Below are 72089 nucleotides of genomic sequence, written 5' to 3'. Positions count from 1 at the left end.
GCTACAAGTAATCTAATAAAGGATAATAAGGAACTACACACATTCTTTTTTATTTTTATTTTTATTATCACATCTTTTATTTCACTGTTGACACTATTTCACATTGATTCACTTATATTTCACTGTTTTTATCCTATTATTTTATTTATAACAAATAAAGGTTAAGTTTTAACTTTCTATAGGGGCTTTAACGACTTTTCCCAAGTGACAAATAATCAAGATTTAGTACACTCGGCTATACCAGTTCTTTTTCTTCTTTTTTTGCTCTTATGTTATTTCCTGATCTATCATATTCAACCAAGAGCTCCCTCTCCTCTCTCTCCTTCATTACCACACTTCTTTACTGCATATTAGTTACACAATAGCCTCCATTTCCTCCTATTCTCTATCCCCTGTTAGCGGTTTTAAAATAGTTTAATACCTACAAAAGTAGATGTACAAAAATTACAAAAAAATACTTAAAGCATAGAACATAAGTTATGTTATTGTTCTATATCGCCATGTAACATGTTGTTTCTCATTGTTCATACCCCACTGTTGATTGTATTTCTTTCTAAGTTATATAAATAAAAAATTATTTATCAAATCGCTGCAAAAATCACAGCATGATACATTTATCCCCTAGAGTCTTAAAAATCTTTCATAAGAAATTTCTGGAATAACCTTTATTTGGGTATTTGGAGCCCAGTCTTAAGAGGAGGTGGGAGGGGGGTACTGTCAGGAATCCTGTATTTAGCAGGGGCGCACAGAGGATTTTTCAGGGGTAGTTTCCTCCGCCCCCGGAAAAAAAAAATCCTAGAGACCTGCCGCGCATGCGCGGGCGTTTCGGCTCCACTGTAGTATACAGCAAGGAAGCGTCCGCGGTGGTGCTGTATACAATACAGCACCGCCGCGGACGCTTCTTAGACAGTGCCTCGGCTGCTGTATACTACAGTGCCGATATGTAGGGCACTTTTTAGCGGAGGGGGTGGGTTTCTGGAGACCCAGAAACCCCCCCTGCGTGCGCCACTGTTTAGATGTATTCATCTCTGGCTGCACAGCATGGCAAGGACAGTTGATGAAAGATTACTGAGTTGTCAGGTGATTGCTGACATCACAGAGACGGGGAGTTAAACTGCAACAGAGAATGTAAACCTGCCCCGAGCTGTTATTACTTGTTAAAGTATCAGCTTTGCTGTCGTGAGCTCCTAAGTGTGTTTTCCTGTTTACTGTTTAATTCCAGATTATTGACCTGGCATTTCCCTGACACTGTGATACTTTGTACTGCACTTATAGATTGGCTTTGCCCTTTTGTTTTTTCCTAACCATTCCTCTGCTTGCTGATTCTTTTCTGTTTTCCTGCATTCTGCTGACCTCGGCTTGTGTGATTATTCTGCCTCCTGAGCTACGCCGACCACACTAAGGACCAGTTAGGTGGACCACGACCTGGTTACTACATACAGCCAACTTTCTCCAGTTTAATGGCTCTTGTGAATACCAGTAGTAAATTATAATCTGCACCACAACTCTCTGTCTGTGTCAATCTTAGCTTGTGTTGTGTCCACAACCCCAGACCTGATAATCCCTCATAATCCTACCTTCTCCAACCCATTAACTTTTGGTTTGTCTCTTTCACCCCATCCTTTTGGGAATAAGCAGTTTTGCCAGCCATGTTGGGCCTGAGTTATTAAGGAGAGCAAAGCAAAAAAAAAGAGTAACTTTGCACCTTGGCAAAACCATGTTGCATTGGAGGGAAGATTTATATATAAACTTTCTATACATTTATGTTTCGGGTAGGGGCATGTCCTAGATCAACTTTAAATTTCAGTGTAACAATAAAGCAATCAAGTACTTGTGTACTACATAAAAAAGCAGCCAGTATTGTCTTTACCTGCAAATTATTAAACTAATTTGCACCCCATGCATTGTAAGATGGATTGTTCAGGATCAAATTTAACCCTTTTCTTGCCTTGCTCTCCTTAATGGCTCAGGCCCCTTGTGTCTCTGGTAGCTAACCCAGTCAAGTGGTTCTCTCCTGGAATTAGCCGCCACCATGACGGTACTCAGCTACAAGTGCCATTCACCATTTGCCTATTACTTCAAGTCTCAAGAAGTTGAACAGTGTTTGAAAGGATTCTTTATTGCATTTTTTCTGTCTATTTGACAGCCTTTTTTTGTGGGGATAGTTTTTGGTGATTAATTCATTATAAAGTGTGCATGTGTGTAGTTAGTTGGTGGGCAGGTTTCTCATCAGGAACTCTTGGAACAAAAGAATTTATGTTGCATACTTAACTTCTCTACATTGACATTAAAAGACTCTTCAGGCTCGACCTTTTCTACTTTCTACTCCTGAAATGGACCATGGTCTGCAGTATGTCTACTATCTATACTCAGCCATTCTTGCTGGTCCTTTTTCCACCAGGTGAACCTGTAGTACCTCTAGGTCCTCATATAGGATGATAGACTACTCTCTACTATAACTACATTGGAGGCCCTGATTATTTAACAATTTCATGCCTATAAAATATACTTTTTTCTTTAAATTGACATGAAGTTGTTTTTCTGTTATCTCACTGTCTATTCAGCATTATGTTTATTGTCTATCTACCCAATTCAGGGATTGAGATTTCTGCAAAATTATGTATCCTGATGAATACATTTAAGACTATCTTGTAGTTGTGGAGTTTTATGACTTTTATGACTTTTATGAATGTAACTTTGTAAACTCACATGACTATTTCTACAGAATATATAAATAAATGGTGATGATGATGATGATGAATATCATTTTATATTGATGCTAAACAAATGTTTTGCTTCAGACTGTAATACTGACTCTCTTTTCTAGCTTCAGGTCTAAGGTTGAATACTCTCAGAAAGCATTTTGTTTTGTTTTTTTCTACCCCTCCTTGTCGCCTTCATATTTTTTCTTTAGCATTCTTTCATTCCCCTGTTATTCTCTACTTTTACTCATCCTGTAACCATACTACACTATCATTTTTCACAGTCTTTTTCTCTTTATAGTTTATCATTTTACTATCCCACCTAATCCTTTCTATCCTTTGACTTTCATTGCCCACATCCCTGTTTTCTCTAAGAACTTCACTCCCACAAACCCCTTTCTCTATTTTATGTCTGTTATTTTAAATTATTATTATTATTATTAGTAGTATTAGTATTATCATCATCATCATCTCTCATTTATAAAACTCTGACACATTATGCAGTGTTGTACACTAAGGGGATCATTATATAAATAAATTACATACAACAACATGAAACAGAAGGTAAATATATCCCTGCCCAAATGAGCTCCCAATCTCAGAGGTGTGTGGAACATTTGATACATAATGTAGAGGAATGACAATTGTAGCTGCTGGTGGGGAATGTTATACTTAAATCTACAAATGTTCAGATTTATTATGCACGAAAGTCTTTGTTTTTACGAAACGAGTTTGATAACACTACAACCATCCTGTTCCTCATTTTTCACGTAATGTGGATTATAGCAAGTACTTTTTATAGCCCTTGCTTTTGTTCCACAGCTCAACAGACTACAACCGCAGTGTCTAATTACATATGGATAAGGAGACATTGTAGCTCTTTGTAAATATGTATATTGTGTATTGTATATTGATGATGTGGCAATAAGTTTGTTATTCATTGTCCTTAAAGTGAAGCCAGGAGAGTTATGGGTAGGGATCAGGCTGCAGGATACAGGTGAGGGGGAAGGCCAATTAGTATCCATTGTTCTCAACATGACTAGTTAAGAGATTGTGTCTAGAGCCCAGCAGGGGACCTTCATCTCCAGGGGATTGCCCAGGGATGGGAAAAACACTGTGGAAATTGTGCCCTAGATATAAGGAGCCACTCCTGGGAGGGAAGGTATTCATTCTGGGACTGGGAGCAGCAGGGTGGCTGGTTTTAGAGTTGCCATTCTCTACCAGTGAGATACATCGGCAGATCCACGGGTCATCAAGTCCAGACAGCCAGGTGACTGTAACTTCTTCGGCTAGAAGGGTAAGGGACAGATAATGTGGTAAACCTGCCTGGCATTTATTTGCTTTATGAACATAATATTCTAGTGTTGTTTTTATTACAATAAATGTACTGTTGTACTTTTATAACTGCATTTGCCTGACTGACTAATAACAACCTTAGAAGGTACTGGGTAGGCTTCCCTGGCTTAGGAAGGCACATGTGGGTGAACTGCCAGAGTGAAGTGGGTAGAATCTTCACAGTGTTACATATAGGTTTATACTTTTACAAATTGTAGTTGGTTATACATTGTGCCAATTAGAGAATCTCTTTGCATTATGCCACTATAGCCAGGGACAGAATAGTGCAATGCTGCATTCCATAGAAACCTTGGGTAGGGTCTGGCAACAGCCTTTAGCCTCCTGTGCACCCCATTCTGCATGAAGGGTCTGGCACAAGCGCTTGCTCAGAAGAGACCTCTGATCTGCTATTTAGAGAATAGAGTTGTTGCCTCATAGGGCTCTTGGAGGTTTCAGAAAGAGTCTTGCCTCCCCTCACATCCATGCCCCCTAGGCAGCTTCACCATCTGTAATTCTGTCATTGATTATAGCCAAGTAAACTTAGAAGCTACTTGAATAGAAAAATCAGATATCTGATTACACTGAGTAACTGCCAATGGAGACTGTGTAATCTCTACAACACTAACAAGCAAACAAATAAGAAAGTCTTCTTTTCTTCCTAGTCACTATCTCCTTTCCTACTCACCATCTATGACTGGTGTGTCTCAAATTCTCTCTCCTACGGCTAATACTGATTCTTTAAAACTAAAACCACACACAAATGTAAAGGCCTCAGTAGTTCTCAGAAGGGGTGAATGGACTGTAACGACTACGCTTGTCTTAAGGTCAATGTGGCATTTCTACAAGACATCCAACCTACAGTTAACCATGACTTTTGGCATGCCACTTGCCCTATGGTGCAATAAGGTTTTAACTCTACAAAAGATAAAATTGTAGCTATCCTGCATTACAGATCAACCTCTATATCCATAACAAATATATGGAGAGACTCCACAGGTCATCAGATGATCTCACAGGACATCTACATAAAATTCAATTGACTATAGATAATATATATTTTATTATAGCATGCAAATTATTTATGGAAATTGCATAGCCATGCTTTCAAGTTTTTCCACAATAGCAGCCCTGTGCACATTGAAGTCACAAGGTTGATTTACTAACTTGGTACAAAAGGACAAAGTGCAGTAAACTACAGCAGCAACAGTGCAAGTTGAGGCACATTAATTAGAGTAACTATCTGTTCATTAATGACCATTTATGTATACTTGCTATCAGTGTAATGCAAAATGTAACACCATTTGCTTTTCCTACAAAGAAATCCACTAACTCTACCTCTGCTAACACTACAACATCTAATTAAAGAGTGTGTGCACTATGAGCCTGATTTAGAGTTAGATGTAAGTTTATTTGCGTGTTGTAATTTTGCTTGTGATGTAAATTTTGTCATACGGCACATGCATGAAACTTGCGTGAGTATTTTGAGCAGCAACTTTAGAACAACCCTTAGTGTCAAGAGTTGGATGGCAATCATGTGCAAATGCAGTACTGCAAGAGTTCAAATGTGCAAGTTAATCACAACCCCTGAGGTTTGGATGGGTTTTGCCTGAAATGTCTATTTTGTATGCATATTTTTTTCACTTACAAAAAGCAGGTGCAAGTCCTATGTTTTTCATGCTAGTCCATAATTAGGGGTAAGATGTGCCTAAGCATAATGCAATTCTTATTTTTTTTAAAAAAAAACAAACCTATTTAATAATAATTTGGTGAGAGGGAATAAGGGTAAAAAAGAGAAAAGAAGGTGGAAAAGAAATACAGTCTCAATTGAACAGTTAGGGCCTCCTCAACAGGAGTTGGAAACTGAGGTGTAAGTGGCGTTAAGTCTTGTTGGCACTAAGAACCAGCAGAACAGCAATTTTTATTTGCATACAATTGAGCTTTTAGCAACTCCCTCACAAATTTGGGACCAGTCTTCTGGGTTTAAGGTTTCACTCATGCCTTCCCAGCCTCCCAGCATAGCTCATGCAATTCTTTGGTCAGATGGCCATGATTAGGCCTCTGGAGGTGGACCTGCTCAGGCAAAAGGCTTCCAACGCGGAGGAGAGATCTGGAGGTCACTAATTAAATTTGTTATTGTAAAAGGGAGAGAGCTGCAAGAATTGTTGAAGTCCATCTCCGATAAAGTATTGCCAACACCAGAGCAGGAGTCGTAGTCTCATTAGCAATGCAAATGAAATCTATGACCTTAGTGGTATTGTGGTATCATTCTCACCTGGTAAGGGTGTACCAAAAGATGGTATGGCAGTTGCTAACCTGTTTGCTGAAATTTTTGGGAAAAGCTTACAGATTGTTAAGGTTTTCCAGGTGGGGGGGACAATCTGATCCGCTATATTTCTGTGGTTGCAACATCATCAGCAGCAGCTATTTATCTAGTGCAACTAATTCCACAGCGCTGTACAGAGAACTCACTCACATCATTCCCTGTGTCACGGGCACTAGGAGTCTTTACCCAGGGATCACCAGGTGATAGGCCTACCAGAGCAGTATAGGTGGTAATATGGTACTCTGGTAGTAGGGTGATCACGGAACAGGAAATAGCAGATGATGAGATGCTCAGGAAAGTCTATGACTAGCAGCACTGGCAATATGATGGTAATAATACACGAGGAACTGTATGGACAAAGGACACGTGAAGGTAGTCAGTGGTCTGCGGTAGCAAGTTGTACCACTGCTATAGTGAGGAGGAATGTCCAACAGAAACGAGGAGGTGATGAGAGTCAGCGGTCTGCGGATAGCAAGTTGTACCGCTGTCAGAGTGAAGGAATGGAATCCAAGTGGAGGTATCCGGGGAGTCAGTGGTCTGCGTTAGCAAGTTGTACCACTGCTATATGAGAGGATACTGGAACAGGTGAAACTGGAAACTGGGGTCAGTGGTCTGCCACTAGCAAGTTGTACCACTGAATATATATGTGAGGAGGTGCACGGGGAGAGACTGCAACACAAGATATACACGGGCACCTTAACTTTGATCCACAGTAATATGCACAATATATATGTATATATGACTGAACAGCACTGCCAATATAGAAAGTCTCTTGAAGTAATCCAGCACGAGATAACACAGTCAATGATGGCAATAGACTCAGCGGATAGCAAACTCCAGAGGAGAACCAACACAGTCCAGCAAGGTATGCAATACACAGCACAGTCAATGAGAAGTATGCATACCGTGGTTCAGAAGCAGGCAGTCAGACAGGAGTGCAGAGATACCTGAACGGCAGGAGGCCGGCAGGATGCAAAGTCCCTGGATGGGTGAAGCGGTGGTCTAGTAGGTGCAGCGCACAGGTAGGTAGACCAGCAGGGAACACAGGAAAGCGTGGAGAGCGGATCAGCAGTAGATGGATGAGTAGCGCTGAGGAGTAGCAGCAGCGGGTCTCTGCGGAAACACGGAGGTAGCCAATAGCAACCAGCAGGTGCAGTAACGATGGGACACGGGAGAGCAGAGTTGAACTGGAACTGTTGATCACGGAGAGTAGCGGGTAGCAATAGTGGCAGCAGTCTCAAGGAAACACGGGAGAGTAGACAAGAACTGAAGACTGAAGCGCACAGAGGCAGCGGATAGGAATCAGCCAAACAGTCACGATGAAACACAGACGGGTTGCAGGTTGAAGACTGTAGTGCACGGAGGCAGCGGATAGGAATCAGCTAACAGTCACGATGATGAAACACAGACGAGTTGCAGGTTGAAGACTGTAGTGCACGGAGGCAGCGGATAGGAATCAGCTAACAGTCACGATGATGAAACACAGACGAGTTGCAGGTTGAAGACTGTAGTGCACGGAGGCAGCGGATAGGAATCAGCTAACAGTCACGATGATGAAACACAGACGAGTTGCAGGTTGAAGACTGTAGTGCACGGAGGCAGCGGATAGGAATCAGCTAACAGTCACGATGATGAACAGGTGAGTGGATGTGGATGGAAGACTGTAGTGCACGGAGGCAGCGGATAGGCATCAGCTAACAGTCCCAATAATACATGGTAGAGTTGAAGTGGTTAGAAGACTGTAGTGCACGGAGGCAGCGGATAGGAATCAGCTCACAGTCACGATGATACACAGAGGGGTAGCTGTGGTATGGGAACCACAGTAGTAGAAGTGGTTTGGAAACCACAGAGGTAGAAGTGGTTTGGAAACCACAGGAATCAGCTGGGCTGAATAAACGAGGAAACACAGGAACACCTTCAGAGACTCATGGGGAATGAGACTCCAAGATCAGGCCACGTGGTGTTGACCACAGGTGCTTAATATAGGGAGTGTTGCCTGATCTGCCAATTAAGTTAAAGGAACATACACTGAAGGTTTAGAAAGGGCTGCGCATGCGCAGTCCCTCAGGATGGAGGACGACCACGGTTCCTAAATGTCCAGGAAGAAGGACTCACAGTCCGGTGAGTGACAGTACCCCCCCTTTTAAAGGTGGGCACAGAACGCCTGGAACCGGGCTTGTCCGGATTTTTGGAATAAAACTTCTTCAGAAGGGCAGGAGCATTAAGATCTTCAGCTTTGATCCATGAGCGCTCTTCAGGACCAAAGCCCTTCCAATGAACGAGGAAACGGAGAACTCCTCGCGAAATTTTTGCATCCAATACCTCAGTAATCTCGAAATCCTCCTCTTGATGAACTTGAACTGGCTGCGGTGCTGAGGGAGGAGTCGAGAAACGGTTGATGATGAGAGGTTTGAGCAAGGACACATGGAAGGCATTGGAAATCCGAAGATTCTTAGGAAGAAGAAGTTTAACACATACTGGATTGATAACTTGAATGATCCTATATGGACCAATAAAACAAGGGGCGAATTTCATAGATGGAACCTTCAAACGAATATTTTTGGTAGATAACCAGACACGATCTCCAATTTTTAGTGGTGGAATAGCCCGCCTCTTCTTATCTGCGAAAGACTCATATTTGTTAGATGTCTTCTTTAAACAGGTTTTGACCTGAGACCAGATATTTTTGAAGGTCTGACAAGCAGTCTCCACAGCAGGAACTTGGGTGGGCGGGAGGGCAGGAAATTCCGGAAAAGACGGATGGTGACCGTAGACCACAAAGAATGGAGTTTTGGATGATGACTCATGGTACATGTTGTTATGGGCGAATTCAGCCCAAGGAAGCAATTCTACCCAGTTGTCTTGGTTGGCTGAAGAGAACATCCTTATAAAAGTCTCAAGATCTTGATTGACTCGTTCCGTTTGTCCGTTAGATTGCGGATGGTAAGAAGATGAGAGTGCTAATCGTATGCCCAAGGTTTTACAAAGGGCCCGCCAGAATCTGGAAACGAATTGTACTCCTCTATCTGACACAATCTCAGACGGACATCCATGGATGCAGAAGATTTCTTTAATGAAATGTTCAGCCAGAGTAGACGAGGAAGGTAAACCGGACAGAGGGACGAAATGAGCCATCTTCGAAAATCTGTCTACCACTACCCAAATAGTATTGTGATTCTTACTTGGTGGCAAATCAGTAACGAAATCCATACTAATATGGGTCCAAGGCTTGGACGGAATGGGTAGTGGTCGCAGCAACCCTGCTGGAGTTCTGCGGGAGGATTTGAACTGAGAACATAAATCACAGGAAGCAATAAACTCTTTGACGTCTCTCCTCATTGAAGGCCACCAGTAACTTCGTTAGAGAATCTCAAAGGTCTTGTGTTCACCGGCGTGTCCAGAAAAACGAGAGGCATGGAACCACGAAAGGATTTTCCTCCTCAGAGTAGGAGGCACGAGGGTCTTCTCAAATGGTAGCATTTTGGTGGATGAAGCAGCCAGAGAAATACATTTGGGGTCTAGAATAGCATGGTTGGGAACCTCTTCTACATCAGAGGACGTCACAAAAGCTCGAGATAGAGCGTCAGCTTTCTTGTTCTTAGTGGCTGGTTTGAAGGTTATAATTAATTCAAAACGGGAAAAGAAAAGAGACCATCTTGCTTGACGAGGGTTCAAGCATTGGGCAGATTGCAAATATGACAAGTTCTTATGATCCGTGAAGATCGTCACCGGATGGCGAGCTCCTTCCAACAAGTATCTCCATTCCTCTAATGCAGCTTTGATGGCCAGCAACTCCTTGTCCCCGATAGTATAATTTTTCTCTGCGGGCAGAAGACCCCGAGAGTAGAAGGCACAAGGATGTAATTTTTGTTGCTCCGAGCGTTGGGAGAGAATGGCTCCTAAGCCCACATTAGAGGCATCTACTTCTAGGAAGAAGGGAAGTGTCACATCAGGCTGTCGAAGAATGGGAGCAGACGAGAAGGACTCTTTGAGAATTTGAAAGGCTTGGAGAGCCTCAGATGACCATTGCTTAGTATTAGCCCCTTTCCGAGTCAGGGCCACAATAGGAGATGCAATGGATGAAAAGTCTTGAATGAAGCGTCTATAGTAATTGGCAAAACCTAAAAAACGCTGGATGGCACGAAGAGTAGTTGGCTGAGGCCAATGTAATACAGCATTTACTTTGTCTGGATCCATCTTCAGGCCAACTCCGGAAACTATATACCCCAAGAATGGAATCTGGGGTAACTCGAATGAACATTTTTCCAATTTACAGAACAATGAATTTTTCCGTAGTCTGGAGAGGACCTCTGCCACATGTTGGTGATGAGAAGGCAGGTCCTGTGAGAAGATCAATATGTCGTCCAGGTAGACAACGACACATACATATAATAAGTCCCGAAAGATCTCATTGATGAAGCCTTGGAAAACAGCGGGGGCATTACACAGCCCGAAGGGCATTACTAAATATTCGTAATGCCCATCTCTGGTGTTGAACGCGGTCTTCCATTCGGCACCGGAACGGATTCTAATTAAATTGTAGGCACCACGAAGATCCAACTTAGTAAATATCCGAGCTCCCTTGATGCGATCGAATAGCTCAGTGATCAGCGGAATGGGATACCGATTCTTGATAGTAATGGCGTTGAGTCCACGAAAATCTATACAAGGGCGTAATGATCCATCCTTCTTTTTGACGAAGAAGAACCCAGCTCCAGCGGGAGAGGTGGAAGGTCGAATAAACCCACGCTGGAGATTCTCCTGTATGTACTCAGATGTAGCTTGAGTCTCAGGTAACGAGAGAGGATAGACCCGACCCCTGGGAGGAGTCTTGCCAGGTAGAAGGTCGATCGGACAATCCCAAGAACGATGAGGAGGAAGACGTTCAGACTGAGCTTTATCAAACACATCGGCAAATGAAGCATACTGAGGAGGGAGTCCCGGGGAGGAAGATGAGATGGAAGATTGCTGTACTTTAAGAGGAATAACTTGGGAAAGGCAACGATGGTGACATTCAGACCCCCAAGACGTAACTTGAGGGGTGCGCCAGTCAATCTGGGGAGAGTGACACTGAAGCCATGGAAGGCCTAAGACAATCGGACTTGTCGTAACTGGAAGAATTAAAAACGAAATTTCTTCATGGTGTAGTACACCAATCTGAAGAGTTACTAGAGACGTACTCTGGGTGATGAGACCATTGATGAGACGTGATCCATCTATAGCCGTCACAGTAATGGGTGTTTTTAAAGTAATCACCGGTAGGGACCATTGATTCACTAGTGATTTAGAAATGAAATTTCCTGCTGCTCCGGAATCAATCAATGCCTGTGACTCAAAGGATTTGGTAGCAAAGGAAATCGTAACATCAAAAGCGCAGACTTTAGATTTCATAGACGATGGAGAGGACTCCAGGGACCCTAACTTCACCTCTCCAGAACTAGTTAGGGCCTGGCATTTCCCGATCTCTTAGGGCAAGAGCTGAGCATATGCGTGGAATCAGCACAATAGATACAGAGTCTATTCTTTACTCTTCGTTTCCTCTCCTCTGAAGATAATTTGGAACGTCCTATCTCCATGGGAATCACAGAGGGTGGAGCTGGACGAAATTGAGGGGTTGAACGAAGAGGTGCTTTGACAGCCGTTGTTTTCTCAGACTCTCTTTCACGAAATCTCATATCTACACGATGGCAAAGAGAGATCAAATCTTCTAGTGACGAAGGAAGCTCTTGGGTAGTCAGTGCATCTTTAATTTTATCGGAGAGCCCCTGCCAGAAGGCGGCAACTAATGCTTCAGTGTTCCACTGAAGTTCAGAGGCTAAGATCCTAAATTGAATGACATACTGGCCTACTGTATGGGAGCCTTGTCGCAAACGAAGAATGCTGGAAGCAGCGGAGGTCACACGACCTGGTTCATCAAACACACTTCGGAACGTGGAAATGAATTTGGCACTATCTTGTAGAATTGGATCGTTTCTTTCCCACAGAGGGGAGGCCCAAGCCAGGGCTTGTCCAGAAAACAATGAGATAAGATAGGCCACTCTGGAACGATGGGTAGAAAAATTTTGAGGTTGGAGCTCAAAATGGACTGAACATTGGTTAAGGAAACCTCTACAAGTTTTGGGGTCCCCGTCATATTTTGACGGAGTAGGCAGGTGAAGCGTAGGAGCTGTAGACACCTGGGATGGCACTGGGGAAACGGAGGAAAGCACAGGAGCTTCAACATTAGCTGTAACAGTCTGTCCAGATGTTCCTTGGGAGGTTAACGATTGGTAACATTGAAGTAACAGCTGTTGGCGAGCATCCTGTTGCTCCACACGGCTGACCAGATGCTGCAGCATCTCTTTAGCGGTAGGTTCCGTATCTGGGTCTGTCATGGCCTGATCTTACTGTCACGGGCACTAGGAGTCTTTACCCAGGGATCACCAGGTGATAGGCCTACCAGAGCAGTATAGGTGGTAATATGGTACTCTGGTAGTAGGGTGATCACGGAACAGGAAATAGCAGATGATGAGATGCTCAGGAAAGTCTATGACTAGCAGCACTGGCAATATGATGGTAATAATACACGAGGAACTGTATGGACAAAGGACACGTGAAGGTAGTCAGTGGTCTGCGGTAGCAAGTTGTACCACTGCTATAGTGAGGAGGAATGTCCAACAGAAACGAGGAGGTGATGAGAGTCAGCGGTCTGCGGATAGCAAGTTGTACCGCTGTCAGAGTGAAGGAATGGAATCCAAGTGGAGGTATCCGGGGAGTCAGTGGTCTGCGTTAGCAAGTTGTACCACTGCTATGTGAGAGGATACTGGAACAGGTGAAACTGGAAACTGGGGTCAGTGGTCTGCCACTAGCAAGTTGTACCACTGAATATATATGTGAGGAGGTGCACGGGGAGAGACTGCAACACAAGATATACACGGGCACCTTAACTTTGATCCACAGTAATATGCACAATATATATGTATATATGACTGAACAGCACTGCCAATATAGAAAGTCTCTTGAAGTAATCCAGCACGAGATAACACAGTCAATGATGGCAATAGACTCAGCGGATAGCAAACTCCAGAGGAGAACCAACACAGTCCAGCAAGGTATGCAATACACAGCACAGTCAATGAGAAGTATGCATACCGTGGTTCAGAAGCAGGCAGTCAGACAGGAGTGCAGAGATACCTGAACGGCAGGAGGCCGGCAGGATGCAAAGTCCCTGGATGGGTGAAGCGGTGGTCTAGTAGGTGCAGCGCACAGGTAGGTAGACCAGCAGGGAACACAGGAAAGCGTGGAGAGCGGATCAGCAGTAGATGGATGAGTAGCGCTGAGGAGTAGCAGCAGCGGGTCTCTGCGGAAACACGGAGGTAGCCAATAGCAACCAGCAGGTGCAGTAACGATGGGACACGGGAGAGCAGAGTTGAACTGGAACTGTTGATCACGGAGAGTAGCGGGTAGCAATAGTGGCAGCAGTCTCAAGGAAACACGGGAGAGTAGACAAGAACTGAAGACTGAAGCGCACAGAGGCAGCGGATAGGAATCAGCCAAACAGTCACGATGAAACACAGACGGGTTGCAGTTTGAAGACTGTAGTGCACGGAGGCAGCGGATAGGAATCAGCTAACAGTCACGATGATGAAACACAGACGAGTTGCAGGTTGAAGACTGTAGTGCACGGTGGTAGCGGATAGGAATCAGCTAACAGTCACGATGATGAAACACAGACGAGTTGCAGGTTGAAGACTGTAGTGCACGGAGGCAGCGGATAGGAATCAGCTAACAGTCACGATGATGAAATACAGACGAGTTGCAGGTTGAAGACTGTAGTGCACGGAGGCAGCGGATAGGAATCAGCTAACAGTCACGATGATGAAACACAGACGAGTTGCAGGTTGAAGACTGTAGTGCACGGAGGCAGCGGATAGGAATCAGCTAACAGTCACGATGATGAACAGGTGAGTGGATGTGGATGGAAGACTGTAGTGCACGGAGGCAGCGGATAGGCATCAGCTAACAGTCCCAATAATACATGGTAGAGTTGAAGTGGTTAGAAGACTGTAGTGCACGGAGGCAGCGGATAGGAATCAGCTCACAGTCACGATGATACACAGAGGGGTAGCTGTGGTATGGGAACCACAGTAGTAGAAGTGGTTTGGAAACCACAGAGGTAGAAGTGGTTTGGAAACCACAGGAATCAGCTGGGCTGAATAAACGAGGAAACACAGGAACACCTTCAGAGACTCATGGGGAATGAGACTCCAAGATCAGGCCACGTGGTGTTGACCACAGGTGCTTAATATAGGGAGTGTTGCCTGATCTGCCAATTAAGTTAAAGGAACATACACTGAAGGTTTAGAAAGGGCTGCGCATGCGCAGTCCCTCAGGATGGAGGACGACCACGGTTCCTAAATGTCCGGGAAGAAGCACTCACAGTCCGGTGAGTGACACCCTGCCCCGTTGGAGCTTATAATCTAATTGCCTAACATACACACACACAGAAACAGAAACTAAGGTCAATTCACCTACTAGTATGTTTTTGGAGTGTGGGAGGAAATTAGAGCACCCGGAGAAAACCCACACAAACACAAGTAGAACATACAAACTCCATACAGATAAGGCCATGGTCAGGAATTGAACTCATGACTTCAGTGCTGTGAGGCAGAAGTGCTAACTACTAAGTCACTGTGTTGTTGTAAATTTCCCTTTGATATCTTTGATGGTGACTCTTCTGTTTTTGCGTTTTTTGATCCAGAATGGAATTTGCTTTGTCCCCCGTTTGTAGTATAGCTGAAATAGCCATTGCAGGGTTCTAGCTGCTTTGATAAAAATTGATTGTGCTAACTACGTGACATTAGTAACATTAGGTACAGTTTTGTTTGGGGTAGCGCTGATGTTTTGTTGTGAGCAAAGCTATTGTACTTTCCAGTCCAGTAATAGCAGACAAGCTCATACGAGCACCGCCTAATAGTGGCTTTGTAGGCTTTCCAAACTATGGGGGGAATTTCTGTAGAGGAGTTGTGTTCTCTGAACCCCACAATCTCTGTGTTCTCTGTAACTTCCAAAAGAATCGCATTGGCCAAGAACCTGGAAGCATAATGCAATATGAGCTGATGTATTTAACTTGTGTCTGTGCATGTTTATGTGGACATAAGTTTGCAAACATAAATTCAACTCTAAATCACCCTCTCTTTTGTCTAACTCTGCCTCAATTATCATAAAAACCTCCCTACAACATGACAAAATAGAATGAGAAGCTGAAAGAAGAGAGAAATTTGGGGAAAAAAATCACCAATCTCCTCTATATGTCATGACAACCTTCCCAAGTACCTCATATTTCAACCTTTTTGATATATGCATCTGTATGTGGGTAAAAGAGGTAGAGACGCATATGATTTCATGGGCCATACAAACACACACTCTGCATTTGGGGATGTGTCAAGGACAACCTACCTACAAATAAATAAATAAAAATACAACAGTATGTGTTTCTACTGTAAGATAAAGCAAGAACCTTGCAATAGGTTGTAGATTTTAAGGGCAGTAGCAGTAGACAGGGTCTGATTCATTAAGGAAAGCAAGGCAATAAAGAGGAGTAAATTTGCCCTTGGGGAAACCATGTTGCAATGCAAGGGGTGTAAATTAGTTTATTATTTTACACATACGGAAAATACTGGCTGCTTTTTTATGTAGCAAGCAAATACTTTTTATTTATTTATTTTTAAACTGAAATTTAAAGTTGATTTAGGACATGTCCTACCTCAATTATAAATCTATCTCTACAGTTTAAATTTATCTCTCCTCCAATGCAACATACATTTTTTCAAGGTGCAAATTTACTCCTTTTTTGCTTTTCTTGCCTTAATTAATCAGGCACACTGAGTTTCTGTTTATTAAAAAATGTCAATAACTATTTGTTGTGTGTTAATGCTATGTGATGCAGTCTTTTATGAGATCATCTACAAACTTTCCTTCTGTTTGCTACAGAAGTACTGTGTGCTGCCTGTTTCACTCAGTATATGAAGAGTGTGCACGGCTGTGACTTACAATGGGAGTAGAGGAGGAAATGGTTAGGTGGGCATTATATTGGGAAACTGCTGGCAAGGAAAGTCAAAAAATGGTATAAACAGTGCTGCTTAATCAAAGGAAGTAATGCTGGTGTAATACATGGGTGCAGCTGTAGTATGACACATAGGAAGCAGTGTGTATGATGGAAACAAAGCAGTATCAATCGATGGGGGAAAGGTTGGTATAATTAATAATAGCAGTGCTGGTATAGTCAAAAATGGTCAATGAAAATGAATGGGGCAATGGTGTATTATCAATAGGGACTGCGCAAACAGAGCCATAACTAGACCTTTTAGTATCCCTCTACAAGCGCAAGACCCTTCTCCAACCCTGTGCTGTGCTCTCCTACCTGTTCTTGTTGCTTTGGGTATCTGGTTCTGCTGCTGGTGTCTTTAGCTCACTTGCTGCTTGGCTGGATACTGAAATGATGGGTCCTTGTTTGGAAAAGAGATAGTTACTATTCAAATCCTGGAAAGTCAAACAGTGAGTGGCCAGTCACACATTAAACCAGTATCTTTTGTTGTGTTAAACAAACAAGCCTTCTTCCATCCAATCAGCCCTAAACATTAAATTAATAGCATTCCCATTTATTATACAGATCTAGTTCCTACCACTACCACGACATTAAATTAATAACATTCCCATTTAATAAACAGACTTATTTGTCCCCCTACCAGCCCTGACATTAAATTAATTGCTTACAAACTTCCCTCACATTTAATGTAAAATATTATTGCAAATAAAAACATCATCGCCTCTTGAATACATTACAGATTTAGATATTATAATTATATTTAATCACTTTTTATGTTTTATTATATTTACCATATATTTATGTACCACAAAGAAATCCCTCCTTCTCTCGAGCCTCCAGCATCCTGAATTCTCTCCCATTCTCTCCAGCCTCCTTCCCCTCCCATTCTCTTCTCCCCCAGGTCTCTCCAGCTACCTCTCTCCCCCCCCCAGGTCTTTCCAGCCACCCCTTCCCCCAGGACTCTCCAGCCACCTCTCACCCCATCCCACAGGTCTATTCAGCCACCTCTCTCCCCATCAGGTTTCTCCATCAACCCCCTCCCCCCCCCCCCAGGACACTCCAGCCACCTCTCCCCCCATTCCCAAGGTCTTTCCAGCCACCTTTGTTCCCCAGGTCTCTCCAGCCACCTTTTTACCCACCAGGTCTCTCCAGCCATCTCTCCCACCGGGTCTCTCCAGCCAGCTCCTTCCCATCCCTCAGGTCTCTCCAGCCACCACCACCTCTACACTCCCCCCCCCCCCCCCCCCCCCCAAGAACTCTGCTGCTCACCCCTCCTCTGTGCTGGTAACATCATTCATTTGCTTGGGTTCTTGCAATTGTGGGTCTTTCTTCCAAAGAGGTCTCATCTGTTGTAATGTGAAGAGCCAAAAGTACTGGAGGAAAAGGTAACCTGGAAATGGTCATGTTTTGGAAGGGGTCTTATGCCTTCTCTTACCTCTTTCTGGAGAGCTTATACTGCAGCTCCTTGCCACTCCAGTCACCTTCTGCTCATTGCCATGGAGTGCAGTAACAAACATGTTGAGTGAAATAGGAGCTGGAAAAATAAATTATCTTCCTCTCCTGTCCCTATAACTCTTATTCTGTCAGTAACTGCACTGAATTGATTGCAGGAAGGAGTACATGGCTTGTTTCTGCAATCAATTAATACAGAGAACTACTGGTTACTGAATAAGGTGTGTTGAGAGTTAAATTAGGTGTCATAGTGACAACCTTATCTCTTCTGTCCTTAGAAGACATGGTTCTCACCATGCCTCATGGAAGGAACGGCTTTGTGTGTGTTAGGGGAGTGGGGTAAATTAAATATCGAGAAGATAAGCTGGGAATATGACTGTATATTGTAGGAATGGAACTGTGTTGAGAATGAAACATATGCTGGGTACAGAGTTGTAAATGGTGGGCACAGGACATGGGTTGGTATGGGGTTAATATGCTGGACATAGCGCTATATATATTGGGCATATAGCAGTATATGATGGGCATGAGGGTGTTATGTGGGCTCACGGTTTTATATGGTAAGTATAGGGTTGTATAGTGCAGGAATGACACTGTCTGCAATGTCCCAGTATTTTTTTTTTTCACACTATGGTTGAACTCATTTACAAAGCAAACTAGGTGCACACCTAAAATCACCTGGGTTTTGCACATGTGTGTCTGCACAGTCCTTATAACGCAAGTCTATTTTACACTCTCTCCTGCTGTTTGCTCTTCCAAACTTCAAGGAATACCTCTAACAATATACCCTCTCTACCCCTTTGCCTTCAAACTTCACTTTGAAAAATTAAATCTGGTCGTGGCACTGCTCCACAAAATTGCAACAAGAGTGTGATTACTTTGTACATAGCAAGGAATGCCCTCACTCCACCCAACCCTCCCATCAGTAGTAGTGCAAATTTCTACTTGTCTACAACCCCAACTCCATGCTCCAGAAACACCAGGGGGTAAATGTATCAAGCTGAGAGTTTTCCGGCGGGTTTGAAAAGTGGAGATGTTGCCTATAGCAACCAATCAGATTCTAGCTGTCATTTTGTAGAATGTACTAAATAAATGATAGCTAGAATCTGATTGGTTTTTCAAACTCGCCGGAAAACTCCCAGCTTGATACATTTACCCCCAGCACTTTGGCAAAATTCTAGGTACACCTGTGCGAAGTGACACGCACAATGTCCCCAAATAGGACTTGCATTGTGCCTCTGGCTATTTTGCAAAACCACTCCATTGAGTATTTTATTTTTAGTATTTGTCTATATTTGTATATGGATGTTATAATTTTTAAGTGCAGTTCTAAAACTGGGGGCCTTATCATTGACCTCTGCCCTGGGCCCCATCTTGTTTAAAATTGGTCCTGCTGAAGAAGCAAAAGGTTTGTCCCTAGTGATTAGTATGAGGTTACTTCTCTGAAGTTAATCCTAGAGTAAGTCATAACAGTTTGCCTTCACTGAAAATAATTTTATTATGAGATTAATGTTCCCAGGTCTTAATTGGCATACATATTTGTGTGGTCATTTTATAAGCATCAAATGACTTGTTTTGAGTTCAAATTTCCATGAATCCTTGGAGAAAAAATAAAATAGCAGCTAAAGAAATGAAGCAACATCCATTTTTTCCAACCTACAAAAAACATGCTGATCACAATGAAATTTATGAAACCAATGAAATGTGTATGTTTTGCCAGCAGAAATTGGCCTTAAGTGTTCCCAGTTTCCCAGTGCTACCTGAGCCACACTGTCCAGATGAATGGATTAGGCAGCATGGTGGCATAGTGGTTAGCACTTCTGTTCCACAGCACTGGGGTCATGAGTTCGATTCGCAACCATGGCCTTATCTGTGCGGAGTTTGTTAGATCTCCCGGTGTTTGTATGGGTTTGCTCCGGTTTTCTACCACACTCCACAAACATACTTGACTGCTATTAAATTGACCTTATTCTCTCTCGGTCTTTGTGTGTATTTTAGGGAATTTAGACCCCACCCCCCAATGGGGCAGGGACTGATGTGAGTGTGTTATCTGTACAGCTCTGCAGAATTAGTGGCGCTATATAAATAAATAAATGATGATGATGAATTGACCATTATCATCCCACCTCTGTTCATAGGCCATAAATTTGGCAAAGTACCGTGTGAATTGGACAATCCATGGAATGGTGAAGCATATGCCCAGCTTTTATATCAAGATTAAATTTACAGAACTTTGCACCTCTGTGAAACTGTCCATCTGCAGCAAAATTTAATTCACGTGAAATTTAACAGAAACTTTGCTTATCTCTAACATACAATAATAACAGCAAGACATACAACAAAAATTGATTCACTTGCATAAATGTTTATTCCCAATAAGTTTTTTCACATGTGTGATTCGATCTATTTAACATTTTTGTTTTATTTTAAAGTATTGTCATGTTCACAACACCCTTTAAGATTCCCTAGTTTGTTACAGTTTTGACCTACCCACTTTCCAGAGCCCCAAAGGATATCCCAGGCTTTCCTATAAAATGTTAACGCATTCACAGTCTTTCTTCAGTCTCCCATTAGAGAAGCCTTCTTACTATGGACAACAGGAGGGTTCAACTTGGAACTAGAGTGAAGGTGAGTTGGGGTCATTGTTGTATTTTTGCTGTGAATTGAAAAAGGAGAAATTGTGAGATAGTGACCAGTAAAGAATGAATGTGATCACGGAAAATAAGAGTAATTATATCCTGGGTTTTACATTCATTTGTAGATTTTAACATCCATTTAGTCAAATTTATTTAAATACTAAATTGAATATAACAAGTTATGCATCCATTTGGAGGGTTTAATAATGTGGTACAGTTAATATTTCACTGCAGAATAAACTATAATTTTGTACAAATTCATCTAAATACCTTAAGTTTAATATGAATGTTCCATTAATTGGAGATTTAGAATGAATCTTGGGGGTTATTAGAAGGCCCATGCCACACTTCCTGGAGTTACAACACCAATTCTCATTCTTTTTCTACTCCAAAGACAATTGTCTTTATTAAATACTATCACAATGCATCTGGCAGCTACAGAGCCTGCCCTCTACTAATAAATAAAACATGTTCCACAGGAAAGAGGAGTTGATAAACTCTGTTCCCATGTAATGAATCCCTGCATTCTAATTTTGCATTTGTTTTACCTTTTGAACTTTTTACAAACCTTTCTTTTTTAGTTTGTCATTCAGAAGCCTAGAAATTATTTTAAAATACTGGCAAGTATGCGGTTGTGGAAGAGGCAGGAGGTAAAGTAACAGTAAGAGCCATTGTGGACAGTGGTCCCTGGCTGGCAGATTGCTAGTAAATGCTATGGATAGCACAGAATTTCATATGAAGCATTAAATCCTTGTTCTGTTGACTACCTATCTAGTATTGTGATGGCTTTTCTTTTCCATAGACCATTATATTGTTTCTGAGTACATTACAGTTGTAATAGTGTTGAAATTGTGACATTAATCAGATGGAAATAAAAATGTTGGGATATGGGACATATTCAAATAACGTGATATTGGTTATTCTGGCCAGTTTGTTGGGATGAGAGTCTTATCAATCATAGATTAGCTCTAAAATGTGTTGTAAACTTCAGTATATAGGTCACTTGTATGAAAACGAATGTCACATTTTCTTATTTACTTTCTTGAGGTTCAAATCAAGATATTGATGTAGTTGTATGCCTTTTCAAAAAGCTTATTTACTTAGCCAGCTGTATGATAGTGTGAGTCTAAAAAAAGATAAAATTATCGGGGAAGGTGAGAAACTTATTTGCCTTAGCACACCTTTATTGTTTTCAATGCTTTTGGCCTATTTATCAACCTCTGAAGGGGTTAAAATCCTCTAAAACTGCAGTTTTCGGGGGATTAACAAATGAGTAACGTGGCTATTTATTATTATAGGATCACTGGAGATATCTCATTTGGTCCCAGCCTCATCAGTCCGCAAATCCAAACCCCATAGGTGTCTATGGGTTCTGCAATAATTCACTATTTATGAAACTCCAAAATTTAGATCTTGACAGTAACAGCTAATGACATCTAAAGATGGTGTTAGCTGTTCTATCCTATAGGAAGAGCCTCACAGGAGAGGGATCTTCGGATCTCTCTCCAGCATGGGTGCACCTTATGGGTGGACGTACTGCTAGCATTTGACGCAACTGGACAAAGAGGTGCGGATTCTAATACATTCCTGGTGCTCACCAGGGACCTCCACACAAGTTTGGGCTTAGCTGCGTGGGACGTGCAGGTCACGGTCCTCAGGGCCTGTCGTTAGCGAGGTAGCGGGATTCTCAAATAGTGAGTAGTGAGCAAGTCGTGTCAAGAGATCAAAATGAAGCAGAAGCGTGTAGCAGAAGGATGGTTGAGAGAATCAAGGTCAATTCCAAAAATCAACTGAACCAGAATTGTTAGACAGAAGTAGCTGAGATCGATGTCAGGAATCTGTTGTACCAGAATCACCAAACAAAAGAATGGTCAGAAACAATCTGGTCGGCAACAAGAAAGAAAATGAAGGGTTAAGGGAGCAAGAATACAGGAACCACGAACAGCACCAAGCATGAAGTGATACAATACTCTAGCACTGGATCAGTGACAGAATCAGCCTTCTATAGGCTAAGGTCTTACTGGCCACCAATTGGTCTTGTCGAAGGTTGTGTCCCGTTGCCTAGTACTGGGATGCTTTCTAGGTCCAGGCTGGCCAGGGACCAGAAGTCACGTCCTGTTGCTAGGCAATGGGACACGCACCACCGGCAATACAGGCATCTGTCCCCTATGCAGGAGGAGAACGGGGGGATGACACCTGACACCATCACTTTTCTCCATCACTTTTCTCTAAAGTATCATTTCTTATCAATGGAATAAGAAATCAAAATTAACATGGGGAAAATACAATCGATCATAAATAGATCGCTCAGTTATTTAGTATGTTAAATAAAAATAAACCAGAAGTAAGCATATGTTTTTAGTTTTTGCTAGTTTTCATACTTCATATAAATTATGGCACCTAAAACCAAGTACACCCACAAACATAAAAGTGGTGGTTATGCTTTTATATTATACTGTATATATTAATTGGTAAAGGTAATTATATATAACTGCCAATGCTAATTACAGCCCTGAAATGTATAATTAGGATTATGGAAATTATTATTAGTGAGAACTATGTGATTCTTCTTGCTTGTGAAATTAGTAGGTTTATAAGCATATAAAAACTCTTTTCATCATTTCATGTTAAAGAAAATTATTCCATATAAATAGGCAGAACTTAAAGAGCACTCCAGCTGCCCCAGTATGCCACCATATAGCTTTAGAGCAACATGTAACTCCCTCATGTCATCAATGGCCTCATCCTTCTATAGAAGAGCAGCATCATGGCAACATATAGCCCTGTCATGTCATCAGCTCAATCTACCACCATGTGTCTCATTAAACTCTTTGATGTAACTATGTAGCCCTATTATGTCAATATATACCTCTATAATGTCACCATATAAAATTGTCAGGCTTCCAAATAAACCTTCTTCATGTCCCCAAAGAGCCAGTGCTTCCCACTATATGGTTGCTGCTATGTAACACATCATGTCACCAATAGACTCATTATGTCAGAATACAACAATATAATGTCACAATATAATCCCTCACAATACCATATAGCACATTCATTTCATCAACAATCATCATCAACATTTATTTATATAGCGCCAGCAGATTCCGTAGTGCTTTACAATTGGGAACAAACATTAATAAGACAATACTGGGTAATACATACAGACAGAGAGGTAAGAGAACCCTGCTCGCAAGCTTACAATCTATAGGACAATGGGAGTTTGAAATGCAAGGGCATGTGCTACATCATATTGCACAATGGACCAGCTAGGATGCAAAAGTAAAAGTATTGAGTGGGCTGTGTGTGTGGCAATGTTGGTCAGAGGGTTGTTGTCTTGCGTTAGCAGTGTAGATGATGGTAATAGGGTAATCTAGGGAAATTAAGATGGTGGTTGAGGAATATCATAACCTTGTCTGAAGAGGTGGGTTTTCAGTGAACGCTTGCAGGTTTGAAGACTAGAGGAAAGTCTTACTGTGCGAGGGAGGGAATTCCAAACGCCTCCTTAAATGTGTTAAAGAGGCGTTTGGGGTTAGAAGCCTGAGCATAGATGAAAGATTGAAAGTAGGTTTGTTTAACAGTGTCCAGAGCATTTCTATAGGAGTGGTAGATATCAGTATATGTGAAGAAATCATTAGAGGTACAAGATTTACGCCAGTGACATTCTGCTTTACGAGAAAGTTTTTGTAGAGTTCGTGTTACTGTAGTGTGCCACGGTTGGCAACGGATTCTATGCGAAGTATGTAGTGTCGCTGGAGCCACTTGATCCAGGGCAGTTGCTAGGGTTTGATGAAAATGGGGTACTGCCCGATCAGGGGAGGAGAATGTAGAAATTGGGGAGAGAAAGTGTTGGAGAGAGGTGGAAAACTGTTGAAAATCAATAGAGTTGAAATTCCTGCGGTTGTGAGGAGGCTTGGAAGAGTTAGACACTAGGGAGGGTAAGGAACTGGGGGTGAGCGAGTAGCTAATAAGGTCACTATATAGTCACTATATAATTGTTTTAGATCACCTAACAACCACATCATGATAACATTTAATGGCTCCACCATGCTACCATATAGCCGATTCATGTCACCATATGGCACCATCAAATTACCACGATGTCCCATGATATCACTTTATTGGTCTATTATTTTGCTGAAAATTGGGACTGCCATGCTTCATACTAAAGCTATTATGCTTGATATTGAACATCTTACAACCTATAATCCTCCTGCTCATATGGCATGGTTGGAACAAATTATTGCAAAACTGTACCTTTTAGCACCACCAAATTAAAAGTAGTTGGTTAGAGGGTTAGATTAGTTTGCAAGTACAAGTGGATGAAATTATGGACCTCTGTACCATAGACATGTCACGGGTCCTAAGTGAGGAGCTGTTCATATAAGTCAGATGAGCAAGACTAAGTCTAGGTATACACTGAAGAATTTTCTGACCAACGTTTTATCTCAAACAATTGTACCTACGACTGAAAGTCCAATCAGTCTGGTGATTCATTCGTACACACTGACATTATTTACTTTCAGATCTGTGCTCTTCATCTGATCCTTCATCTGGTCTTCTAGTCTTTAGAGGATGACAGCACAATATACATTCATTCATTATTGTCACATTGTCACACTGATTAAAACCACCTTGTTATAGCTATCCACATGTCCTAACGAATTTCGATAGCTTCTGTGACTCTGAAACTAAACATTCTGTCTCAGAAAGAACAAATGAATTATTCTTTCTACAGTTCTCTCTACATTTATTCACTGGAACATTGATCGCTAGCATCAGCTTAAAAAAGCCTGACTCTGTAAACTCTATGTAGATCGTGAGCACGACTGCATACACACTACATGATCAGTCTGTGATTGGTCGGAAAATATTAAACAGTACAACCAACCAAATGAAACGATGATCGGCACTTTGAGATGACTTTACATCATTGTGTCACAAAACACATTCACATGATATCTGACCAAATGGTCGAATGTCGGCTGATTGGAGGTTTTTCATGCAATTATCGGGCCAGTGTGTACCTAGCCTGAAGTATAACCAATCTGTTTGGTTGTTGATGTAATGTTACCACCTGTGGAGCTGCAACCATTGTTCAAAGTAATATGTTGTGTGATTAATTTTATGTAGATTATAACCTCATTTACTGCAGGGTTAACGCCTTTCCCCTACTGACAAACAAATGTCTGTTATAGTCTCATTATGAAATATTTAAATAATACCTGACCATTCAAATTTGTGTACCTATCACGCAGACTGAAATGTTCAAAATCATTCTTTTGATCCTCTACAGTGGTTGTCATTAGAAAATTAATTTTTGGCATCTCTTTTTTGAATTCTATTCCCAGTGTCAGAGGAGAAGAGGGCAAACAGGTATCTGCTGCTAGAAAGGCAAATATTTATAAACATCAGGAGATACAGTGACAGGTTCACTTGTTTAATGCCCTACTTGGCTCTTTGCACGTTCATTCCAAGAGGATGTGTTTACATATTCAATATTTACATACACAATTAATCAATCAACTATCTAAAGCTGATTATGTCTGTGATAATTATATATCAAAAGCATTATAACTTAGGAAGACTATAAAAATCTATATATTGGCTAATAGGGATTTGGGTGTGATCAAGGTTATGTGTTTTGTTTCCATTATTAATATATGCACATTTGAATTCCCACACTGCTTTGCCTATATTCAGTCTACCGCATTGTGGAGACAGTATTGGGTTATGGCTTTGTTTACTTTAAAGCAGCAATACAAGCATGGGGTTTAGTTTTTTTAATAATCATTTCTACTTTAAGGTTATGATAAGTTATTATGTTTCATTTCTGGCAACCCATCAACTTTATTGTGTGTTTATTATTTGTTTATAAGTATAAAATGTTTACAGGTTCTGACATTTTTATACAATTGACACAATCAAAAATAAAGAGTCTTCAGAAATAAGAAGTTAGATTTTTCTATGAGTACTTCTGTTAGTGTTAACATGTTACTTATTTTGTTTCCTGCATAATGTTGAATAATAAACTTTGTATCTGCATCTAAATCTCTTCTTACTTTAGTGGGGGTATCAATCATGAAATGTATCATTTTATTGCAGTTCTAGCCCGTCCCTAAATAAAGTACAGTACTTGATTCCTATAAGAAACATATGATAATAAACATTTTTTTTATAGTCATGTATTCAATTTAATGTAAAATCTGTTATGTATTACAACGTTCTCGATATGGTAGTCATAAGAACTCATTCTGCTGACATTGCAGCCATTAACCCATTGGCTGCCAGTACTATCACAATAAAACAACAGGACAGTATTATTATTATTTTTTTTGCCCTTCATAAATGTATTAAGAAAACAACTATATTGTGTGCCTAGATTTCTCCATAATATGGTTTCACGGTGTTTGGTCACCAGAGGTGACGTGTAGTAAAACAAATAGGTGGGATTGGGGATATTTACGTGCTCCCTGGTCTTCTGCAGGATCAAAACCAAATTGTACAAAGTTATATAGATCAGCGTGAGGTGAACTTCTAAAAATCCTTTCACCCTTTCAGCTTTAATACATAAAAACACAAGCCTAGAAGTTTGAGACACTGTATTAATTAGTGCAACAACCCATGAAAATGGGGCAGAAATAGCATTCTTTCCTTCAGCAAAACACCCAGGACTAATAAACCATTGTTAAGTTGGCCTGCTGCCTTTGCTAAATTACACAGCATTAAAAAATAATGCTTTTCATATTAGGTCCTAATTAAAGGTTGGGACAGCTTTAAAACAAGAGGAAATCAAAGAAAATATATATATAAAAAAAACTCTGTCAAGAGTTATGGGAAGCTAATAAAGCATGCTTGTTATAGTGCGGCAATTTGCCCCCAGCTACAGCCAAACTGGAGCCACCGCAATTGGCTTTCAATGAGATAATGATATTCCTTCTTTGCCATTAAAAGGCTCCTAGTGTAAAGTTAAAATGATTTATTTAATTTAGGAAATTATGAGGTGTAACTTCAAAGATGAAGCCGTAAGTAATGTAAAACATCAGCTTGTTTGAAATTATAATAATAATTGTTTGTAATACAGTGATATCAAGGTTCTTTCATCAAGCAAATGAAATTTAACCCAGACAAAAGGTCTATCCGGGTTTATTAGGTATGTTCTTGTTTTTTTTATGATTTCCGTATCGGGGCAATAGTTTGCAACCTTTCCGTGCTTTGATGTTCTGATGTGATTAAATTCGTTTTTAATAGATGTTACCTTAGGGATGTGCAGTGGTCCTTTGATGATAGATAGATAGATAGATAGATAGATAGATAGATAGATAGATAGATAGATAGATAGATAGAATGTGTGTGTGTGTGTGTGTGTGTGTGTGTGTGTGTGTGTGTGTGTGTGTGTGTGTGTTTGTGCGTAAAATAATTTTCTCAAGTCCAATGTGCATGGTATCCGATAGAATTCGAGTGCATGCCATTATTTCATTGTGATTTCACTGGGATCATTAAACTCTGTTTAACTTCATTGCATATTAATAGGTGCAGCATATTTTATGAATTATATTCTTTTATGCTGTTATGTGGTTTTTGGGTTTTTTAAAAAAAGAAAAAAAAGATTTTAGCGAATTGTTTTTAGGAGGATGTCTTTTGCCAACAAGCTGAACTTTAGCTGTAAGGTCCATTACTGTATTTTCATTTCCTTTAAGAGCGTTGTTAAATATTATTTGTATTCTGGAAATATTTCAGAACGCGTGTTTCCCAGGCAAACTTGCTGTAACCCCTTTTAAAAGTACACATGAGCTGATGAAAAATGCCGGGACTGGAGCTTTATGAACCGTTATTTCCCTGTAAACTACAAAAGGGGGATTTTGTTCATTTGAGAAAAGGTTAATACAAGGAGACATTTCTTATTCATATGGCTTGTTTTAATCTAAGGGTTTTGAGTTTTGCCTGGAAATCACATCTAAAGACCAATAGAGCTGGATTCTACTGCATGTGTTCCACATCCACTTAGAGGACTCCCTATTGACTTTATCTCAGTCCAGATAGACAGACATTTATCGCGTCAGATATTTGGTCTACGTAAATATGTTAATAAAGCCTGTAATATGGTAGTTTCATAACATATGATTTTATCAATTAGCTGTAATTCATACGTTTGAAAGTAAGATTCATATTCCATCGCCTATCTCTGGAGTTTGCAGTATAATATGTGTATGTATAAGTGAACGCTCTGTAATAATTCTATAACAATATTGCATGAGAACTACTTTAGTGCATGTTAAAGGGGTATATTGTCTTGTCTTTCTTGATTCTGAATGTTATAGATTTTACTACAATACAGTACATTCTAAATTATAAGAGGTAATATATTTCGGGTGATCTGTTAGCAGGACTATAGACACCGAGGTAGGAATTGTGTTTCTCTATACTGTTTCCAAGGCAGAATAACGTGAATTGAAACACCACATGTAAAATGTTATTGTATTGTCTTGATTGTTATTGTAACATTGTAAACTCTATTACACATATAAAGGTTGTATTGTGTTACCTGTTTATATTATAGGCAACCACTCCGGCGATGTTTCACATTCTGTACAAAAGAAAGCTTATGATCTGAACACTACTATATTCCCAAGTAATACAAGGAACGGTGGGAAGTGGATGTGTCAGAGTGCGCAAATGAACGCTCATAAAAACTTGGGGAAATCAACAATCTAGCAATGTATCATATACTGTGAAACTTAATTATGCTCAATAATTTAACATAGCTATAGAAAGTTAAGGTCAAAGGCTTAAAATGCAATATGGTCACTCATTCTAAACACACTATTCATTAAATATTTTACAATTCTAATATGTATACATTTCCCATAAATGTAATTCTAACACATATGGTATACACTACGTGAACTCTATGCTTGTCTATAGTTGCACAGGTAGAATATTGTACTGGTGAGAAGTTAGTAACCTGATTGCAATATTGTTGCTATAAACATCTGTATTTTTGGGAAATCTAGATAAAATACATTGAGCAAACTGGTACGATTTGTTTATTTATTAGCATATGATACAATATTAATATGCTGCTAATACAAACTACAATACTGTTTCTCTCGTTCCCTCTTTTTTTAATTGCTCACTCTCTGTCTTTTTCTCTTGCTGCTGTTTTCTTTACTCCCCACTTGCCTCCCTCAGGGATTTTCTACTCTCTCTCCACTCTATATACTTATGTTTTTCTTTATATACAAATCTCCCTCTATTTTTCTCTCTCTCCCACTCTCTTATTTCTCTCTCTCTCTCTCTCTCTCTCTCTCTCTCTCTCTCTCTCTCTCTCTCTCTCTCTCTCTCTCTCTCCCTCTTTCTCTCCAGATCATCTGTTTCGCTGCCCCTTTCTCCTGCTCTCTTCTCCACTCCTTCCACTTATATTATCCACTTTATATCATCTTCTTTTTCTTCCTTCCTCTCTTTTGTCTTAATATTTCTTCCAATGTCTCTTTCTGTGTCTTTTGTCACTGTACTAATCTTTGCTGAGCTCTCTCCTTGTCATCTATCTTCTAAATGCACTACGAATATTTTATTTTTCCCTCTTTAATACCCCCTCTCTAATTATCTCTATTTCTCTCTGCTTCTCTATTTCTCATTTATTTTACCCCCCTCTTTCTGCTTCACACTCTACACTTCTATCTCACTCTGTCGTCTTTACACAACAGGTGCAAACCGATATTATAGTATATTATATATTACTCTGAAACAGTCCTGTGAAAGTTGGACAGTACATGAAGGAAATATTTGGATTACCTCCACTTGTCCGATGCCAATTAGCCTTCCCACTATCCCAGTAAAGTTGAAGTACAGGAGGTGACCGAGGCAGCTAGCAGAGCATCCCTTACTCCACCCCTAATCCTACACACAGATGACGGGATGTCTTCACTCTTTTCAGTCTCTAAATGAAGCACTTCTTGGACTCATGTTTGTTGTTTCTTGTGGTAAAAAATGTGGAAGAAAACGTCTCATGTAACGAGAAAAATATTTGGTTGGGAGCCAGATGCTGCATGGGACAGAGCTAGTAATACAGGGGAACACTGTTTAATCAGAGCTAGCAACATTCCCATAGCCCTGTTATGGAGACACAGCGTGCGTTTTCCTATCAGAGCTGGGGCAGCACAGGAGACTTTTTTTTTTTTACTGGAAAGAAACCTTAGAGGTAATAAATCCTGAGTTTGTACCATAAACGTATATACTGAATAGCTGGTAAAATGACTGTCTGGTGCTGCTATCATGAGGTACTGTGTAATGTGACCCATGAGAGTCCAGTATCAGAAAGGGAGTACGTTGAGAGTCCACTATAATTCCCAGTTGTACTTCAGGCGCAATGTGATAGCTGCCAGGTATTATCCGCACTCCCCTGGTCTACTGTATTTCCCAAGTCACTGTCTGCTCTCTGAAAACTGCCGGGACCCGTGTTCCCGTGAAAGCTCATGTGCAACCCTGCAAACCTCTTCTCCTAGGAGTGGTACTGTAGTCTAAATAAGCCTTGAGGAATTGATGGTGGTGGTAACTTCGTTTCTGTGGATAATAGACCAGAATGTGCATCCTAACATTTCTTATATCTTCATGATTTAATTGAATGTGAGTATTCTGGAGACTTGTTTCGTTTCCAAGTGACAAAGTATAATATTTTAAAATATTTTATATTCCATCTATACTCATACTACTTGTCTTATCTGTTCTCGTATTAAATCATTAAAACCCGGTCCCTTTATATCCCCTCAAGATATTCCACATTCTGTCAATGTAATTACATTCAAAAGTATCCACTATATTGCTTTGTGTCACTTCATATTATTATTAATATTAGAAGTAATAGTGGTATAATTAATACACTTTACTAATCTGATGTATTTAAATGTAAATTATATAAGAATAGAGCATCACCATTGTATAATGCAAGTCAATGATGAGTTATTCGACCTCATAAAAAGGGAGGCTGCAAAATCAAGGGCAAACACATATTAATCTACATGTGTGTGTGCATTATAGGCTACCTTGTATTAACACCCACACACCAATGTGGGGACAGATTTATAGGTGGGATAGGGCATGTCCTAGATCAACTTTAAATTTCAGTGTTAAAATAAAGCCATCAAGTATTTGTTCACTACATGAAAAGCATGCAAAAATACATTATTTTGCACCCCTTGCATTGTAACAGGGTTTATCCAGAAGTAAATGTACTCTGTTTTTTTTTTTGCTCCTAACCAAGCAGCAGGCCCACGGTAGGCAAAGAATTATTCCATATAAGGAGCCTTGTAATATATGGATTAATTCACACCTTACTATAAATTTCCACCAATAGGTTCTGTAACCATATACAAGCATGAGGCAGTAGGGGGGTGCTTTTATACAGGTCACAAAAATTAGAAATTACTTCTAATAGGTGTAATAATTTACAGTAGGAGATGCATTATTTCTTATGATACCCAAATATTCCCAATGAATACAGAAGTGATGACACCAGGCGCTAGATTTACTAAACTGCGGGTTTGAAAAAGTGGGGATGTTGCCCATAGCAACCAATCAGATTCTAGCTTTCATTTATTTAGTACCTTCTATAAAATGACAGCTAGAATCTGGTTGGTTGCTATAGGCAACATCCCCACTTTTTCAAACCCGCAGCTTAGTAAATCTAGCCCCAGGACTCACTTGTTATACAACTATCACTAGGTGTATTACATTACTATTATCTGCAGTCAATAAGTTGTTCCTTAAAATATTATCAGAACTTATCAAATTAGTAATGTAGGTTTATAATTATATTATATACAGCATATCACATTAGCTTTACTTGTGTATTTCCTGGTCATCTTAAAGAATATACAGTTGCAGCCTTCATATGGTTTACAAACTCCTTTCTAACTTTAAACAATTAACTTCTGTTTTACTCTGCAAAAGATTTTCTGTTATTGATATTAATACTAATACCGGTTAGACATCATTCTACTCAGAAAAGGAACTGGTTTATATAGCAATAAAGTATTATCTATATAATAATATATATGTTATGATTTGGGTAAGTCAAAATTTTTCTGAGTTGCTGTAAAGAGCTTGAGATCCTTAACAATATAAGGTGATTGCTCCAATCCTCTAATAAAATCAATATTACTTATGTTTTTCATGTTGCCTAAGACTGGAAATGACACTTCATACATTATAGGAAGACGATCACCATTGCACTGCTAATCCCATCCAGTAGAACACAAGTCTGAATGAGTCATAGGAATTTAGGCAATAAAGGGTTAATTATTTAATTAAGTTACTTATATAGAGTGGCTAAATATAATAACTACTTTTAATCACTAACACTTTTGTTCAATTCTATATGTAACTGTAATGTTTCATGGTTGTTGCTGTTTTTATCACAATAGTATAACTATTGGGTGTCACAGACAAATATATGACAGGTGTGTCAGCAATAGGCAAATATCTACTATTATCAGGATTCTGCACTAGCAACACTGTTACAATGCCTGTATTTTACAGGGTATTTTTAAAATCTTAATTGAGATGTTCAGTTTCTTAAATGTGTTTAAAAATTGCATTTCCACCCTTTCATCCATATTGTGCCCTGCCGCTCCATACCTCTGCACCAGCTCAGAGGGGAATGGCCTCCAGATTGCACAAGAAAGTAATGTCATTGGAAGCGGTGGGCTCAGCATTAGACTGCGGTGTGGGGATTTCATGTTTTAAGCCAATTTCTAGACAGTGGAATTGTCCTATGCGTAGCATGACCCATACTGTATGGAATTTGAAAGCTAAGGGCCTAATTTTGAGTTAGGAGCAATGCAAAGAAAAGTAGCAAATTTGCACCTTGGCAAAACCATGTTGCTTTAGAGGGGGAGGTGCATTTAAAATGTAGGGACATATTTATAGTAGGGATATGGCATATCATAGATCAACTTTAATTTCAGTGTAAAAAAAATAAAGCTATCAAGTATTTTTGTGCTACATGAAAAAACAGCCAGTATTTCCCTTGCGTGCAAAAAATAAGTCAATTTGTACCCCTTGCATTGTAATATGGTTTGACCAGGTGCAAAGCTGAAGCTTTTCTTTGCTTTGTTCCTAACTCAAAATCAGGCCCTAAAACTCACTGGGGCATATTCAATTAGCTTTCTGGTTCGCGGGATGGCGCCGGAACAGGCCGCGAAGTCAATCTGCGGTACCGCAATAACGTGGATTTTCATTCGCAGCCCTTAGGGTTGCGTACGAAAATCCACGTTATTGCGGTACCGTATTACCGGCAATACTGCGCAGGTTTCACGATAACGCGCGTTACCGCGAACTAGAAAGCTAATTGAATATGCCCCACTGAGTTTTGTGACGTAGAAACTGATTAAGCAACAGATTCAGTACTTTTATGCAGAGCCCTAATCTGAGACCTTAACATACTAAAACATCGCCCATTTTCCACAGTACAATATATTAAATATTTTATCCTATTAGTAAGTTGAAGAAGGGTGGATTTGGAGCCTCACATCAGGCCAGCTGATCAATATATTGGCTGTACATTACAGCATATGTGGCCAGCTTTACAGCCAATGACCCTGGGAGCTAAAGGACCATTATGCTAGGATATACACGTAGACTCCTGTCACTGGGTAACGAGTAGTAACAAGTGGCAATAACTGTTTCAGTAAAGCGTTTTTTGCTGCTTTTCCAGGCACAGCTATGTGGATAGGTCGATAGCTCTACTCTGCATTCACTGGGAGTTAATATAGATTGAATATGTATAATAAAAATGTTATTTTATCACTAAGACTAATAATGTGGTAACATAAAGATCATGATCTGTCTAACGTTATGTATAGGGTCTGATATACAGTCAGACACAATTTACACTTAACTCATAATTGTAAATTTCATCCCTAATTTAAATGGTATTCTAAATCAAATGGATCAAATGTGCAACTCAGAATACTATGCAAATTGCACAAACAACATCTCTTTATCTGCCTTATGGGCCAGAGTGCTACACATAAGTGTATCAGTTACAGCAGCCCTGTAAAGCAGATTACTAAATAAATAACTTAATGTGAAAAAAAAATATGCTTCTCCCCCCCCTCCAAACAGCACAAGAGTCGGCATTGCTGTTTAGGGGGGGATCACCTTTTAAATACTGAAACGTCTTTTTCACTAGCTGACAGCACTTGCAAAAAAATACATCTCCAGGAGGCCTATCTGCGGATGTTTTCAACTCAGCACAGCATGTAAAGTGCGTGAACACGCACATCACATTGCTAGGCACGCCCACTAATGGTCTAAGAGCAACAGGGGGGTCTGTCTCAGTCAGAGTGCCAGAGTGCAAACTGAGACAGATCTTTGAATCTTTGACCAAAAGTGCTTTTTGCGCTGAAGAGAAGGGCTCGCAACAGACTCTAAATCAGGCCCTAAGTCTCTAAGCGCAGAGAGGTGCTAGTCTGAATCCACACTGGGGGCCTGATTTAGAGTAGGATGCAAGTCCTTCTCTTCAGCCAAAAAGCACTTTTGGCCAAAGATCCATCTTAGTTTGCACTCTGACTGAAACAATCTCCCTGTTGCACCTCTCTGCGCTTGGAGAGGTGGAACGGGAGGTAGTGGGCGAGCCTCGCAATCTAAAGGTGTGTTCATTTACTTTACAATCAATTTTGAGTTGAAAGCAAAAGCAGATAGGTATCTAGGAGACATATTTTTGAGGTGCTTTAAGCTGGTTCAAAAGACCTTGGAGTATGAAAAACACAAGTAAAAAAAATGAAATTGTAAAAAAAATAGTTGTGCAACCTATCCCAAACAGCATAACCAACCCTTGTGCTGTTTGGGGGTAAGAACAAATTTTTAATTATCTGCTTTACAGGGTGCTGTGCATGATAGACTTGCAAGCTGGCCCATAAGGCAGGTAAAAGGGTGTGTTTATGCAATTTGCACAGTATTCTAAGTGCACTGATCTAATGATCCATGCCACTCAAAACACTATGTAAATTTTGCGATGCAATTTACACTTAATATTTCAGTGTAAATTGGTCCCACTCTAAAAGAGGTCCTGAGATGGATCCTTGGCTAAATGTACTATTTGTACTGTTCAGTTGGACTTCCATCGGACTCTATATCAGGCCCATACTGTACATGTGTGCGGATACTGACGGGACCATTACATCACGCAGATGTGGGGGTAATTTGTTAAATTACATATATTTAGCTATAGCGAGGAATCTGTTTTTCTCTCCCCTGTCAATTAGGTGTAACCATATTTTTTTTATTTTCACCCCCTATAAAATGGTTAGATAGGATGCTGGCAATCCTAGATCATCCGAGGTGGCTTCAGTTATATATGAATCAGATATTGGAGCTTGATCAAATGTTATTTGTCCGACAACAGAATATGTATGATACATTGTATGTCAAGTTTACTTTTTGTCTGAGACCTGTCATCTCCTGCTTACAAATCTAACACAATGAACCGGTCCTCTCCAAGCAACTGCATCCAAGTCATTTTAATTAAATGACTTCATAAAGGTTGCAATATAAATAGATTTTCAGCCAACGCCGAGTAAACATCGGTTCCTCCCAAAGATTTAATAAGATGCTGGAAATTTGGTAATACATCATGGCCTGTTGTGTTACTCAGCACCCTCTTGGTGCAATAAAAGTAATGCTCATCTCGGCCTATTTGTAAGTCTTTGCTGTTAATGGTCCATTTGCTTAGAGTTGTGCTTTCCTTCACAGTTCAATGCATAAATCTATGTGCAGAGCCTGTCTGGGGAATTGGTGTTACTGCAGGTTAAATGGTCCTCTTTCATATCATTTCACGCAGTCAGAGTCCAGGGGGTGGAGGAAAGGTAGACAATGCTTCTCATTGGAGCAGCGGGTTGATAGCCCCCCACAGAATCATAAAACCCTGGTGTTGACTTTTTTGCCAGTAAATGTTAATTTGTTAGGTCTGCGATGGAGATTTATTCCCTTGTGTGCTGACATTTTGCAGTACGTGGCAGTTATTTCAAGTCATATTAGCCCGTTGTATATACATATATATATATATATATATATATATATATATATATATATATATATATATATATATAACTTTGTATTACCTCACTGGTATTCCCCTCACCATTCTTGCTCACAAAATATATTCCATTCAGAGGATTACATATTATTTTTGACAATGTCACAACTTCACTTTCAGAATTTTAGCAAAAAATGGAGATGTTATCACTGAGGGTAGACAAGTGTTGTCATCTACCAAACATTGACAAGATACATATTACTAGCTGCCCCCCAGGCATCAGATTATAGATTGCTGAATAGATGCGTTCTTATTTTCATTGAGCTGTCATCATGGCCCATAAAGCGATTTACTTCAATTAAAAATAACATGTCATCTAAGAGCATCATTACAAAATATAATAATAAGTAATAGTGCGTTCTGAGTGAGGTCACGCTGCTTTTGATGGAGACTATTACGATGACAAGCTGCTTGAAAAATGAAGGAAAGAATGTACTGACAGATTAAAGGCTTTTAATCATATGCATTTCTAATCATGTCAGAAAATGGAACTGATTGGGGATCGAGTGATGCTGGAAGAAATAGATGTATTTTTTTTAACTCTAATTGAGATGATGAGAAGCATTTTAGGAGTGGTTAAGTTACAAAACCACAAAATACAAACAGTATGTTTATAGCGTAATGTGAATTGGAGCAGGAACCCTACAGACTCGTATATAATGTCAGTCTGTCCAAATCACGCAGGCTGGCTAAGAACCACATAGGAAAACCGAGATCAAAGGATGCAAATGAAAAACACTCGCGATATCACTTTAATTGCTAGGTCTCTTATGAATTTCATATAAAATATAGATCTGTCTGTGTGGTAACACACAAAAATATATACATACAAAAGCTAACCTGTTGAAAATGTTATTTAACATACTTCTACAAATACTATATGCTCAGATATATTAACTATTACGTATGATTTGCCTACTGTAAGTAGACCCTGCCGTGATTAGTGAATAAAAGACTAATGTAACATGTACGGACTAGGGTATATAAGCATGTATTGGGTGCAAGATGATTCTATAATAATATATACAGATTTGCAGTTACACCAATCGCTGGAAATATTCCTTCTATTCTGGTTGACAAACACTTACCGATATGTGTCTTGTCTACTTTTTTATATAATGCTTTGTCTTTCAGCTCTATGATTTCAGTTTGCTACTGCAATTATGAGTGACATATAAATCGGATGTAGATTTACCGTATTCATTAATGCATACACTGGGTTAATTATAAAATAAATGTCATTAAAATGTAAATCTCATAATTATTTCATATTTGAAGTACCTATTTTTCGGAAATATACTGTTAATATCAAATAATCTTTAGCATTGGGAAAAATAATAAACTTGTTTATCTAAGGTTAACACTTTTCATCCAATCTTTCTATAGTCATTTTTTTCAAGAATTTCCTATCCAGTAAAATATTGAATTACTTTACTTTTCAACTAAACGTCTCTGCCATATTTAGTAAGGAACACTACTATTTGGGTAAAAAAATATAAACATTTAAGAAATAAAAACCCGGGTGAAATCGTAAGTAGGTGCAGTTTTCATAGCCTATGCAAAATAAATAATGTATTATTATTATTATTATTATTATTATTATTATTAATAATAATAATAATAATAATAATAATAATAATAATAATAAAACATAATATGTTTAGAATTAATTTATATATGTAAAAGTTAATTTAGAGTCCATTTGAATAAAGTGAATAGCTAAAGAGTAGATTGTGTTACTGAAATGTTGATATCACGCAAAACAAGACATACGAATGCAATGTTTAAACAGTAATAGGATTTTAATTTAATTACAAATAAGAGATATATGAAATTATAACTCTTTAATAAAATATATACGATTTTACTCGATGACCCTTTCAAAGGGATGATGATATCGGAAAGAATGAACGGGTGATCAGTGGTTCATATGTTTCAGCAAAAAAATAACAAATATTGCATAACATGTTAAACATTTAAACATTGAATTGATTTAATGCAGAAATTGTTCATTTTTTCTTTTTGAAAGCCTTGAAAATATACTTTGAAATTGGCTTGGCAATGCAAATAATCACTGATGTAATCGATAAAGAGTTTGGGTAGAATAAAAAAATGAAATTAACCCTCTAGTAAATACTTTGTGCTACATCATTCATTTAATTAGCTATTTCAAGTCCGAGATACCCATTTTAATGTACTGCTGTGTAGAAATAAGGAACTACTGTTGAAATAACTGTTTAGCTGAGATGGCAGAGGTAATTGCTAAGGCACAAATATAGGATTGATTTTACATTTTACCCCGACCTTCATCGTCCTTTTCTAGTAAAAAATGGTCCTTTTTAATAAAGGAATTGTATTAAAAACATACTAAAAACCTCACATATATCAAACTCTCCCTGATAAAGGGAAGCCATTATACAGTGCTTTGTAAGAGCCACGTATTGCTGTACCAAGTATTATTTATTATGATACTGAGATGTCAGATACGGCACCTATTCATTGATTACAGTCCATTCTTTGGTTAAATCTTGGCCTGTCTTTTCTATGTACATTTTTACATCAGCTATATGTGTGGTTGTGAGATCAATACATACAAATTATAAATAGATGATTAGGCACAAACTGAAAAATAATACTACTATTTGGACAATTATGTTGTTGCCTCTTTGGCCTACTGAGTTTCTCTTCGTATCCGATTTTATAGGTTTCCCATACACATCGCAGACTATAAGGCACTTCTGAAATCAGGGTCTATTGAAGAGGTATGGGGTAAATCCACAGAGCGACCAGCACAGTTTCAGGCCTTTGGTGCAGTTATGAGCAAACATATAGCCCATCAAGTACTTTATAGACTAGTTCATATCCTTATGCTTATTATCGTCTCAAGAGAAGTGATACATGCTGTATCCAACAGGAGTAGCGTAGAGTCCTACAGGTGGGATGGGAAGGACCGGTCTGTGTAACTGATAGGATGATCCATACAATGAAGCAGCTGGGATGGGAGAATTCATGGGGAAGGGTAAACTGAAGCCGTGGGGCAGTAAGGGTTTCGCTGCCATTTTAAGCTTTTCTAGTTCAGCTTCCTGCAGTCTTTTGGCTTTAGCCCTCCGGTTCTGGAACCAGATTTTGACCTGGGTCTCTGTTAGGTTGAGTGAGCTAGAGAATTCCGCCCTTTCTGCTATGGAGAGGTATTGCTTTTGGCGAAATTTTCGCTCGAGGGCCAGCAACTGCGATGTGGTGAATGGCGTTCTGGGCTTTCGGTTGGTCTTGTGCTTCCTCAGGGTACAGGTGGAAGGGCTCAAGTGTCCTGCAAAATACAATCAGTTAGGAAGGTTCCGCTGAAGCACACACAATATGAAAACACAATTGTATTCACTACACAATTCAGTTGACGGGAAATTGATTTAGCTATGTACCATGAATAGAATAATGACCAAATTGGAATATTCGACTTTAATGTCAGCAGCATTATGAACTTGAATGACTAATTATTGTAATACAAGATGTCAAATTTCCGGCTTTGCCCCTAACATACTAATTGAATATACATACACATATATATAAATATATATACATACACATATATATAAATATATATATATATATATATATATATATATATATATATATATATATATATATATCAATGCATTTTTATTTGTAGCAACTGAAACTTCAGATGGTTAATGCTGCTAGGTCCCCTACATATCAGGGATTTATAGCAATGGCATACACCTCTTGCTTGCTCACGCAACAACTCGAAACGAGGATGTCAAGCGAGCTGGTTAACGTGTACAATAAACACTTTACTGGGCAAAAGCAAGTAAAAATGTTATTTTATATATACATTTATACATTTTTATTTTGGCACCTTAACATATATTTTAGGTATTTATTTTTATTGCATTCAATGGAACAGCCTTTGCAATGTACATATTGTATAGTATAAATCCATATAACTAATAAAGATAGACGCATTTAACAAATTTATAATTTATACAATTATTGTGTATGCATTTTTTTTACATTTAACATTGTTTCATCCTCGAATCCTGAAGCAGTTAAATATAATATAGAATCATATTGCATTATCAATATGCATATGGAAGTGTTATGATTGACCTCCATCTGCTGTTAAAGTTTTCGTATGAAAGGGGAAATCGGATACCAATATATTAAATGGATTTAAGTAGTTGCCCTACACTCCACAGAATTACAAATGTAACATTACAATCGCTGCTAAAAAGTCTTTCTCTCCTTCTACACTCTATTCCAACCGATGTTCTCAATTTCTGGGAGAGTGTAGATAATCTTTATGGATTCTGAATAACTTAAAATCAGCTCATCGTGTTTACCAAATATATTGTGTTTATAATGGCTTTAGTGTATATAAACAACTAGCAAATCTATGATTTCAGAGCTATAATTCACAACAATTATGTATACATGCTGTTCTCAAAGGTTTCATAACTAGTCATATTGCCTATCGAGTCATACTCTCTATTAAGGATTCAGTTAAATTAACTGCGTATTAGTAATCGTCTGTGCTCAGCTATTTATACCACACAGGAATGAACTTACATTATCAAAAGATTTTTTTTTCACTATGTGACAGCTTTTAAATTTAATCACATTCCATGGTGATTTACAGTCTAATCTGTACTTAAAACTTTATTACTAACCTACTTGTATTTAATCACGTTTAATTCTCTCCCCTATGTTATTCCATCAACTTAATCTCAAATAGATAATGTCTAACAATAATATGTGTGGATTTATTTAACAAGAATCGATTGTCGGACTGCTGTAAATAAACTTTATATATATATATATATATATATATATATATATATATATATATATATATATATATATATATATATTACCTTAAACAAATATTTAAACATCCATAAAAAAATTAATTACATAGATACTAGGGTAGCTTTGAGTTATGCATATGTCAAAGTAATAGACGAATACACTAATGTAACATCAAACGTGCCAGAAAAATAGCTCTATCGATATTATAGTTAATAGGGTTAAAAAATTGGACAAACCCCTATAACAGTCTATAATAAATTAGACCTGAGATATTTTCATTTCTGTGACGCTCCTAAAAATACACTTGGATATTCATATAGATCATCAGGTGTTAGTGATGTAAAGGAAGTGTTTTCTATAGATCAGGAAGTCTTTGCACGTATCATTTGCAGGTGTATGACACTCTCATCAGGACCCACTTCTTCATCAAGAGATCCCACAGATCTACCATTCCTCAGCCTGTCATATTGGACTAGTTATAGATGTGTAACCTCCAGGGATGCAGGTGCTTTACCTAATTGTTCTTCGGGCCCACACTGTTATATCTATGGCCACAGCTGAATTTTATTATTTGGCGTAAACCTCTGCACTGTAATGCTATATACCTGATGCAGCGAACTGTCCTATGTCACTAGATAATATTTAGACGATGAGGGAAGTCAAATTACACTTCTTGTACTGGAAAACAGAACATACTAGATATCCGCTCTTGTGAATGCGGCTTTTGCATGCAACATATAAGATTAATGATTTTGGGTTAACTGAAATGCATTCTGACATCATTTTATCGTAGCCTGAAAATGACATATTTCTGCAATCTCCCTAAAGCTGATGAGGATATGACTAATAAAGTAGAAATTGTTTGCATACAGGGGCAATAAAATGGGGAATTTGTGTGCATGTGCACATCTGTATATGTTGCTATAAGTGCTGATCAGTCAATATCTCACGAGATGATGCTGTTGATATGCTGTCATTGAATAGTACAGTCTGTAGATCAGCAGGAAATTATACTTAAGTATTCATATTCGTCTGCGTTCATTATGAATGTTATTTGATGTCAGTATGTAAACTGATAAGTGGCAACAAAGCTGCGGTCATTATATGTATTACGTACAATGCTAATGTCAATTGAATGAGGCAGTATTTACATCTGAAGCATGCCGAGACATACGTCTCTTTTCAATGACATATTACACTACACCACAAACGATCTCAACAATCCCTGTATTGTTTAAATAGTCGGCAAAAACATGTATTGAAGTGCTCATCTGAAGATACCATGAAGATCTTAAACAAACATCCGGATCTCATGATTCTCATCTGCTAAAACAGTGTGTGGCCAAACACCAACTAAATTAACATTTAGCTATGGGCTGCAAGACTGCGGTAATACAATTGAGAGTTTCTGGTATATATATATGCTTGACCACTGCTTGTGATATGACTCATTGATTCATCTGTGTTTAAGCAGCAACGGGCTGTCAGACAAATTCCTACGTTTTTTCTCAAACTGGTAGTGGACATATGTCCCAATGGATAAAACTCATACAATATAGCTGATATAGCGGTTTATATCAAACAATGGTGCATTTAAAGTAAATTCCCTGCATTTGTATTCCCTGTGCATTTTGCACAATAAAGCACTAACATATTCTACAGCGCTCTATATTTTGTTCTGTTAATATAGGTCTGGATCTAACTAATTCGAACTGAGACCATCAATCATATGCAAAACAAACATGCTGCTGGACTGATCTATATGAGCTGTGAACGAGTAAGGAACAGATTAGTAACAGGCATGTACAAAACAGCTTGAATATGACTTAACCCTTTCGCTGGCATAGTGTGAGGGGGGAGTTATAGAATGTCACATCTAGCAGAGACGAGATTAATCAGCTACTAACATTGACATCCAAATATTCATTGTGAACCTTACAAGTACGTAAATAAGAGCCATAAGCGCACACAAAGCAGACACGTTTAATTAGGAGATCAAAGGGTCTAGAGGTGGACTGTAGTGCATCGTACATGAAATCAGAGACGTGAAGTGGAGATATACATCGCTATGGCACCGATCTACAGAGCAATTTTAAAGACATCGCTGAAACTGAACGTCACGTTATTAACTTACTTGGTGGGGGGGAATAGCTGCCTCCTTCTTTGGCCCAAGCTGTCCCATCTTCAGAGTTTTCCGATTTCACAGATGAGGTTTCAAAATTTTTTGTAAGCCCAGGGGGGCTCGGGCTCTCTCGGCTCCCGATCCCCAAGTGCAGGTGTCTTGGGGTACTACTTGCTCCTGGAGCCTCCAAGCCACGTAGATGGGATACTTCCTTAGGCATCCTCTTATCAGCCATGAGCGCTTCCACGCTGAAAGGCAGGCTGGAAATCTTGATCTTGTGATCGTCAGATGGGGAGTGGATGGGATGTACAGAGCCCTCTTCATCTGAGCTTAAATCCTCCTTTATTTTCCTAGGAGAAGACATGTTGTTTAGGGGAGCACACGCAAATCCCCTTCCTGTCCAAGATCCCTGTGATGAAGGTAGCCCAACTCTGTCGCTGCAGTTAGCACTGAGACCCAGCACTACACAGGCAGAGACTTCAAGGAAACTCAATAAACTTTTTCATTCCTCTTTTGAAAGGAGTTTCTCTGACAGCCAACAAGAAACGCCCGAGCTCCGTGACGTCACGAGCCTTCTCTCCTGATTGGCTGAATCGTTCTTCTTTATGGCAGTGATTTTAGAACTGTTTTTGTTACAAAAAAAAAAGAGGGAGTTAATTACATAGGCTGCAAACTGTGCTGTGTTATTAGTGATACCTGTAGGGCTGTAATCACAAGAAACTGAAAAGTCACTTGGGTAATTAAGTTTGATTATATGAAGAGGAAGCTCATATAACCAATTTTCTCTTTCTAGTCTCCGCTTTAAAGACTTCTTTCATTGTAATGTCTTCATGTGTCTACATGTAAACATTTTAAGTATCATTTTGACATTTAACTGATATAGATAAATTTGATATCTGACTACAAGGGGGCAATTGCTTAAGGCCTTTGAAGTCAGTGACCTGTTAGGATACCATGATATCTGTGTAAAGACTCAACGATCCTTCAATAAAACTACATTTGTATGTCATTCGGCAATGTGTAATTAGCTTACAATTCAAACATCACCTTTTTCCTAAGAGAACCGTACATTTTAATGTAATTCTGAGTGCATTCTATGTGTATATGGAGAAAAGGGAATCATTGTTATAAGACAGAACTTTCCCACGCTCATACTAAATTCGGATATAAAAAAAAATCATGTACAATAACCCAAGCATAAAATAATAACAATGTGCTAAATCTCTTGTGTGACAATTCATACACTGCCCATTTAATGTGGAGCCCGCAGTAGTAGTATATATTAAATAGTCGTTCCTATCTGTTCTATCAGAAAACAGTCTGAAAAATAATTGCTGTTTTCACATGATTAATGAATTCCTTAATTATCCCACAATTATAATATCCCATAATTGTTGCATAATCATTCTCTGAAACAATTAGACTAATGTGTTACCATATCCTAACATTCAATCTTGCAATTAATTACACGAGAATAGTCCACTCCCCTTTAGTATGTTTCCTGGTAGTTCAAGTTCCAAGTACCTAGCAGTACGTGCATACAGAATTACAGCTTTCAGTAGGCTATGGTGTAGTTGGAACCATAAGCTATGTGTTTTGTAGCTTTGCATGCCTAACATATTAATATAATATCGCAACACCATTAATAAAGTAATTCTATTACTATACATACTCTTGGAATAATCATACAAAATTATAACTGGAATTATTGTCATTACCCTCTGAATGATCAGTAAATCACGATAGTATGGTAGAATACAATCAATTAGGTATATAAAAAAATAACATAAAATCAAGCAATGTTATTTAATCAGACAATATTATAAGACGTTCCATGGCCATGCTACAGCTACATTTAATGGTTTCAGATGAATTTTAATAAGTATCACAGTTGATCAAAAATGTAGGTCATCGATTGTTCGTTTATACAATCATTTTTAAACCCAACAATTTCTGCTGCTAATGTACTAATGATCCATTTGCGTTAAAATATTGTATTGTATTTATGGGAGAGTACGAGCTTTCTGTTACACTTGTTTTAGGCCATGTACATAGCAAGGATAGGTTTATCGCTAAAAATATAAATGTATAAGGGGGTCTATGCATAAGTGTTTTCTGCAATGTAACTTCTGATTTATTATTAACTGCAATACAGAGCGGTTTATATATCAGAGAGGGCATAGAAATTTTGTGAACTGTGGCATTCAATATGTTAAAGTACCTATCGCAATGTGTAGGCCCTTTGTGTATTCCATTATGACGTCACGTGATACCCTAAAAAATGCAAAGGCTTTGAATAAGACAGCAGGGCAGCAAACTGATGTGTCGATTATTATTATCGATTCTTTGTTTAGATCCATCATTTTCAAGGTCCAGGAATCTGCAGAGTGCACATTGCCCTACAAATCTTTCCTCTTCAATTTTCTCTGCCTTTTCATGTAAACATCATAATTAATGTATCTATTTTTATGAGTCCAATCAACTTGTATGTAGATCTACTACATTTTATAAACAGTATTTAACCACTTCAACGTTTCGATCGTATAACTTGCTGTGCTCTGTGTGTATGTGCGAGGGTGGTATGATGGGGAGGCAGTTTAGTGCAGTATACTAAGTTCTTTTACACCTTGGGGTATGAGATTTAAAAAACTTTTCTGCAAAAATATCGAGAACTTAGTTGTTTTTTCTGAAATAGGGTACTTTGTAAAATGGTTGTATTTTAATACCATGTTGTTCTACTTGCTAATATTCATATTATTGTACTTTAATTATTTATATTTTGTCAACCTATTCAGCATTTCTGTACAAACAGGTAACTGCATTTAAAAATGAAAAAAATGGGAGCACTAAATGCATTAAAGGGTGAGAGGGTCCTCTTGCCAGGACTTACCATATAATTTATCTCAGTAATGGTGCAATCGAGTTATACACTAATATGATCTTTGCACTAGTATCTGCTGCTGTTGTACTATGCTTACACACACTTCGCCACATTCTACCCACAGGCCATATTTGTGCATATACAGGGCCTGATTTTGAGTTAGGAGCAAAGCAAAGAAAAGGAGCAATTTTGCAAATAGCAAAACCATGTTGCATCAGAGGGGGGGGGGGGATTTAAAATGTTGAGACAGATTTATAGATAAACTTTAATTTCAGTGTAAAAATGAATGTAACAAGTAATTGTGTGCTACATGAAAAAAACAGCCAATATTTTTCTTGCATGCAAAAAAAATAAGTCAATTTGTACTCCTTGTATTGTACCATGGCTTGTCCAAGTGCAAATTTGCTCCTTTTCTTTGATTTGACCCTAACTCAAAATCAGGCCCACAATATCAACCCTTTCTTAAACTGACATATTTATTGATAGTGCCTCCACATTTATTGTTGTACTAACATGTCATCATATGAACATGTATTTTTAGTATTAAGCTTGTTTAGAGACAAGCATAATATAGTGCTTTCAAAAAGAGTATTCAAGCTCACATAGGTTCAATATTTAGTGGCACTGATGATATTTATTGTTTGCACTGTGACACAGAATCTCAAATTGCTTATACAGTGTGGTTTATTCTTAGCTCATATCTACTTTATGTGGTTAATGTTTTATACACCTATTTTTAAAGACCCACTGATTATGATCCAATTCATAATTTATAATGGTCCAAGCACTGTCACATATTGTCACATAGAAAGGCCTAAACGCTGTCTCCTATCCCTTACACGAGGACCTGTAAGAAATGTCCTGGTCTAGCTGTGGTGACATTGAAATGACTGCAAGGATTATCTCCAGACAATCAACTTAAATCGCTCTTGAGACTCCACTGTCTTCAGCTTGCACCGCTGTGTGTTGGCATTAAGCATCCCAGACAGATCTAAATAAATGGCAGGTACTTTAACCCTGGGACTTAACAGGAGCCAACGATCTCCAGTCAGAAAGCCCCCACTCAATGAGAAGAGCATGGGTCAAACGTTAAAGGTAGGAATGGAGCACATCAGCAGCAGGAAGAGTAAAGTGTTTATATCAGCTAATGATTACTCCCCTGGCCCCAGCACCAATTATACACTCAAGGGTCTGATTTTTCCCTTCCTCTGCAGGATAATAACTTTCGCCCACCTCTCCAGCGTTATAGAAGCAGCCGATCAGTGTAGATTGGGGATATATGCTTTGTCCGTGGGACTCTACAACTCAGGCAGTAGGAGAGGGAGGGGAGGGGGAGGTTGGTTTGAGGGGGAGGCTGCAGACGAAATTAGGCTATTTGCAGGCGCCAGGAGCGGCGAGATGAAAGACAAACTCCTGGGGGAAGCGGCTGTTGAGTTTGAACGGCTCCAGCAGCCTCTGCAGCGGCGGCCTGTCCCTGGCAGTCCCGCCCCGGTCCCCAGGGCCTGTCATGAGGCCAGCCCTTCGCTCCACCTCTAGAGCCTCTCCTTAGACATGGAGCTAGCGGAGAGGGGCAGAGGGGAGGCAGGAAGCGTCCTCAATAAAGATGTAATAATAGCATTAGCACTCATTAATCATAATATTATAGAGATCCTGCAAGAGGATTAACCCATAATGTCATGCTCTCGACCTTACAACTTCCTTCTCCTTAGTATAGGTATACCTGATATTTTGTATACTTTATTCCTATAAGCACTGTATGCTCGAGCGTACATTCTGTGTTATTTATTACAGCGATTTGTACATCGAACATGCCAATACATTTCTGTCCCAATAATTTACTATGTACTACACGCTTTCTACTGAATACAGTAGTTTAATACCGTATAATACAAGCTATGCCGTTTTATTTGTCTTATAAACGATCGATCATTTGTTGCTTTTCAATCCACATGTAAAACACAATAGGAATACGGTTTCGGTTATATAAATATGTGAATACAATTTATTTTGGCTATTTGATTATTGCAATAATAACACGGTTTATCCAGCCATATATAGCTGGCTGCTAAGGTGGCTGACAACACATACTGTATATTAACCCTTGCCTCTCTGATTGTCTAGAAATAGTAGTGTAAGCCTTTTATTATTGCGCCTCAGTACTTGTCAATATAAAGAGACACATGTCAATTTAATAACTAACACCAACTAAACTCATCACATTTAATTTTGGTGTCTTTGTGTAACATTTTATTAGTTATCTGCATGCAATCAATCAGCTCTTGGGAAATGCATGCCTTAATGAAAATCATGCACTCTTCTAGAGTTCAACCCATTTTCCCACAATTACAATCTCAGTATGTCTTTTGTTTCCTCAGTGCTTGTCTCCATTTGCAGTGCTAGATCACAGGGGTGTTGTTAAATGTAATCAAGAGTAACAGATGTTGAAATTGTGCCAAAATATTTAAAAATGTAATAGTAACCACCAGTGTCATTTAAATAACTGTCAACAAAGTTCCAATAAAGACAACAAGAACAAAATGAGTTATAGAATTATACTAGATACAAGTTTACACTTTACCAGGTAGAGATATGCTTAGCTATATTTTTCCTGAGGCAGCAACTGAAAAAGCTCATCTCTTATACAGACTGCCATAAACATTTGTATACAAGGTATGAGCACTTTAAAAGACACACATTGTGGGCCTCATTTAGAGTCAAACGCAAAGTCCGTTTTAGGCGCATTGACCCCAAAACCACTATCACGCATGTGCAGCAAGCACCATCTCCACCTGCATCTTGGACGCAATTTACACTTGCGACAGCTTGTGGCTTAATATGAGGGAGAGGGCGGAACCCGTAATTGTAAAAGCGTGGATTTGTGAATTATAGACACAGGGGGTGTGACCCCGTAAGTAAATCCTGGACGCAGTAAGGCGCAGACGCGACACACACCAAAAAGGGTTGAAAATGTGCGGCAGGAATTAGGAGGCACAAGCAGTTAGCTAGCTGCACAAACTGGTCGCAGCTCGGTAGATTATTACGAGTGGGATGCAATTGGGTTTGCATGCCACTCGTAATACGCTACCAAGCTGCGGCACACTCCCACTACTAAAAGTCTTAGACGCACATTGCGTCTGACTCTAAATAAGGCCCTGTAAGTTTAAAGCATTAGAGCCACCAACAAGATAAATACCACTTATTTAGATTTTTCCTTCTTTACTGCCCCCCAAAATGCACTCACTCTTTTTGCCTTCTTATTGGCTCATCCCTGACACCAGTTAGACAAAAGTTACACAAATGATTTATTTCTTATATCTTAATTTTACAACATATTTTTAACATACTCATATTAAATGAAATTAATCCAAAAAAATACTATAAAGTTAATTGGCTTCTGGCAAAATTAATCCTTGTGTGATTATTTGTGGTGTAAGGACTATAGATTGTAAACTCCACTAGGGTGTGAACTGATGTGAATAATTAAATATTCTCTGTAAAGTGCTGCTTAATGTGTAGGCATTATTTAATAAAGGTTAATTAATAAATAATAATATAATAGTTTTAACTATATACACTATTACAAAATGAATACATTGATTTAGGTGTAAGTAAAGTCTGCTCTAAAACTAGAGATACATATTTTGTCATGCACTAAAATATATAGTTGAATCTACTTGTTTTCTGCTTGCTGTTATATCCTTGGTGTTTTACATATAGTTGTTCCTTGTTTGCATACACAGTAATAATTCATCATGACCTTTATGTTGATAATTTACATATATACCAAATGTTTTTATAAGATAACAAACTGCAAATGTTATCCTTCTATAAAAATATTCTTGTCACGTCAAGAAGAAGTCAGATTCTAACAAAACTGACACTGTGAACCAACTGACTTAGTGCATTAGACATCAATGTGTCCATTTTTTTTTTCTCTCACACTATGTGACAGTCACGGAAATGTCAGAACACATAACTTTTATTTAGGTAAAACAGCAACAAAATGCCTTCAGCGTCTCCAAAGACAACAGTAAAATGATATGGGAAATGGCTAAGTGAATATATAGGTTCAAGTTAGTGTAGAGTGGCTGTGATATTTTAAAGCTGCACTGAAACCTATGTAAAAGATTATGCTATGATGCCCCTCCCATAACTAATGGCAGGGAGTTGCCACATGCAACGTTTTTCCTCTGGGATCTGCTAGTTGTATAACACAGAACCAGCAAATCAATTTAGTTAGCTAACTTTAAGTGGCAACGGGGGAGACGGTGAGTTTGAGGACCAATTACAAGCTGCAATGGCCAGCTACGAGGTGGGACACCTTAGTAATCTTTTACTATGTGGAAGTGCATCATTTATGAGTTTCATGACAGAGGCTCAATTAATCGTTAATTAGTAGTGACATAAGAAGCTGTAGTTGACTGTAATCAATAAAAAAAAGTCTCAAATACATGCCGGTAATGATCATATATCTCTAAACACAAAGCACTTTAATGCTGAATGATGTTAAAGATTGTAATTAGTGTAGGCATGAGGGGCTCAACACAATAATTTCAGCAAATGAAGTTACCAGAAGCCAATAGCCAAGTATATAGATTATCAACTTATTTTTAGTTGTAGCTCCAAGGGGTAAATGTATCAATCTGTGTCAATTTGTTAACTGTTCTGGGACCCCAAAATAAAGGTTCCAAACAGAATGTATTGCATAACTTACATTCAAAGGAAGCCAAAAACAAACACTGCAACTCCACTTGGACTCCCAACTGACTCTGATCTAATTTATATTTAATGGGACCGCAGACAGAGACACTGAGCAAAAACATAACAAGGTAGATAGATAACAAACATACTGGTAATTCAGGTAATTCAGTTTGTAATATGTCAGAGTAAACTGGACCTAAATAAATATCAACATTTGCATTGCTGAGTTAATAATGTATCTAAATTATTTATACTTAATTATGTCTAGCACAATATATCTAGAAATCCATCTTCAATGCTGAATTTATTCACATCAAGTCCATCCTGTCTTTCAATTACACTGCCCTCTCTCTTGCCAAACAGACCTTTTTTTTAAAAAAAACAAATGTATCTTCTCCCACTCCAGCAGCCCTGTCTCTTCTTTGCCACCATCAATTCCCTTCTCTGACTCTGCATCCTCCCCCTTTGGACTTCCTCACTGCCCACGACTTTGCATTTCCTCCCTGTGGCTTGCCCTATCCCAACAGCACCTCACCTCCAACCCTCCTGCCACCCTCTTCACCTTCCCTCCTGTCTTAGAATCTCAGAATCAGAGGTCCTCTCACTACTTTCCTCTCCCCCCCCCCCCCTCAACTTATCCCCTGAACCTTGCTCACTACCACTTCCTCTGCTCTCTCTCCTCTGATGTTTGCCAGCACCTAGCCCATCTATTCAACCTGTCTCTCTCTACTGGCATCTTCAGTTTCAACTTCAAATACACAACACTCCCATTTTCAAGAAACCATCACACAACCTCCCCTCTATCTCCAGGTACTACTCCATTTCCTTACTCCTGTTCCTTTCCAAACTACTCAAAAGGCTAGTCTACAGCTTTCAAGCACTCTTTTAAAACGTATCTGTTGACACTTGCCCACCCCAATCCCATCCTAATACAACTCCCTCTTCATGCTCCACCTGCCCATTCGACTCATTTCCCACTATCCCCATTATCTCCATTTTCTCCCTTCTGTAGTATGTTAGCTCTCACGAGCAGGGCCCTTTCTATCTCCCATCTCCTGCCCTTATCTTCTTGTCCCCTTTTAAAGGTTACTTTATGTTATAAGATGTGTCTTTTGCTATTGTTTGTTCTCTTGCTCCAATATTTATTTGTATTGTGTTCTGTTTGTGTATTGCTGACTGCTCGACACTGGGGAACCTGTGGCCCCTCATAGATAGATCATGATGATGATAGTATAGCTTTAATACTATTTCTAATAAGAAAGTTGATTCTTTTTATTTTATTAAACATTTTCCAGTAATATTAACTTTAATTACATACTCATTTGGTTACACAAAAATGAGTGGCCGAGGTGGACTAGTATATGGTGGGGTGTCATACTGCATAATTCTCCTTCTACTTTGATTGTAAAAATATAAAATTCCATTCACTAATACTGCCACTTTTAAATTTCTGCTTTGACCACTGACTAAAATAGTAATAACATTTACACTTACATTAATCCCATACTTGCCAACTTTGGAGATCACCCCTCTGGGAGGTGGCTTGGGGACGTGGCCACGCTAAATGCGTCATTAGGCCCCACCCTTCTATACAATAACAATTTCTGCCTATTGTAGCAGGGGACGTGACCAGGATTATCCTTGCCCCCGCCAACTTCACCAACGAGGCAGGCAAGATTCTGGAGGTTGCCCTGCTCTTTTGGGAGTTCAGGAGAGCTCCCAAAAATTCAGGAGTCTCCCAGACATTCTGGGAGAGTAGACAACTATGATTAATCCACATCACAATAAAGATAATATTAATCTATTTTAAAAGCTTTTATTCTTTGAAATATTAATTAATCAGAAGGAACTCCCTGATCACTCTTGCTTATATATTTAGGGTACCTTACTCCTTCTGTGGTGCATTGACCTGCATTCTGCCTGTGGTGATCAAAACATAAACGGCATTGAATTCCTACGAATAACCACCTGTTTGTCCCCATTAATATTACAGGTTGAAATTTTAAGGCATGAATATAGTGCAGACTCTTTTTTTATTGGGTTCACCCTGCATCTGCATTAAAGACTTGTGAGTACTGACAAGTGTTTCTTCATAGGGATCAATGATTCAATAGCTTTTTATGTCATATTCACCATGTAGTATATGCAGTGCAGGGTAATGTTCTGTTGGCCAGCTCCAGCTCGCGTACATTAACATGAAAAATAAAATAATTTTGGCTATTGTTAAACAGAGTTACTGAGCAGTCTCCATACACTTTTATGGGGACTGCTCATTAAAATGAAGACAGATGCAAAGCAGCAAATATTTGCTGCGATGCAGTGATCATAAATCACAATTTTTGCGATTAATCCCTGAAACCGTCAGGATGTATGTTTCATAAATAGGCCCCTCAGTCACAGCAGACCTGTAAAGCTGATTACTGAATAAATAAATTAATGTTAAAAAAATGAAATAATTGTGCTTCTTCCCCCTCTTCCCCACCAAACAGCACAAGGGTTGATTATGCTGTTTGGGAGGGGGTGCACACCTTTTTTAAATTTAAATATTTTTTTTTATTATTTTTTAAACACTACAAGGTCTTTTGCACCAGCAGAAAGCACCCACAAAAGATACCTCTCCTAGAGAGGTGTGAGGCATGAACATGCCTTTACATTGCTAGGTTCACCCACTAACTTCCCCGTTCCACATCTCGCAGATAGGTGCAAGAGGGAGATCTGTCTCAGTCTGAATGCAAACTGAGATGGATCCTTGTCTAAAAGTGCTTTTCGCACTGTTCATTTGGACTTGCAACTGACTCTACACCAGGCCCCGTATGTGTATATATCCATAGAAAGAGCCTACAGTAAATTTATGGCAAACCAAAAAATCCTTCAGTGTAGATAATAGTCCATAAACAGTGAATTCACTTACTGATAGAAAACAAAACAAATTGCCAGCAAGAAAACACATGATTGTCCTGAGGAAACAGACATGCATGGGATTAATGAGGCCAAACTGAGCTGAGTAGATTGGACTGCATTGCCTTTTTGATTACTCTTTTATTGTAAGGTTAATAAAAAATAGAAAAAGATAACAGCATTCCATCCATACTATAGAGGTCCAAGCCTAATACTGGTCCACATATCTTAACTAGATAAAATCGAAATACTATATACATGGCCTGATTATCCAATAGGCTGACTAGGCTGCAGTCTAGGGTGTAATGCTTTTGGGGGTGCAACTTTTTGGAGGTGCAAAATTTTGACAAGGAGATGAATAAACTGAAATTCATTTTATAATATAACAGAATATTTTTTTGTCCAACGGAAAAAGAAAACATGAAAAAAAATGTAGTGGATTTAAGATTGGAGTGGATTAACATATTCCTATGGTACATGCTTAAGACAAGGAGATATCAGTGGGCAGGCACCTGAGGGTAAATGAGTTGGCGAGACAAGGATGACTACAGGTGCAGACATGACAGCTCATCTCCACCACCTTCACAACTTTACCCTCAGTAGTGCTTCTTTATGCCCCTAACACTTCCTGCTTCTGAACAGGGCAGATGTGCCCTACCTGCTCTCCATTGAAGCCCAGCTTCGAAACTCCTCTTGGGCACCACATTTCACTTATGGAGATACCTGTTTCTGCTGCTTATATTTGCTGCCAATGGCTTGTGAATTCGGCCATCCCTTATTTGGGTGCTTCCTCCTACTGACCCGATCCCCAGCTGCTGCCTTTACTTTAGGCCGCGGCTTGGACCTTTCTCTCCGGCCTCACCTGTTTCTACTACTGGCCCTGCAGACTCTGGATCCCTTCCTGATGCCTGTTGCTGGATGCCTTCTCCTGGGCGCTGATATCCTGATATCTGATTCCTGCTCCTGTCGACTGCCTGATGCTCCGTCCCTGACCACCAGCTATTCCAAACCGCGGCTTGGGCCCTTTACACCCTCATGCCTCCTGGACCTGTCTCCAGCTCCTGCTGCCTACTCGCTGAACCGACTCTTGGTCTTCTCAGGCTGCTGCTTGGTCCTCCTGCTCCATTGCCCCATCTCCGCTTCCAGTGACTCTCGGAAGCCCCCACCCCTCCTCTTGTCTTTCCCACCCTGGCCTCCATTATCAGATTCGTTGCCTCTGTGTCACCCTCCCCCGCTTCCTCAGTGCCTCCGGTTATCTGATCTGCTCCTCGATTCTCCTGCTGTGCCTTCAGACTCCTGCTCCGCACCTCATTGCCTCCTGCTGTGCCTCCGGACCCCTGCTCTTTTCTTCATCCATCCACCAGTGACCCCAGCCATGCTCGTCCTTCTACTGTCTGTTCTGTTTGCCACCACCTCCATTGCCCCGCTGATTGTCTGCCCCTTTTTCCACTCACCTGTGGGCAGCAGGCCATGGCCACCTTCACTCCCCCACCAGAACTTAACTTCACTTCTCTGGCTCTCCACTACTGCTGGACCCTGCTCTCTCGCCATTCCCTAGTCTCCTGAACTAACCTGACTTCTCCCAGCTGGACCCACTTGGTCTCCTGGAGTCATCTGTGCTCCTGCTCCTGTGGCTACCTACCTCTGGACTTACCTGTACCTGGACTCCTATGGACACCTCCTCCGGAACTCACCTTTACCTAATGTCTCCTGTGGACACTTACCCTCCGGACTCCTGTACCTGAGGTCTATTAAGTTGCAATGTACTCTTCTTCTCTTTCTAGAAATTTACTTTATAGCACTGCCTATCGTTTTGCCTGCATTTTACTGCATTTTATTGTTTTAAGTACTTCATTATTCATTATAGTGTGATTCACCACTAGTTGCTTTCCACACTCTTCTTGTTGCCTCTGCTCTTTGTCTCTTCCTCCCCTCCACGCTCCTTTCTTCCTGTCTCCAGTCCCCCACCATGCCCCCTCTTTCATGTCCTAAACTATACTCTCCCCCAGCCCACTACCCCGCCCCAAATTCTACCATCCCCCACTCTCCAGCAACCCTGCTAATCTTATCCACATTTCCCCACGTCCTACTCTCCCTTTCTCCTGTGCCCTCTGGAACGCCAGATCCATCCATAATAAACTGTCCGCTATACATGACCTTTTCATCTCCAACTCCCCTAACCTTCTTGCTATCTCTGAAACCTGGTTCTCCTCTTCTGACACTGCCTCTCCTGCCACTCTCTCCCATGGGGGCCTTTCCTTCACTCACTCCACCAGAGCGGATGACCATCAAGGAGGTGGTGTGGGCCTACTCCTTTCCCCTAACTGTACATTTTGGGTTCTACCCACGGTACCTTCCATCTCCTTCTCCTCCTTTGAAGTTCACTCCATCCACCTCTTTTCCCCCATCCACCTCCGTGTCCCCTGGCGCCTCTTCCCTCTTTCTCGACAATTTTGCAGCATGGCACCCCCATTACCACTCATCTGACCTCCCCTCTATCATATTAGGTGATTTTAACATCCCTATTAACAACCCCACTGACTCTGCCTCCAATAAACTTTTCGCCCTTTCTTCCTCCTTTGGTCTTACTCAGTGGACCTCTTCCCCCACCCACAGTGTCGGTCACTCCATTGACCTCATTTGCTCCCTTCTTTGTGATCTCTCTGATTTCTCTAACTCTCCCTTCCCTCTCTCTGACCACCACCTCCTCTCCTTCACTCTGTCCTCCTCCCTTGCGCCCCCTCCCCCTAAAGCTATACTCACTAGGCGCAATCTTGACACTCTTGACCAGTCTTCATTCTCCTCCTCTCTTGTAACTCTCCTCTCCCCTCTTTCCACCCGACATGCCCTGACCAGGCACTTTCCTCTACAACCACTCTCTCACCACTGCCCTAGGCACTGTTGCCCCCGCCTCTTCTGTCAGTTGTTGCCACTTGCTACCTCAACCCTGGCACTCTAAATTCACCCATTTCCTTCAGAAGTGCACTCTTGCTGCTGAGCGCCTCTGGAGGAAAGCTTGTTCCCTTGCCGACTTTCTTCACTTCAAATTTATCCTTTCCTCCTACAGCTCCTTCCCTCTCCCTCGCCAAACAATCCTTCTTCAAGTCACTCAACTCTTCTCAGTCCTCTAATCCCAGCTGCCTCTTTACTACATTCAACTCTCTCCTCTCCCCTCCCCTCCTACTATCCAACTCTCCCTCTCTGCCACCGCCTTTGACTCCTGTTTCTCCTCCAAAATTGATGCTATCAGACTTGATATCTCCCCCTTGGTTCAATCTCCTGCTACCCCTGTTGCTCCGCCTTCCTCAAACAACCAACTCTGGTGCTCCTTTTGCCCTCTTTCAGGTGAAGAAATCCAGTCCCTCATTCTTTCCTTTCCCCCTCTACTTACCACCTGGATCCCATCCCCTCTCACCTCCACCAATCCCTCTCATTTCTCCCCTTTGCCTCTAAATTACTTGAGAGGATAGTCTGCAACCGCCTCACTAAGCACCTCTCAGACAAGTCCCTACTCGACCCTCTCCAATCTGGCTTCTGTCACCTCCACTCCACTGAAACCGCCCATGTGACCTAATGACTTCATCTAAATCTAAGAGCCACGTCTCCCTGCTCATCCTCCTCGACCTCTCAGCATCCTTTAACACTGTCGACCACCCCCTCTTGCTACAGACCATTCTTTCTCTTGGCCTCTCTAGCTTGGTCATTGCTTGGTTCACCTCTTACCTCGCCAACTGCTCCTTCTCTGTATCCATTTCTGGTTTATCCCCCTCCTCCCTGTCCTACCTGTAGGAGTTCCTCAAGGCTCGGTTCTTGGACTTCTACTCTTTTCACTCTACACTACCTCCCTGGATGATCTCATCACCTCTTTTGGTCTCCAATATCACCTCTACCCTGATGACATTCAACTTTACATCTCTTCTCCCGATCTTTCCTCCCTGTTCCTCTCTTGTGTATCTGACTCCCTTTTAGCCACCTCTTCACGTTTTCTCAAAATTAACATCGCTAAAACTGAGCTCATTGTGTTCCCCCTTGCAAATCTTCCTCCAATCTTGATCTCTTTATCACTGTTAACAATACCACCATCTCATCTGTTCCCCTACTCCGCTGCTTGGGCGTCACCCTTAACTCCTCCCTCTCCTTTACTCCCCACATCCAATCTCTCGCCCAATCCTGTCACCTTCAACTCCGCAATATCGCTCTTCCTATCTCAGGATGCCCCTAAAACCATTATCCACGTACTCATCATTCCCCATCTTGACTACTGCAACCTTCTCCTCACCGGTCTCCCCCTCTCCCACCTTGCCCCCTTCTGGTCAATACTTAATGCTGCTGCAAGACTCCTCTCCCTCTCCCACCATTCTTCCTCTGCCTCCCCTCTCTGCCTTGCCCTTCACTTGCTTCCTTTTCCCTACAGAATCATTTTCAAAGTCCTCGCCCTCACCTACAAGGCCCTCTCCCATTCCACTGCCTTCTACACCTCCAACTTCCTCTCTACCCACACCTCATCCCATCCCCTGCTTTCGGCCAATGACTGTCGCCTCTCCTCCACTCAGATCACATCATCCCACTCCAGAGTCCAATATTTCTCCCGGACGCCCCCCTCCACTGGAATGACTCCCACGCTCCATTCGACTCTCCCCTAATTTTGTGCACCTTTACACGGTCACTTAAAACTCACTTCTTCCTCAAAGCCTACCAGCCATCCACCTAACCTGCTCTCCATGCCTGTTTTCCTCACCTCTCTTCCCCTGTCCCGCCTCCCACTTCTCTTGCGATTGTTCCCCTCTGATTCCCCATTGCACCTCCTGCCCGTAAGCTCTCACGAGCAAGGCCCTGCTCCCCCTGTCTCTACCTATTCTTTTGCTCCATCTTCAATGTGTAAGCTATGTTTGGAGCTGTGAAGTCCTGGTACTTTTTGTTTATTGTTCTGTATGTTTTACCCTGTATGGTCCACTGACTGTATTTTGTACGGCACTGCAGAAACCTTATGGCGCCCTATAAATAAAGATTATTAATAATAGTAATAATAATAATAATAATAATAATTAGGGATGAGCGCGCTCGGATTTCTGAAATCCGAGCCCACCCGAACGTTGCGGATCCGAGTCGGATCCGAGACAGATCCGGGTATTGGCGCCAAATTCAAAAGTGAAACTGAGGCTCTGACTCATAATCCCGTTGTCGGATCTCGCGATACTCGGATCCTATAAATTCCCCGCTAGTCGCCGCCATCTTCACTCGGGCATTGATCAGGGTAGAGGGAGGGTGTGTTAGGTGGTCCTCTGTGCTGTTTAGTTCTGTGCTGTTTAGTTCTGTGCTGTTTAGTGCTGTGCTGTGCTGTGCTGTTTAGTGCTGTGCTGTGCTGTGCTGTGCTGTGCTGTGCTGTGTTCTGCAGTATCAGTCCAGTGGTGCTGTGTGCTGTGCTCTGTCCTTCTGAGGTCAGTGGTGCTGCTGGGTCCTGTGCTGTGTCCTGTTCAGTCCAGTCGTGCTGTGTCCTGTGCTCTGTGCTTCTAAGGGCATAGTTATTTCCCCAATATTCCCCTGTGTTTAAAAAAATAAAAAAAAGTTTTTTTAAAAAATACCAAAAACTACTTTAATATTTTTTAATTACCACAAAATTTTCACAACCAATCCTGCAGTATAAGCCCATTGGTACTGCAATATTACCAAGTTCACACATTCAGCAGTAAAAGTCCAGTGGTACTGCAATATTACAAAGTTTACACATTCTGCAGTATCAGTCCAGTGGTGCTGTGTCCTGTGCTCTGTCCTGCTGAGTTCCGTAGTGCTGCTGGGTCCTGTGCCGTGTCCTGTTCAGTCCAGTGGTGCTGTGTCCTGTGCTCTGTGCTTCTAAGGGCATAGTTATTTCCCCATTATTCCCAAGTTTTTAAAAAATAAAAAAAAAGTAAAAAATAATAAAAAATTAAAAAAAAAAAAAATATATAATAATTATAACCAAATTTGCAAAACCAATCCAGCATTATAAGTCCATTGGTACTGCAATATTACCAAGTTCACACATTCTGCAGTATCTTGTGCTACATATAATGGAGAGCAAAAATTTGGAGGATAAAGTAGGGAAAGATCAAGACCCACTTCCTCCTAATGCTGAAGCTGCTGCCACTAGTCATGACATAGACGATGAAATGCCATCAACGTCGTCTGGCAAGCACGATGCCCAATCTCCTAGTACAGGGCATGTAAAATCCAAAAAGCCCAAGTTCTCAAAAAACAGCAAAAAAAGAAACTTAAAATCATCTGAGGAGAAACGTAAAGTTGGCAATATGCCAATTACGACAAGTAGTGGCAAGGAACGGCTTAGGCCCTGTCCCGTGTTCATGACTAGTGGTCCAACTTCACCCAAGGATCAAAGCCCTCCTCCCCCCCCCCTACAAAAAATTTAAGAGAGTTATGCTGTCAGCAACAACAACAAAACAGCAAAGAACTCTGCCTTCTAAACAGATGACATCACAAATCCCCAAGGCGAGTCCAAGGGTGTTGTTGGTTGTGAACCCTGACCTTCCCATCACTGTACGGGAAGAGGTGACTCCATCCAGCATTTGCAGCACGCCCTCTGCATATGCTGGAAGGATCACCCACAGTCCAGTTACAGATTTGGCTAATGAAGGTGTGAATGTTGTGCACTGGGAGGAGGATATTGATGTAGCTGGCGCTGAGGAGGATGTTGATGATTATGATGCAGACAGATACCAAATTGCATTTCTCAATTTCTATTTATATTCTAGATTATATAACGGCTGAAAAGTTTTCTGTTTTACTCCTAGTGGAGAGGGGATCTGATGCAGACAGATACCAAACTGCCTTTGTCCATTTCTTTGTATATTTGAATTGCTAGTTCTACAGTCTATGCAGGCTGCTTTATTTATATTCAACTACAAGTGTAGGGCGGGGGGGGGGGGCATAGATAGCCACCAAAGTAACGTGGTCCATTTAATTTCACTTTCTAGCTCCACAGTCTGTGCAGCCTGCTTTTTTTTATCTTCAAAGTATTTATACTTACAAGCCTTGCAATCTAAATTAACTAGAGGTAGTGACGTGGTAGAACTCCAAAAGGCAGTTTGGAAGCCCCTGTACAAACTGGCTCTATTTTTTAACTGAGTTGTCCCCCCTCCAGTGTGTACTCGGAAAGAGTTTTTAGTGCAGCGGGGAACCTGGTCAGTGAGCGGCGAAGGAGGTTGCTTCCTCACAACGTTGAAAAAATGATGTTTATAAAAATGAATAATCAATTCCTCAATGAAGTACAGCACTGCCCTCCAGACAGTACAGAGGGACTGTGGTTGTGGAGTCCAGCGGGGACGAATTGATAATGTGTGAGGAGGAGGAAGTACACACTGTAGGGGGAGAGGAATCAGAGGTTGAGGATAAGGACGACATCTTTCCTCAGTAGAGCCTGTTTAGTTTGTACAGGGAGAGATGAATTGTTTTATTGGTGTGGGGGCCCAAACAAACCAATCATTTCAGCCACAGTTGTTTGGTAGGCCCTGTCGCTGAAATGATTGGTTTGTTAAAGTGTGCATGTCCTATTTCAACAACATAAGGGTGGGTGGGAGGGCCCAAGGACAATTCCATCTTGCAACTTTTTTTTTGGCATTATGTGACCATTCAACAGTCGTTTGCCATGTTCAAAAAGTAAAAGAAAATGCCAACAAATTCAATAAATTAAATCAAAAGTTAAATGCCCTGTCATTATTTAAAACAAGAGGTTTTGACGTGCTAGAATTAGTGTAGTGTTAAGATGTTATAAACACTACACTTGGAAATTGGAGGAGGTAATGTGGCCCCGGTATCAAATTGGGTACCGGGGCCACCCCACTATGCAGTCCAGATACTTGTTTGGTGGAATTCCGACACGTGGAGGGTTTTTAAATTATATTGTGGCCTCGGTACCAAATTGTGTACCGGGGCCACCACACTACGCAGTCAAGATACTTGTTTGGTGGAATTCAGACCAGTTGAGGGTTTTATTATTATATTGTGTGGACCACTCTATCTATACAACTCTATACCACTCTATTTCCTACTTTAATTCTATTTAATTCTATTTCCTACTTTAATTCTATTACTAATTAATTACCATAAAGAGGAACAAAAAAAACCAATTTTACCAAAAGTATAATATGACTTAGACTTACAAACACTACACTTGAAAGATCGTGCCTTTAAATGAAAAAGTCAGTCTTCATTGCACGACTATGTGCAAGTGCAACAGGGACATTTTTTTGGGTTTACAAAGTCAAACAATAACACTACGACCCTGTCTGTCTGGGGTCTGTCAATGACGAATTGTCTGGAGCATGTTTTGAGGAGGTATTGTGGCCCCGGTATCAAATTGGGTACCGGGGCCACCACACTACGCAGTCAAGATACTTGTTTGGTGGAATTCAGACCAGTTGAGGGTTTTATTATTATATTGTGTGGACCACTCTATCTATACCACACTACAACTCTATACCACTCTATTTCCTACTTTAATTCTATTTAATTCTATTTCCTACTTTAATTCTATTACTAATTAATTACCATAAAGAGGAACAAAAAAAACCAATTTTACCAAAAGTATAATATGACTTAGACTTACAAACACTACACTTGAAAGATCGTGCCTTTAAATGAAAAAGTAAGTCTTCATTGCACGACTATGTGCAACAGGGACAGTTTTTTTCTTTACAAAGTCAACTAATAACACTTGGACCCTGTCTGTCTTTAACATACTTAATGGGATCTCAATGACGAATTGTCTGTAGCATGTTTGGAGGAGGTATTGTGGCCCCGGTATCAAGTTGGGTACCGGGGCCACCCCACTACGCAGTCCAGATACTTGTTTGGTGGAATTCTGACACGTGGAGGGTGTATTTATTTTATTGTGGCCCCGGTATCAAGTTGGGTACCGGGGCCACCCCACTACGCAGTCCAGATACTTGTTTGGTGGAATTCTGACACGTGGAGGGTTTTTTAATTATATTGTGGCCTCGGTACCAAATTGTGTACCGGGGCCACCACACTACGCAGTCAAGATAGATAGATGCGTATCATAGATAAAGTACATTCAGTGGTGTGGGGCAAATTGAAAAATATTCAAAATGCACTGACATTATCAAAAACAAGAGGTTGTCACACGCTAAAACTCCAACATGTATATGATGGAGAGGATGGAGGAGCAGCCGTATGTGTAGTGTAATGCAGACCTGTTGAAGGTTTTTTATATATTTTATTGTGGTGCCCAGTGCCCACTCCTCTACGCAGTCCAGGTACATTTATTGGTGCGATTCATAAAAGTTCAGGGTTTTTAATATATTGTGGTGACCCACTCCTCTACGCAGTCCAGAAAGATACCTTTTTGCAACGTTTTGGACTAATAACTATATTGTGAGGTGTTCAGAATACACTGTAAATTAGTGGAAATGCTTGTTATTGAATGTTATTGAGGTTAATAATAGCCTAGGAGTGAAAATAAGCCCAAAAACTTGATTTTTAAACTTTTTATGTTTTTTTCAAAAAAAATCCGAATCCAATACCTTAAATCCGAACCGAGACCTTTCGTCAAGTGTTTTGCGAGACAAATCCGAACCTCAAAAATAACGAAAATCCGGATCCAAAACACAAAACACGAGACCTCAAAAGTCGCCGGTGCACATCCCTAATAATAATATACAGTTCTGATTTTAATGAAAATGAAATAAGTGACAAAGATGGCCAACACCCTTTTAAAAAGCCAAGTGGGTTTGAATCGAGAAAACACAGTAACATTGGTGATGGGGGGGGGGCTGTATTTTAATTAGGGACAAGTTTGTTTTTTTACCTACTACTTATTAGCCTGGCTTGAAAGGCGGGTAGGTGCTACTAGCATATCAGCAGAACCCTTAATCAGGCCCCGATTATATATAGTACAGCATATGTAGATTATATAAATCCCATACCAGTGTTTTAAAGGACTGTGTGTACCCCTCCTTTTCATTTTGCTGTTCTTTTGTTCTTCTTTCAGTTCTGCAATTAATGTCAAAATGATCCTGTTTCTGGCTCTTAGTTTAAAATGAATATTATTACTAGTTTATTTTTGCAATATTTATTTAAAAAACAATGACTATTTAGCTAATAGACTCTAGAAACTCATACCGCATATCTGTTTTCACTCTGAATGATTTGTTTGGTGGTGAATGGCTTGGCAGACAGCTTTCGAGTGTAACTGTACAACTGTACTGGGCTGTTAAAAAAACTGATGCTTTCCATTTAAATATGTCTAATTTTCTTGTCTGTTTATAATTCAAAACTGATGTCTGGTTCACAAAGGCAAAACCATCACTATGTAATGACACAAAACAATATCTGATTGAGCTAAGTGGCAAATTGCTGTGTATTGGACATGAAGTAGTTTGAAAAGGTTCATATATAATGTACTTAAACAGGGATATAACCTGTTCCTATCTGTTTAATATTACTGACACTCCAGTTAGACCATCTCTGCTCAGACTTCTAACATGGAAAGAAGCCTTTAAAAATGTTATTGCGTCTTTTGTTGTAGTTTAATTTGGCCCTTATGAGTCATTTTCAGAATCCAAAAAACAATGATTAAAACACATATATGCCCTATTTAGTTATTAAACATGACCACATAAACATAATGTCATTTTTAAGCGTAAACACCATTAATAATAATTATTTTCCAAAAACATTCAATGATATCACCTTAAAAGTACAAGTATCTTGACAGTATGTAAGATGGTTTATACTTCATGTGCACTTGCTATGAAGCAGAGAACAAGTGATTGTTCTTAGCTATTAAGCTCTCAGTAGTACATACAGCTGGCCAGAGAAGCTGCAATACTGCATGTGGCAAAACAAGTGGTAACCCTTGGTCTACCATTGCTGTGCCTTGTTTTCCACAGAAAATGGACTGTGGTCAGGATACTTTTTTACCGCTCGTGTTCAAATAAAAGTTTAGCCCATTGGGTCCCTCTCACCTTAGGGGAGCCATCTTGTGTTTCTCCCTGTTGTATGTGTAAAGTGTGATTTTATGCAAAATGTTGCCTAAAGAGCAGGTACCACCCTGGGGAGACCAATCTTTTAAAGACTGTCCAGAGCATAGCTTACTCCAGAAGTGACCTAATTGCTGACTCCTGCTCCAGTTGCTAGAGGGGATATGTATATATAGGGCAGACCAGTATTCACCGGCAATACAGGTCAGCATGGAGCTCACTACTCTGCATGAAACCATGAACAGGTTAATCTAAGGAGGATGTCATCAGTAATTACATCTCCAGTGATTAGGCTCCTTTGTTGAGATCTGTTGTGGGAACTTGTTATAATATTATCTGCAGACATTGTGAAGAGATGGAGGTGGATAGTATCTGTGTCCCGATCCAGCCTCTGGGAGATAAGAGACTTCAATCTAGAAGCCAAGAGAGGGAGCGCTGCCCTATACACAGAGATAGCGAGTGTGGGAACTGGAGCAGGAGTAAGAGGCTGTGCTGAGAGACAGGAGGAGAGATTCAGTGTTGAGTTTGTAGAAGCTGGATATCAGGATTGGTTCCACTTATCAAGAAGCGGAATAAAGCTGGGTACACACTGAAGAATTGTTCAGACCGACGTGCTATCTCAAACGATTATATCTACGACTGAAGGTCCGATCAGTCTAGCGATTCATGCATACACACTGACACGATTTATCTTCAGATCTGTGCTCTTCATCTGGTCCTTTGTCTGATCCTCTAGTCTTCAGAGAATGACAGCACAATATTCATTCATTCACTAGTGTCACATTGTCACACTGATTATAACCGCCTTGTTATAGCTATCCACATGTCCTAACGAATTTCGTTAGCTTCTGTGACTCTGATACGAAATAATCTGTCTCAGAACGAACAAATGAATTATTCCTTCTACAGCTCTCTCTACATTTATTCACTCTGACATTCAGTGCTAACACCGGCTGAAAAGAACCCGACTCTATAAACTCTATGGAGATCGTCAGCATGAGTGCATACACACTACATGATCGTTAGGTGATTGATCGGAAAAAATTGAACAGTACGACCAACCAAATGAGGCGATAATCATCTATTTGGGCAGACTCTCGACCATTTTGTCACTACACACAATAACCCGACTTTCGAACGAGCGGTCGTATGTCGGATGATTGAGCCGATTATTGGACAAAAACCCTGTAGTGTGTACCCAGCTTAACACAAAAGTCGTCAAGAGCCTGCAATCTTCCTTTGTCCCCTTTCTCTACAAGAATTGTGGAAGGGTGTGCCCACTGATATCGGGGTGACCCTCAAGCAGGACCACCGACTTGCCAACAGTATCAGGATAGGAACCTTGCTAATATTGGGTTGTGCCTGAAGTCAATGCCTCAATGTTTGGTTATAAAGATGTTAGTATTTTCTTGTTTTGTGTTCCCTGTGTGTTATGCTATTTCTATTAAAGTGTGATTGATTTAACCCTTTCATAAAAGCACTATAGTTCTGTCTGTGATTTAATTTAATAAACGTTAGCATTCTTCCTTCAGATATTTGCCAGAATATGAAAATACCACATCTGTACTGCTGGAGACAGGTGACAGGCTGAAAAGTAGCCCGGTTTGTGCTGACACTGTGTGTGTCCTAGAATCCTGACATCAAGGGTGATATTAATTACAAGAGGCCAGTTTTGCTTGTGTTGGGCCACATTTAAGTATTTGACAATAGATTAGAACTGGCCAATAATGCTACAATATGTGTCATTACTTAGTTTTAGAATAACAAGATTGGAGGCTTATATGGACATAGGCCAACAATATTTTCCAGTACTACCCATTCAGCAAATGATCATACATACATTCTATTTGTTTGGTATACCACATACCATGGGCTAGCAAGATTTTCCAACCTACCCAATCAAAATCCAATGAGATTTAGAGCATACATAATTTTTGATTTGGAGTGAGAAAATGTTGTGCTTATAGAACTGAAAACAGCCACTTTGAAAGACTGGATTGTAGCATGTGTGTGTGCATGAAAAAAATACTTCCCCATGACCACATCCTCACATATCTTCAGTCCTAATAAGCATATGAAGTTCTTGCATATTAAGTTTAGTGGCTCTCCAAACCACACACATCATATAAAATGTCTGCAGTTAAGACATTTTATTTCCTGCTTCTTATTTCTTGCTGAAATGCTAATAAGTACAATTCTCTACATATTTGTATATAAAATAATATACAGTGTATGAGCCCGATATTTACATTTTTTGGTCCTTTAACTCTGTTGGTCTATGTACAATCTCCCCTTTCCAGTACTGTATTGCTAGCACCAATCAATTCTCATGTCTAATGAAAAACAAAGATGGCAGCCTGGTGGCTAATTTTAAAAAAAAGATCCCAGTCCTTTACAATGCAGCGCCGCTTGAAATTTAATCGCCGAACACGCTGAACACGCGGGTGTTGAAGAACCCGTATGTTCATACATTTACCCCCTGGTGTCTAGTGTATAAAACAGATGCAAGTTCTTGTGGCTAGCCTTAAAAAAATCAGACCTTATTCTTGGTAGCTAATTTAAAAAGTAGACCACAGTCAAGGTGGCTAGTGTAGAAAAAAGGGTCTTGGAAAACAGTTGCACTGAGATGTAAGTAGTGCCAGAGTTTTGATTCACAGACAGCGACTGCACTCGAGTGGATTTGGAATTCTGTTTCAGATTAATAATTCTGACATAATAATTCATACATTTACAAATTTATTACAGACCACAGAAGAAATTTCCCTAGCATTGACTGAAAAAAACAAATTCCCTTTCATTCTTTTTGATCTACTGTTAGAAAGATGCAAAACAGAATCCAGTGGGTTTGCAAAACCAAAAATGACTTACTATTTTGTAGCATAATTTCTCGTTTTGTGAACTACAATTAGGTTATTCTTTTTGCAAAATCGATACTATAAGATCATTTACCCAATGTGCTTAATTGATTTGTAGTGCATTGTATATTTTAAATTGTCTTTTTAGTAATTGCATGTTTCTGGAGGAAAAGCAACAGCCTTTCTGCCCTATTGTTAACATAGGCATTTGGGGGCCTATTTATCAATCAAATTTGGGCTTCCAATTTTACTAATTAAAACATGGTGAAAATAGATAAAAAAAAATTAAAAATCTTAAAACATTGAAAAATATTTTAGTCAAAGAATAAAAGTTTTTTTAATGATTGTAATTTTTAACACTGAATTCTCTACATAGACAGATTTACTAGATGCTACAATTTGTTCATGGCAATAAAAGTTTTATCTTGTCACTGATCGCTTATTTACTAATGGATGTATACGTATGTATACGATATTTACACACAAATGACTGTGGGTAGTATTAGACTAATATGCACATGCATCGTTCCATAGCCGAGTTTGTTTACAGTGACCCTTTTTTAGTTTTTTATTTTAAAATGAATCTCAGTCATATATAAACACTCTTTTACATCATTTGAGGGGTTGCATCCAAGCAGTGTATTGTCAAGCCCCAACTTCAAAATTATTTTCTTGGTGTTTGTGCTATAAGGTGTTAAATGACTGCATGCCAGACATCTTAACGCTTTTCAATAGTCTTTACTTCCAAGTTGCGTAAGACAGGGTTGAGATCATGGAAATTCAGACTATTGTAAACTGATGGTTTTCATTGATACTCATCCTAAATCATTCATCAGACTTCATAATAGCCTATTCTAGACGTACAACAGTGAAACTGCCACCTCTTTAGGCAAACATGTGCATGTACAGTGTTTGGGTGCAATATAGTGTATACCTTTATGCTACCCAAGGTAATTGGTGAGGCATACAGAGAAGCCGGTGGCCTGGAAAAAATGGGGTAACTTGACGTATAGTAATAAATTAGCCTATTCTTTTTGGGGGAAAAAACTATTTGCTTTAGTATATAAATCGCCTTGTTACAAGGATTCCTCACTTAAAAATAAACAAACTGTGTACTCTCTGTGGATAGTACATAGAGATGTAATATTAATCACCTCCTCATAGCCTGTGATCAAGTTAAAAGTCCATGCCTGTTGGTGTCTCTCAGAAGCTAACCTACAATGCAGGGCTGTCATTGCTAAGCTGGTTCCCTGCTCAGTTTGAACTTGAATTTCATATCCTGCAGCCCCTGAATTATCCAAGCAAAGTTCAGAGAGTGTAGGATATCAAATCCAAGTTTCAGTTGAGCAGGGAGACAGTTTAATAAAGGCACCCCTTCATCACTGTAACCCCCTGGCAGTACATAGTCCATTTTTAATTTTTAAGTGGAAAACACCTTTAGAAGGGCACTATGAATTGCGTATAGGCTTTCCTGTAGTATCCTTTACCAGGGTCCCTGTATTTTATTTTTTAAGTTTAAATTATTTTCTGAAAAATAAATAAGATCACCTCGGCAGATATAGATATCACATATTATTTTTGGTGTAATTTATATCACATGCATTCTTTTTCTGTGCGCTAATGTAAATATCAAGTTTTCTCTAAGCACTTAAATGTAATTGGACAAATTACAGTTTGAATTGCAAGCAACTCTGTGATGGGAATTTATTGAACGGGCAACAAGAGATGTTAATAAAGGTTCAATGTATATTCAGTTTTGTGCCTTAAAAAGTTGCTGAACAAGATTTTTTCTCTTTCAACTGTTAAGCTTTTGCTAAACAGAATAATATTTACATGGTAAAATAAGGATGTTAACTAAAAAATATATTTAAAATGTTGTGGATGTCTTTTTTTTTCTTCCTTAATTTAAGGTCAGTGATAACTGGCTTGGTCACATTTCTGGATGTAATGTAGCTGTTTCAACCAAAGTACACTTCCTTATGTACAAGCTCAGATTGTTAGATAATATTATATATCTTGAATATTTCCCCCTTCTAAACGAAAATAAAAAATGTGTTATCATGCAGTACAGGGTGCATTACACTGGTTGCCTTTTCTTTGCTTCACTGCGGCTCTGTTTATCAAAGAAATTATTGAATGCAGAGAGTATATTAAAGTGTTCTAATCAAATGGAAAAATTAACTATATAGTAACTGTCACAATGCTTCACTTTACATGGTTTGGCGAATAGACACAGCCATGAATTTATTGTAATTCAAAGTGCAGTTCTTTTTGATTGGTTCTGTGCAGCAAATTGCAATTAGAAAACAATATTGGCTATAGAGAGAGGCAAAAATATTTCAAGGGATATATATAGGCCCATGGAGCCCCCTACTGACAGCAGTCCCTCCATTACCCAATACATAATGTAGCCTCTATCTAAGGCTGTAAAATATACCGAGCAATGGAAGCTGCTTTGCACAGATTTTGTGACAGTTCCAGGCCCCTTAAGATCTATGTGCAACTTTTTATGACCTGATATGGTCATATGTCTGTAGAAGCCTGGGACCTCCGCATAGAAAAAAAGGCCTCAGTCAACTGTAATTATGTCCACTGTGTTCCGGTCAGCTCCCTAAAAGCTGTCAAGAAAGTGGAAAAGACCTAAAGCATTGGTTCTGCCAACAGAGATGTCAGCAAGTATGCCCACCGCCTCTGGTGTCACAGATCAGCAGGCAGTGCAGAAGGAGTTGCATCCAAGACCCCAGTACACCTTGATCCTATCCGCAATTACAGCCACTGCAACCCTTGTGCTTATGTCACTGCACCTCACACCATGTAGCATACAGAGATCCTTGATTTTCTGAAGGCCCAGGGACAAAAGGAGAGGATTGTGCTGTGAGTTCGCAACACAGGAGGTAGAGGTTTGCTCAGTTCCCTCGTGTAGAACTGAATATTGTACTTCTATTCATCTCTGTGGGAAAGGAGTGGTTGGGCAAAGTCCTTCTGCTCTACAATCTGACCCTCTAGCTAAAGATAATATAGCTGCTACATGGGTTGCCCAAAAGGGAACTCCCCCCTTACATCACTGTCTTAGATTGAGTATATAACATGCCTTGTTAAGAGATGTATATTGAGTTCATCTAGCACTTGCTGAATGCCCTATACACATCGGGTCTGATTCATCAAGGAACGCAAAGCAAAACGTAATGTGCATTTTTATTCAAAATGTACATAACTTGCATATACGCACGCCCAAATTCAACAAGAGACAAATCTAAGGAATGTTCCTTGAAGAGCAGAGCCGTAACGACAGCGGTGCGGGCGGTGCGACCGCCCCAGGCCCAAGGGGCCTTTGCTTTTGCGTTTCAAATGCAGAACTTCCTGTTGTTGGAATGCACATGCGTTTCACTGCATTGCCGGGAATGGATTGTTGCTTGTAGGAGAGCTGAATTAGAGCAGCGATTCCTCTGGGCACGGAGACAGGTATCGGGCGGAACGCAGGACGGTAAAAGGCTGAAGAAAAAATCTGTTAGAACTTGAGAACACAGGGATCGAAGGAACCCAGGATTCTACTAGTTGGAGGTAGGGGCGTGATCTACATAAGGACATATATATTTATATAGGCTTACATTGGAACACATAGCGAGGAGTCTTTTACCTTGTTCTAAAAATCACTGAAGGTTTCTCTTCCATTAAACCATAGCAGACAAACCTTCAGCAGTTTTTTTTAAAAAGGCTCAGCCACCACCACCTTTACATACAAGGGAAGAGAGCAGCGGCAAACACAGAAAAGTGAGTCTATTTACAACAAAAGTATTTTATGTAAACCTCATCCTGTCTTGAAGCTGAACATGTCCTGTATATAGCCTAGAGAGATAGTAAAATCAGACAGAGAATTTATCATTGCTTAGAAACAGATACAGCAATAAAACAATAATATTTTGAGGGAATTAAAGAGATATATGTTGAGCTGGTTTTGTTATGGCTTTGTATATTAATAGAAGTATTTTGAATTGATTTGTGTAAAGTACCGGGAAACAATTGGTAGAGCGGAGATGCAGTAGAGGAACATTTCTGGCCTCATTTAAAGGTGAAAGCAATTTTTCGTCCCAAAGGTACAAAATTGCACTCTGCTCATACCTGAAGATTTATTCTATGAATAAAGCATTTTTTTATGCTTTTGGTCTATTAACAGAACAGGTGTCAT

The 72089-nt window shown here is 39.9% G+C and overlaps 1 protein-coding gene across 1 annotated transcript; it reads right to left on the bottom strand.

Moving 5' to 3' along the window:
* Positions 1 to 38594: 38594 nt before the first annotated feature.
* MSX2 (msh homeobox 2) lies at positions 38595 to 44068 on the bottom strand. The gene is made up of 2 exons (XM_075209643.1): positions 43587 to 44068; positions 38595 to 39938 (listed from the first exon to the last, which is right to left on the bottom strand). Exons 1-2 carry the CDS (start codon positions 43936 to 43938, stop codon positions 39514 to 39516), a joined length of 777 nt encoding a protein of 258 aa, XP_075065744.1. The 5' UTR covers positions 43939 to 44068; the 3' UTR covers positions 38595 to 39513.
* Between the last annotated feature and the right edge of the window lie 28021 nt (positions 44069 to 72089).

This window comes from Mixophyes fleayi, chromosome 4, assembly GCF_038048845.1.
Source record: "Mixophyes fleayi isolate aMixFle1 chromosome 4, aMixFle1.hap1, whole genome shotgun sequence".
Classification (NCBI taxonomy): Eukaryota; Metazoa; Chordata; class Amphibia; order Anura; family Limnodynastidae; genus Mixophyes; species Mixophyes fleayi.
Note: the sequence above shows the minus strand (reverse complement) of the source record. Positions and strands in the feature narration are given on the sequence as shown.

What these genes read in the sequence shown, in the direction of transcription:
- MSX2 (XM_075209643.1), bottom strand. Translation starts at nt 43,938, where the DNA reads ATGTCTTCTCCTAGGAAAATAAAGGAGGATTTAAGCTCAGATGAAGAG. An exon ending in CAGCTATTCCCCCCCACCAA is followed by an intron (nt 39,939 to 43,586) that starts GTAAGTTAATAA and finishes TGTATTTTGCAG; the next exon opens with GACACTTGAGCCCTTCCACC.